The sequence below is a fragment of the Lissotriton helveticus genome, chromosome 2_2 (assembly GCF_964261635.1).
Source record: "Lissotriton helveticus chromosome 2_2, aLisHel1.1, whole genome shotgun sequence".
Classification (NCBI taxonomy): Eukaryota; Metazoa; Chordata; class Amphibia; order Caudata; family Salamandridae; genus Lissotriton; species Lissotriton helveticus.
Window position 1 is genome coordinate 61660397 of NC_136060.1, and position 72089 is coordinate 61732485.

Below are 72089 nucleotides of genomic sequence, written 5' to 3' on the forward strand. Positions count from 1 at the left end.
TTATCGTATTGATCTATAAAAGACCCCTAATCGGGGCAAGCAATTTTGTTAGTTAGGCCTGCCACGTTCCAAGACAGTATTTTAATTGTATCCATCTGCGAAATTTCCCCTGCCGGAGAATCCAAGGGGACAGGAGCTAAGGGGGCATAGATAGACATGTGCGAACCACCATATTCATGTGGTCTCTTGCAAAGGGAGGAATCCTGTTTTTGTAGCTCCATACCCTCCCCCATATAAGCTATAGTCTGTCTCTTGGCCTGGGTTGAGTCAAACGAAGACACAGATGCCCACATTCCAGATTTATAATTATTAAAGACTTCTGGGCCTCTCTGTCAGTCTACGTCCTGTAAAGGGGCAAACTTATTTGCCAGCGGAATATTGAATAGGGACGGGACATTTGTGGGCATCATATAAGGATCCACACACCAGCTACCACAGTCCCGGGGGGAATAGACTTCACCAACACTTCGGGGGAAGGGTAAAAAGAGTCCAGAGAGAGGGCTCTGATGGCAGTTTGTTGGCCCAAAGGGTAGGAGGGATGGGTCATCGATCTACGTACGGCTTCAGGGTACCTAAAATTGATAATCACACAATCCCCCGGAAACGTTTTTTTTGTGGGACCTACCCAAGCCACCCTACGCACCATCAAGATCTCACCAGCCCTATTATATGGGAATTGTTTGTGCCTGGCCAGCCAGAACAATATCTTATTTGTAAGGTCTAATTGAGACTCATTTTGGCCGTCTTTAAGTTCGGAAATGCCAGCCACAATAACTGCATAAGGTGCTGCAGCTGGAGGTAGATTAATAGTTTGGGAGGGACCATTTTAATGTTTCCCTGTGTGGGGGAGCTCCATCTCTATCACCCTCCATGGTTGTGTTCCCCAGTTCCCCATTGTGAGTTGAGTTTGCCCCTATTCGCTGGATTTGTGTTCGGTCCTCCCTACTTACTTTGAGATGGGTCTCTATCGAGGCCTGCCTAGCCAATTGGGGAATAGTCTTATCTACCTTTCCAGTGATAGAGGCTGCGTCTTTACGGTTAGCTGGAGCTAGGGCCGGGGTAATTTCTGGGCAGAATTGGATTTGTTGAGTCTCAGTAGGATTCTGGTGGATCTCAGCCCTTACTTGATGTCTGGATAGTGAGTTTGTAATAGCACTCTGTTGTTTGGTAGCCTGAATTTTACCCATGCTAGTCACTAGGATTTGGACATGAGCATAAAGTGGGGCAATCTCTTCCTTCACAATGGTCCTGCATTGAGTAAGAAGATCCAATAGTAATGCTTGGGCACATAGTGGATATAATTGGGACGCCAAAGACATGTCATTACTGCCCGAGGAATTCTCTGAACTAGGACCTTTTGAAGTACCTTCTACATTGCCCTCTCCTACCTTTTTCTCCTTAGGCCCCCTGGCTTTGCCCTGTTTTCTCTTCCTATCTCTCTTAGATGTTTTAAATGGTTTGGCAGTAACAAGTTCTGCCTTAGTTGGGGACGTTAGCACAGAGACATTCAAATACAGATGGCTCACAGGGGTTTACAGAATTAATTGAAGTTGACATTACCAAGGGGGGGAAGTCAGGGGTAATAGATAAACGTCTTCCCGTGAGTTCAATTTCCGTAGTAACTACCCCAATCGCCTTTTGTAACATTAGGTCAATTGCTGTAGGCAAGGTAACCGGGGAAGTATCTGGGTTCGCGCGATGCCCCTTAACAGTACATGCACGCTTTCTTTGGGTACGAGCAGGAGCATTAATTGTAGGCATCGTAAAAACAATTTGTTACCTTTGTCCCAATAGCAAGAGCCAAGAGGGGTGGTCCAGCCCAGCCACCTCCGGCCAGTGACGGGCAAGGACGGGACCGCCCTTGGCCCAGGCTTCGCCCGGGCGCTGCCCGCACGCCTCCCGCTCTGCGGGAGGCTTATAGCACTAATGAGGGCTGCAGGCGCCTGCTGGTGACAGTGTCAGAGCGCGCCTCCCAGGGGCTGCTGGTATCTGTAGTCCCCGACGTGGCTAAGTGATGGCTGTTTCCCTCACGGCGGTCTCGGTCCAGAGGGGCTTCACACACTGCCCCTGCCCCAAGCAGCAAGGAAAACAACCAACGAGTGGTGGAGGGTAAGTTGAAAAGCCGTTCCCCTCACGGCAGTAGGCACGAGTCAAGTGAGCGTCCGCCAAATACAAAAGTGGCAGTGGTAAACCCAATTTTGTCAGTCAGCAGTTCAGGCTGCAGGGGTCCACAAATCTCTGGCTTTCCATGGCTTTCTGTGCAGTCACGCGCGCCCTCAGCTCAGCGCTGCTTTCCTGCGTCTGCAGCTGTATGTTTCCATGATCCAGCGGCAGCCAGCGTCTGGGAGTGGCGTCTATTTGAAAAACGCAATGACTGTCAAACTTGCTCGCGGTACCGCAAATTGCCGCTTAAAATAACACCAGGATCAGCTAAACTCAGCTAAGCTCAGCTAAACTCAGACAGGAAAAGCGTGGCGTGGCAAGGCGTGTCCGTCAGCATATCTGTCGGCTATCAGCTCGGATCCACTGCAGCCATGCGAACCGTTTCCCTACGTGGACATCCAATATCACATGTACGCCAACGACACACAACTCTACATTAAGGTCCACTCTCTTGAAGACATCAAGTCCCTTAACTCAACACTCCAAAAAACACAGATCTGGTTGGAAAGCAACCATTTCAAACTTAACACACTAAAAACAGAATTCCTCCTTATTGCTCCCCCCCAAACAAACAGACACGATCTGGGAGTGGATGCAGCACCTAACTGCACTCGATGGTCAACCTCTCATCACTGATTCCGCGAAATTCCTAGGAATAACTCTGGATAATAAACTAAATATGCAGAAACACATCAGCACTGCAACTAAAGGAGCCAATTTTCAGATGAACACCCTGAGAAAACTGAAACCCTTCATACCCGGGAATGACTTTAAACAGGCAGATCAAACTCTAGTAATTCCCAAAGGGGACTATGGGAGTGTTGCTCTCTGCGGCCTTCCCAGATCAATAATGGCTCTGCTAAGAGCCTCAATCAATACAGCAGCTAGGATCATCACAGGCTCCAGAAGAAACTGCCACATTGCCCCTGACCTTTGTGCCCTCAACTGGTTACCTTTTGAGGCCAGAATTCATTCAAAAAATCGCCTGTATGACACACAAGGCATTGCACCAAAAAACCCAGAGATACCTTGTGGAGAAACTATTACTATCGGGTGGAAACAGAACTACTAGGAGTTCTGATAATCTTCTACTTAAATCACAATGTTTCTCTAAGAAAAAAAACGTACAATTGTACCTTCTCAGGAATGGCCCCCAGCATTTGGAACGCCTTGCCCCCAGAAACAAGATTTAATCCGTCCGCTGCTTTCTTCAAAATAAGTGAAATAGATTTTCTTGTCCAGATTCACCTGAACTTTCGTATAAACTCTTGTTGATATGTGCTAGTCGCTAACAGTTACCAGTAATGTATTCGCATAACTCATCGTATTTATATGTATCTGTCAATCACATGCATGTGCCCGATTCCCGCAAGGGTCTTGTTCACGTTATACAAAAATGTCTAAATAAATAAATAAAATAGAAATAAGCAGTACATTGGGGGTGTACATTTTAGTTAGCTCAGGTAACTAAAACTGCTGAGTTTCTATGGTTTTGTGTGTGTGAAATCTGAGCCTAATTATAATGTCCCTGTAAACTTCTGTTTTTTCAGTGAATTTCTACGCTACTTTTGATTCTATTTCCTACCTATTTCTTCCTTGTAACCTTTAATTTTTTCAATGAATTTCCAATGTTTTTGAAATTTCATTTATAAAGTTTTAGGTCTCTCCTCCTTTTAATTTTTTTAGCTAATTTGTAGGGTTTATTTTTAATACTAAGGTCCCCATCATGATGTCGGGCAGAAGGCCATTTGACAGCTCGTTGGTGGCATTCCGCCCGACATCTGAGGCATTGATCCAACCGCCATCTCATGATATGGGAGGTCTGACTGATGCCAGCGGGGGGAATCTGCTCTGTCTCGAGAGGCTAAAGTAGCCCGTCGGGGCAGAGGGTAGATCGTAATCCACAAATTGAGGTGGTGCCTGCTCAAACAATGCCGTGGTGATTAGGACATTTCCAACAGCCTTTCTATGGTGATCCGACCAACAAGCGCTGCAGGTTCAGGTACAAGCAGTGGAGCATGAAGGAAGTTGACAGATGACAGAATATGGAGAAAAAAAAAAAACCCTACCCCTCCATCCTTACCTGAACCGGCTGCGCCTGCCCACTACCATAAATAGGCTGTCAGAAAAAGACTGTGGGTAGTGTGGACCGTACCCCCATAGCCTCAACTATGAGGCATGGGGGCACCTGTGGTGGCCCCCAAACATCCATGCATTTTGTGGCAGGCACCTCACAGAGCATAGATGTTTAAAAAAGTGTATCTATCCTATTACTGCTTGTGCTGGAGCCCACAAGCTGCAATAGGAAAGATACACTTTCTGACAGCTGTGAAGGTTGACGCATCCTAATTTGGTAAGCAGGAACCCCCGACTTCTTGTCCGCGCTCCAGTTTCCAACACTACGCCGGTTGGACACTTGTCAAACCGACTTCGTAATGGGGCCGTAAGAGTATTACAATTTAGTTTGATTTTTAATTTAGTTTTATTTTTTTAACTATAGACATTCTTTTTTATAAAGAATCTTTATATACATTTAAAAACATAAAAATTACATATGTACTAAATGTGAAGTATTTGACTTTTTTAATGTTTACGTTGCTCCGGTTGCCACCATAGTGGAGAGTCATGGCCTTCGCATGGTGTCCTATGCCGACGACACGCAGCTGGTCATCTCCCTATCACGTGCGCCCAGTCTTGCGGCGGACATCTTCAGAGCATGCATGCAAGACCTTGCTGCCTGGATATCCGCCAACTGCCTCAGGCTCAACGGAGGCAAGACTGAGGTGCTGGTTGTGGGGGGATGCCAGGCGGCGTGGTGGCCGCCATGCTTGGGACCAACACCCATCCCCTGCCAGGAGGCGAGGAATCTGGGCATTTGGTTCGATCCCAACCTGACCTTTGGCCCCCAGATTAATCGGGTGGTCGGATCTTGCTTTGGGACTCTTAAGAGCCTTAGGAAGGTGCTGAAGTTCTTACCCATTAAAGCTCGCCAAACGCTGGTGCATGCACTTGTTACATCTAAGATGGACTACGGCAACCTTCTTTATCTAGGGACCTTAGAAAATAATCTGAGCCGCCTGCAGGTTTTGCAGAACGCTGCTGCCCGACTGGTGCTTAGACTACCCAGAAGAGCTGCCTCAAAAGCGGCGCTCCAGACCATGCACTGGCTCCCGGTAAGAAGCAGGGTGGAGTTTAAAGCACTCTGCACATGCCATCGGATCATTAATGGCAGGTCTCCCCTTCCTTTGCAAGGACTGCTGACACTATACGAGCCGCCCCGTTCCCTCAGATCTTCCGGTTCGGGGCGCCTGGCCATTCGCTGCGCTTAGAACCATCTGAATCAATCTTCAGAGCCAAGTTAAAAACAATATTATTCATTCGCTAATAGGTTCCGCTTTCTGTAGTCCTCCTGTAAGCACTCGCTCCTCAGCGCGGGGACACGCCGTTGAGCGTCACCAAGCGCTTTACAAAACCCCCTAATAATAATAATAATAATAATTAAATAAATAAACTGTTTGTTAAAAAAGCAACTTTGGGGTACTGTGGTACCTTCGAAAGTCTGTACACATAGATGAACTACTACTCTTTGGTTTTTAATTCTGCCCACTTGTTCGGAATAAATCTGTGAGTCCAAATCTGCAGATCCATTTTCATTAATGACATCAGTGTGAACATATTTGCTGGTATATTTAAACCCTCCCATATCTGTTTTTCAACAAAGTTATCCATTGTACGAGTTTTGTGATTTGCAAATATGTGCTCCAGATTCGCTCGAAACTACACCCAGTCCCTGTGATTTGATTGGATATATGAGGACCCCACCCATGCACATGGAAACCACCCCCAAACCAGTTACTTATCCAGTGATTTTTCTAGGTGGATTGTAAACCAGTGGTGCTCTGCTTTTACAGGATGCTTGAAGCTCTATCTTCCATCCTGAATGAACATCCACATCCTGATGACGAGGAAGTTACTACCTGAAAAAAAAAAGAAAGTGATGTCTTGAAGCACTTTAGTATACCTTCTGGAGAAAAGAAGGTAACAGCAAAATATGTGCAGTGCAATATTTGTGGCAAGCAGTTAGCCAGAGGCAATTAATTAATTAATTAATTGTGGGTTTCTAAAGCGCTAGAATCGACTCCCGAAGGAGTATCTCTGCGCTGTAGACCGCTGGGGAACCCGTCCTGGCTTTCCCTGTGAGATGGTCCCTACTGGGTATCTCCAAGGTGAAACCAGGCATCCCCGGCATATGTGGGGGGCCGTTGTGGAGATGAGGCAAGCTAATGCCCAGAGTTGCCGAGTGTGATCCCTGGTTAGAGTAGGCACCGAGGCGAGAATTATCGAGTCCACTGAGACTGGTCCAAGACCCTGCCGCGTTGGGAATTGAACCCTGGTCCCGGGCTGTCCTCTGCTTCCGGGTCTGCCGCCTCTAACCAGTGAGCCACACCACTCCACTGCAATGCAAAGACATATTCACATGGGACAAGTTCCATGTGGAAGCACTTAAAAAAGAATTCAGGAAAGGGCCTACAGCCGGATTATGCAGGAGAAAGCAGGCACAGCAGGACAGTTGACCTCTACAGCAACCTTGGGAGAACCATCATCAGCTGCAGTCATCTCAATGCCAGCTGCCTTTGAAAAATTGAATGACATGGTTATTCACTGTGTGAAATGACGCATGCTAAAAAATGTCTTCTGTGGGTGCATTCTTGAATACAGTGAAGAAGCAACGCTGTTAGTTTATTTTGCTTCCAGTGACCACATAATGTTTTTGAAGATTGAAGCTGGTTGCTTCTTTGCATTTCCCCACCATCACCCTTTTACTATCCTTTTAAATCTTTGTTCAAAAAGGAAGACAAATTAAAAAAGCAGTTAAATGGCCCTTTTAGAAAAAATGGTTCTTGTTAGAACCACCATCTGGTCAAACAAAGTACTAACTCTGTGATTTTAATGTGTCAGTGACTGTATTGTTGTGAGAGTGGGTGTGTTAGTGTATGCCTGGGTATGTTATTGGATGTACTAGTTTTTGGCTGACTGTGTCAGTTTGTGATTTGGTGTATGCCTGGGTGGGCCAGTGTCTGTACTGGTGTATGCCTGGGTGTGTCATTGTATGCATCGTTGTAAGCCCGGGTGTGTCAGTGCATGCATCAGTGTAAGCCTGGGTGCTTCATTGAATGATTTTGTGTTTGGTTGCATGTGTCAGTGTCTGTTTTGAAGCATGCCTTGGTGTGTCAGTGTCTTAATTGAGTATGCCTGGGTGTTTCAGTGTTCGTGTCAGTGTGTGCCTAAGTATGTTATTTGAATCATTAGTGTTTGTCTGTGTATATCAGTGTCTGCGTTGGTGTGTGCCTGGTTTATCAGTCTATGCATCGATGTATGCCTGGGTATGTCAATGTATGCGTTGTCACATTGTTAAATTAAGCCTGCATAGAAACTGCATTTTACATGCTCATGTTGTTACGTTGCCTTCTCTCCATAAAGTTAATGACATTTGACATACATTTGCTTGCATGTCTGTGCAGGATAATATTCTCTGAAACTACATTGCTTAAATTTCCACTTCGTATGCATACTATCACAACACCTTGAACATTCAGTCCAAGAGAAAAAGTTCAGTGTGCAAATGTTGTTCTTTGTTATTGTCCATTAGGCAAAAGAGCTATCACAATAGAATACACAATAGCAAAATGGCAAAAGGGGGATTTTTTGTATACAAACAGCATGTTGGAAATGGCCCTTTTTGAATGGTTAGCCCCAAACATTTTGCTTCTTACTTCTAATTTTTTCCTGACTGGTGGTTGTTGGCTTTAGGACTCTGGGCACTTTACCACCGCTGATCAGTGCTAAAGTGCATATGCTCTCTGTTTAAACTGTTATTGTGATTGGTTATCCATGTGTTGTATAACATTTTAGGACCCTATTGTAATTTTCCCGATTCAAGCCCTTATATAGGTATAAATCACCATATCCTTATATAAGCATAGCAATCATAACCATATTTAGACATAGCTCATGCAGTCCAAACACGGCAGGGCTACTTCCACTAGTTCTGAAAATCCACAACGATTTCTTGGAAAACTCGGCTTCAGCAGCTAGGGACTTCCCCTTTTCTCGAATACTGACTTGTCCAAGAACTCATGCAGTTTTCAAAGAACTGATACTCTTTGATGACGTTATTGTGTCCACCTTTACGTCAATCTCGGTACCTTCAAGGTATAAATATGCCCACACTTACTATAGCAAACACACAGTGGTTTGGAGCAGTTCGACTATCTACTTGGCCGACGCACCCTGCTACTACAAGTGCCAAAGGAAGCCGACCCTCCAGCAGACGCACTGAGAAAGACGCTGTCATTTCTCCTGCCGAGAAATTCAGCTCCAGTGTTTCCAAGCTACCCCTGTGGGTTGTTGGGAAATAGAGTCCTGAGCCTGACCTCCTTCATTCTAAAACCAAGGTACGGAGCTGATTAGACCCTTAGAGAAATCTTGGACAGATTCTTGGCCAAGAATACTACATTTATGCTACACCTCACTTACGTCTTCCCTTGTACTCGACCTAGGTTAGGTACATCGGGGTAGGCATATTTTAGAAGCACCAGTTGAGTACTTTTTAGCCTTTCTTATTTACGTATGTATTTATCTATGGTCTAGGAACCATACAATGCTCTTACAATACTATTTTATTCTACTCTTTTTACTGTATGCATTACATTTTGCAACCAGTATTACGATTGTAGCAGCTCATTTCTTTTGCTTGAGAAAGAAGACTGTTCAATAAATACTTTTATTGAAAACACCTGTCTCTCTATTTCTCTGTGACAGGGCTGGTAAGTCAAACTCTACTAGTGGTCCTGCAGCACTGATTGTGCCACCCACATGAGTAGCCCTTAAAAGAGGTCTCAGGCCTGCTACTGCAGTGCCTGCACGCAATTTGCTAACTGCCATGTTGTCCTGACAAGTGCACCCAGGCCATACCCTTCCCTTTCTATGCACATAGCACAACCCTATAGTAGCCCCAAAGTACCCCCCCTGGGCAGGGTGCAGTGTATGTGAAAGGTAGGACATGTTCTGATGTGTGTACCATGTTCTAATAGTGAAATATTGCCAATTTCATTTTTCACTATTGAAAGGCTAACTTGCCCATATGACAGAATGGGAAATGCTGTGTAACATGCTGACCTCCATATCTTCCCATAGGAGTGAGAAAGAAAATTGTAGTCTGGTATCCCTGAACTCATAATTTAATAACACATCTTTTAGTAAAGGTGTTTTTTAAATTCTGTGTTTGAAAATGGCACTATTAGAAAGTGGCTATTTTCTTGTTCAACCTTGTGCCTCTGCCTGGTTATGGATTGCCTGTTGGCACGGGCTGGTGTGGCTCCAGGATTCTGGATAGTCAGCCTGAGCTGAATAGGCCAATCTGCATTTGGAGTGGTGAGAGAAGTAGTATCTGTCCCTGACTAGGGCTGTGCCTGCCTTCCACATAAGACTGGCTCCACTTCCTGCGGTGCGTCTGAAGACCCTGGCCCACCTTCACCAAGGAAGAAGCTGTGCACTGGCAGAGTGCACCCAGAACTGGTTTGGACTGGGTCTAGGACCCCGTTACACATAAAGAACAATGACTTTGGGGGTGTAAATGTATGAGCTGAAACTCCTGTAAATCAGATTACTTTGTGATCAAGAGTAACCTCTGCCAAAGAAGATCAGCTGAAGAGACTAAGGAGAAGAATTGCCCTTGCTGTGTGTCTGGGGACGGCCTGCAGTTTACTGTTTCTACTAAGGAGAGGACAAGGGACTTTGCTGTGTGCTGTGTCCCCTCTGTTTGCAAGAAGGAATTTGCTGTGTGCTGTGTCCTGAAAGAAGAACAAGTCTCCAAAGGCCCGAGGAGAGCTGGTTTCCTGTTGCTGAAACCAAGGGATATAAAAAGTTTCAAAGGATCATGCCTGAAAGCCTGCCAACCACTATTGACCCCTGTGGAGCCGTCGTGTTAACCGGGGGCCGTGCTTGTCTCCAGCTCCAAAGTACTGAAGGTGTGTACCTGTGCTCAGCACTGACTAGACCGTAACCCTCGTAGGGTCAACAGCATGATCGCCGAGGTTCGAGGCACGTGTACCTTCAAGCAGCGCTGCTGTGTTTGCGACCCTCGTGTGGGCTAGCAGCGTGACTGCCAAAGCACTGCGTGGGTGTTTCACAGCTACGGCCCCAGTCTGGAGAAGAAGCCGCACTGAAAGCAAGAAGTTGCAAGGCATCGGCTCGCAACAAGGGGCTCCTCATCAGGAGAAGCTGGTGCTTGTTGCGCCCCGCCCAGCAGGTCACCAACAGCGAGAGAGAGGGAAGCATGTCCTCAGCCGGGGCCTGACTTCTGCACTACCAGGTAGCCATCCGAGGTCCTAGCAGCTGCTCACTGAAGGCCCGGGGTGGTGTGCCCTTATCCGGACTCGTAGCACTAGGGAGGGGGTTCACCTGTGACGCCGCACTTGGTCGCCGATCCACGGGCTGTCCAGTGACTGTCGGGGGTCCCTTGCGATATGCGGTCATTACTGACATATTAGAAAGTGCGCTACCAGGGCCAGCTCCACAGAACCTGTTTGTTTTTCCGCATCTTTTGGGAGCATAATATTTGTTTTACAATCCTCGCTACAGGAGTGAGCAGCCCCACTGGAGATAGTCTGTTGAGGACAAGGGAATCAATCAATCAATCACAGTACATATAAAGTGCGCTACTTACCCGTGAGGGTCTCAAGGCACTGGGGGGTGCTGCTACTGTTCAAAGAGCCAGATCTTGAGGAGTCTTCTGAAGGTGAGTAGGTCTTGGGTCTGCCATATGTGAGTAGGGAGGGTGTTCCAGGTCTTGGTGGCAAGGTAGGAGAAGGATCTTCCGCTGGAGGTCGTACGTTGGATGCGGGGGACAGCGTCGAGGGCGAGGCTGTTGGAGCGGAGCTGGCGGGTGGGTGTGTGGAAGCTGAGTCTGCTGTTCAGGTAGGCTGGTCCGGTGTTGTGCAGTGCTTTGTGTGCCTGGGTGAGGAGCTTGAAGGTGATCCTCTTGCCGACGAGGAGCCAGTGTAGGTCTCTCAGGTGGGGGGTGATGTGGCTGCGGCAGGTAACATTGACGATCAGTTGGGCGGAGGCGTTTTGGATGCGTTGTAGTCATCGTAGGTGTTTGGCTGGGATTCCTGCGTAGAGTGCGTTGCCGTAGTCCAGTCTGCTGCAGACAAGGGCCTGTGTCACCGTTCTTCTTGTTTCGGTTGGGATCCACTTGTAGATCCTGTGGAGCATGCGGAGGGTGTTGTAGCAGGAGGAGGAGATGGCGTTGACCTGTTTAGACATTGAGAGGGAGGAGTCGAGGATGAATCCTAGGTTGCGTGCATGGTCGGTGGGTGTTAGTGCTGTTCCCATTGTGGTCAGCCACCAGGAGTCGTCCCAGGCTGAGGGGGTGGGTCTGAGGATGAGGACCTTGGTCTTGTCTGAGTTGGCGCTGGTGGCGTTCACAGGGGAGGTGGAGTCTCCCGTAGTCCTGGTGGTCGTGGTGTTGAAGCAGTTGTGGATGTCAGTGATCTTGCGGTGGAAGAAGATGGCTAGTGAGTCGCACAATTCTTGTGAGGGCTGGATGTTGTTGGCGTTGGCGCTGGGGTTGGAGAGTTCCTTTACGATGCTGAAGAGTTCTTTGCTGTCGTGTGTGTTGTTGTCCAAGCGGTTTTTGAAGGAGGATCTCTTGGCTAATCTGATGAGGTGGTGGTGTCTGTGGGTGGCGTCCTTGTGGGCTGCGTGGTTGTCCAGTGTGCCTTCGTAGAGCCATATCTTCTCCAGTTTCCAGCATGCACGTTTGGAGGTCTGGAGCTCGTCTGTGAACCAGGTGGCTCTCTTGATGGCAAGGCTGTTGGAGGGATTCTTGAGCGGGGCGAGGGTGTTGGCGCAGTCGCCGATAAACTGTCTGAGGTTGCGGACTGCCGCCTCTGGGTTGGTGGGGTCGGTGGGTGGGTTCTGGGCAAGGGTGGTGATCAGCTGGTCGTTGGTGACTTTGCTCCAGTAGCGGCGAGGTAACTGTTGGGTGCGGTGGTGCGTGGTTGGTTTCTTGAAGGTGAAATGGATGCAGCGGTGGTCAGTCCAGTAGAGTACGGTGGTGTGGTTGAAGGTGATGTGGAAACCTGTGGAGAAGATGGGGTCCAGCGTGTGGCCGGCGGCCTGGCTGGGTGAGGTGACGAGTTGTCTGAGGCCTAGGTTGGCGAAGTTGTCAATCAGGGCGGCTGAGTTGTCGTTGATGTTGTTCTCGAGGTGGAAGTTCAGGTCCCTGAGGAGGATGTAGTCCATGGAGGGGAGTGCGTGGGTGCTGGCGTGGTCGGCGATGGAGTCGCTGAACTGAGCCCGGGGTCTGGGGGGTCTGTAGATGAGTGTTCCTCTGAGGGTGGTGTAGGGGTCGGTGTGAATCCGGAAGTGCAGGTGTTCGGCGGTGTTGAGGGTGTCGTCTGTGTGGGTGGCGACCTTGAGGGTGGACTTGTGGACGGTGGCTATTCCTCCTCAGATTCCATTGCCGCGATCCCTGCGGGTGATCTTGTAGCTGTCCGGGATGGCTATGGCGATGTCGGGCACAGGGGAGTCGTTCCACCTGGTCTCGGTCAGGAAGGCCATGTCTGGGGCGGAGGTGTCGATCAGATCCAAGAGCTTGACGGTGTGTTTGCGTGCGGGGCAGGTGTTGAGGAGAATGCAGCGGAGGTGGTTATGTCCAGTCCTTGGAGGTTTGGTGGTTCTGTCGCAGGTGAAGCTGCAGGTGTGGTAGGAGAAGGGTCCATTGGTCTGTTTCAAGTGTCCATGCGGAAAAACTTAGGTCGTAAAAACGTCAAGAAAAATAAAAACTCGTATCCACGAGCACAAATCCAACATAAGGACCAAGAAAAAAAAATCATCGATTGCTGTACATTTCAATGAACTGAAACACCAGATTTCACAATTGAAATTTTTGGTTCTGGAAAATGTGTCGAAACAAGAAGGCAGAGACAATGACAAACTTCTACTCCAAAGAGAGAAATATTGGATTTTCAAATTAAATTCCATGAAGCCGTTGGGATTGAACGACCGTTTAGAATTCAGCTGTTATCTGTGATTATGAACCCACTGTATAGCCCCTCGGGGATAATGATGCTAATAGGATCCTTTGTTGCTGTTTGCATGTTAATGATGTTACTGTAGTCACTCACCACTTAATCCATTTTGATATTTGATCACTTTTCGTTATCTTTTACCGCCACCGGTTTGAACAGGAAATTTTTTTATCCGTTTTATATCCGCTTTTTATTCGTTTTTGATTCAGTTTAAACCCGTTCACATATATCTACACGCCATTCCAATATGGCCGATACTCTTGTGAGTTCCGTTAAGTCCCATCTCAATGTCCATATCCTCATCACCATACGTACCTACGTCTTTTATCCTTCACTCAAACGTGTATCGGCAATCTGTTTGGAAGAGTGAGGAGCGCGTAATTCAAATGGCGTTGTTACTCTAAGTAAGTGGGGACGTAATTTATCAAATGCGAGACGTGGATGTCTTGCATACTATCATTTTTGTTAGTTCTCGTACATTTTTTGGCTGATTTTTTTCCAGTTCTGTGTATGCTTTATTTACAGCTTTCAAATGTTGTTCACTTTGAAGATACGTAAGTGAAAACTCCTCGTTTTTTTATTATTTCACTCGGCACAGTCGGGCATACAAACGCACTAAAGCACATGGTGACACAGTGATCATGAAACTGTATTGTGGTTATTTTGATTAATGAATGCATGTAACATTTGCTAAAAAACGCTATATCCTTTATTTTTAGACATAGCTCCCGGAAGAAGGGCAATTGGCCCGAAATGCATTGAAGCACTTGTGTTTAAACTACATATGTGGAATAACGATGCCTGAATTGAAAATGAATGAAAATAAAATTCACACATTAAATTAAATTAATTGAATAAACATGAATGGTGTAAATATTTTGGATACAACTCTTGGAGTCTCTTAATTTGAACCAAAGGTGTGCCTAATCAAGGGATTCTTCCAACACTTGGAAGCGCAGTTCTGATTCATTGAATTTGACGTGGAGGACGGACACGCCACCTTGTGAGCACCCAAACCTTAAAAACCTTTGAATAAATGGTTAATTAACCTCATACCTAACTACAGGCTGTGCACCGCCATACCTTATATTTCTGTTTCGGGGCTGCCTGGAAGCAGGTGTGGTTTCGGCCGGCATTGAGTGCGTGGAGGGTGCTGGCGTCATAGTGGATTCTGGTGTTGTGGCGTTCGTGGGGTCGAGGAGTTATGGTGCTGGGCGCAGTCCAGGCACAGACGGGCGCTGACGGGCTTGCCTCTGGCGCGCCGGCTGCACTTGGCCGCTGCGCGGCCATGCCGCAGCCTCCAAGATAAGGCGGGGAGGGAGGGAGAAGCATCTGGTAGGCAGAAACGGGGCTGTGAGTGGGCGACAAGGGGGTTGTTTCCACCGGGGAGCAGCGGCAGTACACAGGCGGGGGTTACAGAATCAAAGAAAAGGGGGGTGGGGGGAAAGGCAAAGGAAAATAACGAGAAAGAAACAGGGCAGTAAATTACACAAGCCACACAGTAAGTAATGTGAAAATGGGGCACAAAACAGTAAATTACACAACCACACAGTAAGTAAAGTAAAACAGGGCAAACACTGTGCAGCAAGGAGCAACAGAGATGCGGGTGGCAGTCAGGCACTGTGGAATAGAACTCGCACCTCACGGTGCCACGGAGCAGTAGCGGGAGCACTGGCGCAGCAGGAGGAGCTGTGCGACAGAGGGGGAGCGACCTGGCTTGCGAGCAGGGTCAGGGTCACTGTGTAGAGGTTAAGAAGGACGAAATCTGCAGTATTTTGAGTGCTTACCAAAGACATATAGCCTCTGCAAGTATCTTGTTTTGCTAGACTGAGACTGAATTTGATAATACAGAGCTTAATTAAGTTCAAAACATGCGTTTCACATATTTTGGTGCCCCGATTATTCCTCTTTGTAGCAGGCTCCTCTTAGTAAGGTCCCAACCTTATATTTAAATCACATCTAACATCTCTATCTCAACATCACTCTCCCCCCAGTTCCTCCTATTTGGTTATGTCTCGCTGTGTCAGCGGAGTTTGCCTCACTCTCTCACATCTCAGTTCTGATGATTATATTTAATATCTCATATTTCAGTTATTGGGCAGAATCTGGTTTATAAGTTTATATAAATGTGGGAATATGTCTAGTAGTTAGATGTGATTTAGATATAAGTTTGGGACCTTACTAAGAGGAGCCCGTTAAATATAGAGGAATAATCGGGGTGCCAAAATATGTGAAGCGCATGTATTATAGAAGAAATATCTCCGGAGGCAAATCAGGCACAGAAGAACTTCTGGGTGCAATATGGTAGCTTCAGCACAAGATGCATGTGAGGCAGGAAATCACGGCAGGAAAGCTATGGAGTAGGGTGGCATTTGTGTCCAATCAGAACACGCGCACATCCATTTACATTTGGTGTGCTCCTGTGACTCTCTGAGACCAATAAACAAAAGGGAGAACGTTCATTGCCCTGGCAATCTGCTGATCTGAAGGTGAGACACTTGAGAGTCATTTGAGAGGGTGAGGCGAGGAGGGCACTCGTGCATTGCTATTTAGAAATGCCCTAAGTGTAATAAGTTTTACTCTTGTTCACCATTTCTCCACTAGCTGATTTATGCTACAAGCTTGTGGAGGCTTTGAACCTACAGTCCCTCAGCTGTTTAATGGGAGTGCTTGGCAGCGCGTTTATATCAAGAATTTTGCCCGAACCTTAAACTAAGGTAGGATATGTACTAAAAGCACCCAGAGATAACTTGTATGTATGGATGAAAGAGTTTATCTACAAGTCTCTCTGTTCTTTCAGGCTAATGAAGGTGAAAGGGAACACAACATTTTTAAAGAGAAGTGGCACATTTTTTTTGCAAACCGTGAGAGACAGGAGTGAGCCTTAACCTGAAACAGAGGTAGGATATGTACTGAAATGAAAACAAGCAGTGACAATTAACAGTTATGGAGTGATAACTCTAGTGAATGGAATCTCTCTTCCTTTAGGTTTATTAAATCGAAAGACATTGCCATATATATGCAAATCATTCTTAATCCTGTGCCTCATGGAAACCGTCCAGCCCGAACTGCCAAGCCAGGTCCTCCTTGGACCGGAAACAAGCATCCTAGGACCGGTTTTAGGGTAAGCAAAAGAATGATGGATTTAACCTGGATCTCTTGACTGGGGGTGAATGTTTTGATTTGTTCTGCATTCCGTCCATCAATCGTGTGTCTTTTGCTTTATTGCCCTAAGTGCGCCAGGTATGCCCGGATGTGGGTCCTGGGCTCACTGTGCCACTGGAATCAAGCTATCCTGTGGGAAGAGAGGTAAAACCCTGAAACCGGTCCTAGGATGCTTGTTTCCGGTCCAGGGAGCACCTGCCTTGGCAGTTCAGGCTGGACTGTTCCCATGAGGCACAGGTCAAGACTGATTTGCATATGGCCATGTCTAAACTGGGGTGGCATGGTGAGCAAAAGAATGATGGATTTAACCCAGATCTCTTGACTTTGGGTGAATGTTTTGATTTGTTCTGCAATCCATTCATCAATTGTTTGTCTTTTGCTTTCTCGCCCGAAGTGTGCCATGTATGCCCAGACGTGGGTCCTGGGCTCACTGTGCCACTGGAACCAAGCTTTTCTGGCTGAAGAGGGGTGAAACCCCAAAACCGGTCCTAGGATGCTTGTTTCTGATCCAGGAAGGTCCTGGTTTGGCAGTTTGGGCTGGACTGTTCCCATGAGGCAAAGGGTCAAAACTGATTTGCATATGGCCAGGTCTAAACTGGGGAGGCATGGTAACGTTATAGGTGCATTGTTCCATGCACGTCTCCTTCCCTGTCCACCTTGATTTGAACACATATCAGCAGAAACAGAGTTAATGGTAATATAAAACTGGTATCTTGTATAAGGCATCCTGTTTATGTATGGATTTCTTCCATTTCAACTCATGGAATGCCATCCAGTTCATATATGTGTTTGTTGTAAAATATGTTCATGTATTATGTCATGTTCATAAACTGTGGCTCCATCATGCTGTAAGTAATAGAATAATGTGTAGTTATTCTGTGAAAAACCGTGGGCCTGAAAGACAGTTGGGCCACACCCAGGACCACACCCAGCAATCCCTGGGCCTGAAAGACAGTTGGAAGTCACACCCGGTTTGCCACAAACCCTGGGCCTGAAAGACAGTTGGGCCACACTCAGGACCACAACCAACACCTGCATAGGAGCTTATTTAAACCACTCCCCATCACTATTCAGGGCTTGGCCTCATTGCTTCAACACACTTACCTGGTTCCAGCTTTTCTGATTGGCATCTCCTGCTTGACAGCCTTGCATCAGCAATTTCCTGGCTTCCTGGTTCCGGGCTGGGTTCAACGTCTTCTTCTGTGTCGTGCTCCCTAAAAAAGAAGCGCACGGAGAAAACATGCTTTAAGGTATTTTTTGCAAGTGAACTATCCCATGGTGAGTCTGCTTACATTAAATCTTGGAACATTTGCTTTAGAACTTGGAACATTGCTCTTTGAACTGCACATATTATTAGAACTATATTTCTTGGACAGAAGCAGCACACTTCATCTCGAGTGTTACGGCGAGTTTTTCTGTAGTACCCAGAAACTATTGACATTTATAAAACAAAGACGATTGTGCCTTTTTAAAAGTGTGAAAATAGTTATCGCAAAGCAAAGTTACCCTTTAGAATCACTACAGTACAGATGTGGTTTTGACTACTATTATTGTGTATTCAGTATTTTGTTCCTTTATGGCAGACGGTTGTTTTTGCAGCATTTGAACTTCTATGGACTCAAGGCATCTGATCCTAAGCTGGGCATATAAGGATTCAGGTACCTATGCTGATGAAGATAGCTAAATGCTATCATGATTGTTAAACTTATTTGAATGTATGTTAATGATTGTATTGTTTATTGCAGATTACATACATCGACAAGTAGATTGTTAGATCAACTCAAAATTCTGTTGAAACCTACGTAGTCTGTAGGTAAGAATTATTGGAGACTTTTGGGTATAAGTTTTTGATAACTGTAAGAAGATACCGCCTCACAGATATACACATTGTTTATCTTCTGTGTGTTGTACTTAGGAGTCTAGTAGAAAACTCAAGCCACTATCCAAATACATTCCTGTTTATTGTATCCTGTGAATACACAAGCCCCCAGAAGCCCTGGTCCCCCTAAAAGAAGACAACTGGAATATTCTTGTTTCTCTTCTCTTGTCATCTCAACCCCTTTTCTCCCCTGAGACTACCGGATTGATCCTAAATTATCTTGGTATCACGCTGCTAGTTTCTAGAGGGATTGTGGACCTGACCTCTCATCGTTCACATCGTCATCAAGATGAAACAATCTGGAGCACAGGTGAGTGCCTTGTAGCAGGTAAGCAAAAGAATGATGGATTTAACCTAGATCTCTGGACTGGGGGGTGAATGTTTTGATTTGTTCTGCATTCCGTCCATCAATTGTTTGTCTTTTGCTTTCTCGCCCTAAGTGCGCCATGTATGTCCAGACGTGGGTCCTGGGCTCACTGTGCCACTGGAATAAAGCTTTCCTGGCTGAAGAGGGGTGAAACTCCAAAACCGGTCCAAGGATGCTTGTTTCTGATCCAGGGAGGTCCTGGCTTGACAGTTTGGGCTGGACTGTTCCCATGAGGCAGAGGGTCAAGACTGATTTGCATATGGCCAGGTCTGAACTGGGGTGGCATGGTAATGTTATAGGTACATTGTCCCATGCACGTCTCCTTCCCTGTCCAACTTGATTTGAACACATATCAGCAGAAACAGAGTTAATGGTAATATAACACTGGTATCTTGTATAAGGCATCCTGTTAATGTATGGATTTCTTCCATTTCAACTCATGAAATGCCATCCAGTTCATATATGTGTTTGCTGTAAAATATGTTCATGTATTATGTCATGTTCTTAAACTGTGGCTCCATCATGCTGTAAGTAATAGAATACTGTGTAGTTATTCTGTGTAAACCCTGGGCCTGAAAGACAGTTGGGCCACACCCAGGACCACACCCAGCAATCCCTTGGCCTGAAAGACAGTTGGAAGCCACACCCGGTTTGCCACAATTCCTGGGCCTGAAAGACAGTTGGGCCACACCCACAACCACACCCAGCACCTGCATAGGAGCTTATTTAAACCACTCCCCTTCACTATTCAGGGCTTGGCCTTATTGCTTCAACACACTTACCTGGATCCAGCTTTTCTGATTGGCATCTCCTGCTTGACAGCCTTGCATCAGCAATTTCCTGGCTTCCTGGTTCCGGCCTGAGTTCGACGTCTTCTTCCGTGTCGTGTTCCCTAAACAAGAAGCGCACAGAGAAAACATGCTTTAAGGTATTTTTTGTAAGACAACTATCCCATGGTGAGTCTGCTTACATTAGAACTTGGAACATTTGCTTTAAAACTTGGAACATTGCTCTTTGAACTGCACATATTATTAGAACTATATTTCTAGGGACAGAAGGAGCACACTTCATCTCAAGTGTTACGGCGAGATTTCCTGTAGTACCCAGAAACTATTGACATTTACAAAACAAAGACGATTGTGCCTTTTTAAAAGTGTGAAAATAGTTATCGCAAAGCAAAGTTACCCTTTAGAATCACTACAGTACAGATGTGGTTTTGACTACTATTATTGTGTATTCAGTATTTTGTTCCTTTATGGCAGAAGGTTGCTTTTGCAGCATTTGAACTTCTATGGACTCCAGGCATCTGATCCTAAGCTGGGCATATAAGGATTCAGGTACCTATGCTGATGAACATAACTAAATGCTATCATGATTGTTAAACTTATTTGAATGTATGTTAATGATTGTATTGTTTATTGCAAATTGCATACATCGACAAGTAGATTGTTAGATCAACTCAAAATTCTGTTAAAACCTACGTAGTCTGTAGGTAAGAATTATTGGAGACGTTTGGTTACAAGTTTTTGATAACTGTAAGAAGATACCGCCTCACAGAGATACACATTGTTTATCTTCTGTGTGTTGTACTTAGGAGTCTAGTAGAAAACTCAAGCCACTATCCAGTTACATTCCTGTTTATTGTATCCTGTGAATACACAAGCCCCCAGAAGCCCTGGTTCCCCTAAAAGAAGACAACTGGAATCTTCTTGTTTCTCTTTTCTTGTCATCTCAACCCCTTTTCTCCCCTCAGACTACCGGATGGATCCTAAATTATCTTGATATCACGCTGCTAGTTTCTAGAGGGATTGTGGACCTGCCCTCTCATCGTTCACATCGTCATCAAGATGAAACAATCTGGAGCACAGTGAGTGCCTTGTGGAAGGTAAGCAAAAGAATGATGGATTTAACCTAGATCTCTGGACTGGGGGTGAATGTTTTGATTTGTTTTTCATTCCGTCCATCAATTGTGTGTCTTTTGGTTTCTTGCCCTAAGTGTGCCAGGTATGTCCAGACATGGGTCCTGGGCTCACTGTGCCACTGGAATCAAGCTATCCTCACTGAAGAGGGGTGAAACCCCGAAACCGGTCCTTGGATGCTTGTTTCTGGTCCAGGAGGACCTGGCTTGGCAGTTCGGGACGGACTTTTCCCTTGAGGCACAAGATAAAGACTGATTTGCAGATGGCCAGGTCTAAACTGTGGTGGCATGGTCAGCAAAAGATTGATGGATTTAACACAGATCTCTTGGCTGGGGGTGAATGTTTTGATTTGTTCTGCCTTCTGTCCATGAATTGTGTGTCTTTTGCATCAACTTTATAATAAGGTCAAGCCCTGGGAGATGGCGGTCTGCGGGGATGAAATTGGCCTAGGGAGGAGGGCTGCATGCCCTCCTCCCCCGTAATATTGTGATGGACACCGGGGGTCCTTAAGGTAACTATAACTTGCAGCCTCACCATGCCCTGCTAATTTTCCCACATATTACATCACTCATGACGTCTTCTATGACAATATTGATAATATCACTGCAACATTTGCAATAAATTGTTGATGCAAAAACTGTGCATAGCGGGGGCGTGAGTCACAGACCTGTGGCCTATGGAGGAATTCAGGTCAAGGTCCTATCATACCCACTCACAGGCTGCATTGCCAACTAAGGGTGTGTTCCTACCTTCCTATCCATCACCCTTACAGGCTAAGAGGGATATGGGGGCATCTTGAAACTCTCTTGCGGCTGGCTCCTACCATGAATTACAGAAGAATGCCTAGAACCAATCTCCTGGGGGGCATTGGGAGCCTCCCTGGTGGAAGGACCTCTAGAAATAGACAACCTTTGAGTGGCAGTTGTTTGTTGAGGTGTTAGCTTCTGACATTTAATTGGGCCTATCACTGAACCCACACTCATAGTAGGCTGGGGCCTCATATTATCTTGCGTTCTAGAAATCTCTTTGCTCATACCACATTGACTAAACTTATCAAGTATAGCAGTAGGAGATCCCACTTTTACTTTAAGTAGGTTGACTTTGTTGATTAATTTTTTATTGGTTATTTGGAGTTGGCCCAGTTTGCTCTGACAATTGCAGCTATTACACAAGTTGCAGTCCCCGTCTTAATGTCCCCTCTTCCTTTGATAAACCTACTAGGAACATTATTCACATCGTCAGTACCTAGATATGTCAGGGTAAGAAAGTGGTTAGAACATGGAATATCAGATACCACATCTAAACTCAATATAGTCCTCCAAGTCACAGTAAGTGGTGTAGCACCTGGCAATAAATCAGTGAAATTAGGTTCAACTTTAACTCCATCAGAAATTGTGTGACCCTCAACATTACCATTCAAAGGAGCTGGTTAAATAAGGCTGAGTTCAAGGGTTTTCTTTTTCCTTTTTAAAATGTCATAAACTTTCTGAGGAGAGAGACTCAATTTAGAGGAGTTCCTTCAACAAAGTAGAGACTCCACCTCTTCATTTAAATTATCACTGTTGTTATCTACACAGTTTTTATATGCACTGGATCTGATAATTTGGCCATGTTAGAAATTCTGTGAGTACTCCCTTGTGCTTTACTGTCACCCATGAGAGAGGGAGATTCTTGGTCAAAAGCTTGTATGGCCAATGCCACACCTACACCTAAGAGAAGACACAACTGGGAAATGCAGGTAGCCAAAGGTTTTCCTTTGTTTCATTGCTCATTTCAATGTCCAGGCTGCCTTTCAAACAATCCAGAGAAAGGGAAGAAAAATGCAATTCCTATGGGAAGATGTCACAGAAGGATTTTTCTGGAATAAACAAAGCTTACCAGTTATGTAAACAACCTCCAATGGCAAAATCAAATGGGGGTGGCCCTGCCCTGCCTCTTCGTGGCAAGGATGGGCCTGCTCTTGATGCTGGCCTTGCCAGGGCACGTCCCAAGCAGTGGGACAAGAAAACGTGTTATATAGTGAAAATGTTGAAAAATATTTACAAAAAACATGCTTGATAGATGTCCCAGGCAATTGTGATTGTGCCTAGAAGGGTTTAAAAGCATGCTTGTCTGACGTGTAGCGTGAGTATTCATACACAGGTTCAAACAGTCATTCACAACTTTAGTCATGCCACATAGAAAACACACTTTCTAAATAAGTAAGGTCGTGCAAATTGTTACTTTTTGGGCTGAGAATTCTCGCGTCTTAAAACAGTTTTAAACATTTCCAGGCACAGTCACGATCACCTGGGAAGACTTCACGCGCTATTATGGAGCAACTCACCCTTAAGGAGCACTGCAACATTGGAAGTAGATAAATGTGTATCCCCACTAGACTGCGAGGGGGGCTTTGTTTTCTAACGCATTTTCTTCATTTTTTGCCATTTCAGATATACAACGTCACTTAGGGAACGTATATGTATCAATTGCGCATGCTTTATTAGTAAGCCGCGTTCACACTATTTTCTTTATTTTCTTTACTTCACTATTCTCTTATTTCCTATGTAGGTACATTAGGAGTGGCAAACACAGGGCTGGTCCCTGTGAGGTCCTGAAAAAGAGCTAGGGGAAGCTCGAAACATGTTGATCTTACACTGTGGTCCGACTCATTATAGTTAGGTTCCCCAGTGCACACCCCCTTTTTAGACATACCAACCTAGGAGCAAGAATAAAAGTTGTTAAGTCCACTAGCAAGGTATTTTTAATCACATTCCATCCACTCCCCCACAAACTGCACTACACATAGTCTTCCAAAAAGTGCTCCTACGTAACTCCGCAAGTCGTAGCACACCCCAGTTCGTAGAGGACTGGGATGGCCCCAATGATGAAGCATGTCACCGTGGGGAAACCCTGGAGAGTGAGGGGACTCAAGAAAGAAAAGCTTTTTTCTTTCTTTAAGGCTTTTCCTGACCACACTTGTTAGGAGCCATTATTCTGTGGACTAGGTCTCGAAACCAAATACTTTGGGTTTTTTTGGATTTTTTTAGTAGTACTTTTATTTTCACAGTAGCATTAATATTTTTACATACAACATTACATTTATGTACTGGGTTGTATGTTACAGCACCTTACTATGTAAGCTCATAAATTACGTGAAAAACCGGGGAGTGGGGGGGTTGTACAGTGTACTATGTAATATATCCTGTAAATACACATTCACTTTTTTTAGCAGTGTCATTTGCACTATGTTCGCTAGTTCATATGCTATTTATTCCATAAGAATTAGTAATATATGTAGTTGACAGAAACTATTAGTGGTACATTGAATGCAGAATGAATTCTATGTTGCATTAGTTGGTGGATTCCTCTGAATAGTTAAGGGGTATCTAAGATTTGGAAAAAGTTCCATAGGACTAATGTTTATATAATATATATTGACTCTGGCCCCGGTGGCACCTAGGGTTCCCCTTGGCTTTGGTCCCATGTGCAGCTTTCCAGGCATACTAGCATAAATAGAGAGAATGCAAACACCTGCATTCTACACAGTATAATACTTAATTATTATATTAATTTCAAAAGGCCCTAAATACCACAGATCCTTTGATGATTTTGTATACACAATTTTTCTGTGTGTTCAGCTATTTCTTTCATCCTAAACTTCTAGTATAAAAGTGTGACAGACATCATGTGTTAAACACTTTTCACAGCTCGTATACCAGGGGGTTATTCATGGTTGGAATAAGTATTCATTATTTCTTATTTAAAAAAAACATGTTTAGAATAAACTTTAGAAATGATGGTAAACGTGAATGCAACACAGGTGTATCACAGCATGCACGAAGAATTCAAGAATTAAAACATTTAATACATTTTTTTTTAAATGTGGAGCTTTATGTGAATCCATGAGACATAATTTGTGGTGACACTACAGTAAACTCAAGCCATTAGAGCTAATTTATTAGGGTTTATCTTCTTCAAGCTATGAAAATCATGTATATTTATATAGATGCAACCTGTCATAAACCACACAAGAAGAGCTAGGAGAATTGCAAGTTGATGTACAGAGATTGTAAGCAAAGCTAGTGTCTTGTGACGTTCACCTAGTTAGCTGTGTAGAAGGTAGGAGGTAAATAAATACATTAATAAGTCCAGGATTTGTAAAGCACGACAAAGCACCCATGAGGTTCTCAAGGTGCTGAATTGTAGGCACAGGGAGATTAAGTTATTTTCCCAGAATCAGATGATGTTGACGCCGAGAAACGGACCTGGCTACCACCGGTTCCAAAGTCGGCACCTCATGTCGTTAAGCCACATCCTCTCCACTGGTGTGAAAGAACATGATTCCATTGCATAAATAAGCAAACAAGGAGATACGGTAAGTATGGAAAGAAAGGAGGCCCAGTCACCAATGAGAGGGAAGGATGACCACAGAAGTGTGGGATTTATTATCTGAAAGAGCCAACAAATATATGGGGAGCTGAGCTGGAATGCCACAGTAGTGTACGTTAGAAGGAAGTGGTGTATTCTGTGGAAAAAGAGAGGTAAACGCCATCGGTTATAGAGGGGAGATCTAGGATGAATTTCGGATGAAGAGAAACAAAGTGAGTGGGACATAAAATGATTATTGCCAACTTGTTTGCAGCTAGACCAATGGAGGTGAGGGCTGGAATGTAAAAAATGGGGTAAGACACAAGGTGCTTATGAATGGAAAATCCACAAGGCTGTTGCATGAGATATGCTTCTAGTGGGAGGGCAGAGGAAAAGACCATTTCTTCTAGGTGTGTTGTGAGGGATTTAACTTGTAGGACTGAAAGAAATGGCAATGGAAGACGTTGGAAATTAGATTACTGGTTGACTGGGGTGTGAGACCTGGTCAAGCAGCAACCACAATCAAAGTCAGGGTAAGGCACAAGCAAATCAAACGTTATTCTGTGCTCATACCCTGGTAGCTTGCTATAGAGCAGTCAGGCTTAAGTTAAAAGCAATGTGTAACGTATTTGTGCAACACTTCAAACAGTAAAACAGTGAAAAACACCCCACAAAAAGATCCCACTCCAGGTTAGAAAAATAGAGCTTAATTTAATTTTTTAAAAAGACCAAAATGACAAAAATCCAATCAGTATAAACAAAGTCATGCATTTTTGAAAATAAACTGTAAAATAGCACTTAAAAGCAGAAAGCGTTAACCACAGCTATCTGGTCATAGTGGACCGAGTCAAAGCCAAATGTCCAGGCAGACCGTAATGGAGTCATAGTCAGATACAATGGCAGATTATTCCCACTGAAGTTTTACATTCTCAGGTTTTGGGCTCAGAGTCCCGTTCATATTGGAAAGGATCAGAGAGGGAAAGGAGAGTGTCACGGGCAGTGGTCAGCATGGCACAAAGTGCAGGTCAGTCGTTGAGGGCAGGAGCACTGGAGCTTCACGGTGTCAGTCCTCCGCCGGTGATTGGTGCTTGCTGTGCGATGAGACAGGCTGGCAGTGGCTCACACTGAAGTTCGGTGTGAGCGACGTCATTCCGGTGCAAACTGACCCATTCGAGGAGAACCCAAAAACTTGAGTTCAAGAGCTTGTGAGCAACACCAAAGTTCCAGGACCTGGGAAGCACCACTTGCTGCAGCTTGGTTCAGGAGCAGGTTGGGGAGACTTTTATGTCGCTAAGGCTCAGATCAGGAGTCTGTCAGATAAGCCCTTGGAATCACTGCATTCAAGATAAAGTTGCAGGTCCAGTTCTTCTTCTCCAGGCAAAAAGGCAGCAGGAAGCAGGTCAGCAAAGCAGGTCAGCAGTTCCTTCAGAGCAAGAGTTCAGCAGAGTGCTGCACCGCAGTCCTTCTTCCTGGCAAAGTATCCACCGGTCCAGAAGTGTACTGAAGAGATGTTTTCTGAGGTCCTTCTTTTGTATGTAGTTGTGCCTTTGAAGTGGAAAGAAGCTTTTGGAGACATGCCTTGGAAGAACACATATCCTACCTTCCCTGCCTTGGATCCTGACTAACTATAGGGGGTATGCAGCCCTTTGTGTGGAGGCAGGTCACGTCATTTCAAGTGCAAGTGGGACTGTGTCCGGCTCTTCCCTCCCATCCTGTCAGTGATGGCCGATCCAGCCACACCTTAGCTCCCTTTGTGTGTGGCTGTCTACAAGGAATACACAAAGACCACCTGTCAGCTTCAGCCAGTCATGTGACCAGAGACAGACTTCAGGCACCATATGGCTGAGGCAAGAAAATACCAACTTTCTAAAAGTCTAGTAACTATGGGGTTGGACCCTATTCATCAGTAAGCCACTAAAAAACTAAAATCACCACAGATGGCTAGTAGAGACATAGGATCACAAGCCATACAAATACTCACCAGACCACTCTATTTAATAATAGTTGTATTAAGGTACGATCTTTTTAATTGATGTGATGGAGGTGCACAATATACATCCACCACTGCAGCTTGTGATGCACAGGTAACCATTGTAATTTTTGTGTATTTTGCAGATCTTAGTCCTGAAGAGAACCGACAAAGAGATGTACAGGTTTGAAATGCTTCAACATTAGCGCAACTAACAAGCATTATTGGATTAAAATGCAACCACGGTCAAATAGGCAAAGTTTTGATGGACTCTCCAGGTGGCACTAGTAGAGCATTGTTAATTTGCAGTGCCCATTGGTTACAGGATTGAAGGAATCTGGATTGAGTTGCTGCAAATTATTGTTTATCCTCAGTTTGGGCTTGGCTACTTCAGAACTGTTTAATATTTATGTTGATTATTCTTTTATGTATATGTGAATTGTACAAATGTCTTTCATGTGATTAGTATAATTTGAATGTATGTATATGTTTTGTATATGCAGTGGGTGGTACAGTGTGTATTATTGAATTTTAATTTTTGTTGTTCCTCCTTTGAGTGTCAATGCTAAAAAATAAAGTTGGGTAAATTTCATTCGAAAGAAACAAATAGCAATAACTATTATTGAATAGAGTGGACTTGCGAATATTTGTATGGCTTGTGATCATAAGTCAGTAGTGACCATCAGGTGTGAATTTAATAACTGTATAAAAGTGGCATTTGCAGAATTTCAATTTAAAATCTGACTTCACAATAAGTTACAATTTTAAACCGTGATTCCAGAAACATCAAACATGAACCAGTTAATGCTTTCAATTCGTAAATTGCAATTATAAAACATAATTGAACTACTCCAATGTGACAGAGTTTTTCATTACCAGAAAATATAAATCTTGAAAGTATATGTCCTGTGTTTTAAATACATTGCACCATGCCCAACTGGGCTGTCCAGGGCCTGCCCTAAGAGTGACATATGTATTAAATGGAAGGTTTGGACATAGCAAAATTTGTTTTGCCAAATCGAAATGGCAGTTTAACTGCACACACAGGCTATGCGATGGCAGGCCTGAGAAATGCTTAGAGTGCTACTGAGGTGAGTGGCACAATCAGTGCTGCGGACTCGCTATTAGCATTTAACTTACATTCCCTGGGTACATATAGCCTCACTTCAATAAGAACTTATTAGTAAAATAAATGTGCTAATTGGGTATAAGCCAATGTTACCATGTTTTAGGGAAAATGCACAAGCACTTCAGCACTACTTAGCAGTGGTAAAGTGCACATAGAATTGAGGCCAGCATAAACTAAGAGGGTGATTACGATGACGGACGCTCTCAAGTCTGCCTGCGTCATCCCACGAATTGGGAGCGGCTGCCTATATGGCGGTGGTCCCCCACTTGTAATTCCAATAAGAATGCCACTGTGGCGGTCGCATTGTGCATGTTTACCTTTGCAGTGGGTGCTGCTGGCTGCAGCACTCGCCTGCAATGATAAAAATGCATGTTGTGAATTTCTCTGCACTAAGTGGCAGGCACCACACGTTGCCAGTTACCTGGTGTAGGGAACTGTGGCCCCCAAGTGCAAAAGTAACAAGTAACATGCCCCTGCAAAAGGGGGGCCCGCCACGGGCCCCCAAAGTACATCCCAGCCAGCCTTTGAATGACGGTTGAACCGCCTTACACAGGCTGGCGTGGAGGCAGCATCCACATCTGGCTGGCGGTGCCTGCTAGGCACCACCACCATTTTGTGGATGTGGGTTGGATGCGACAGGCAATCGTAACAATTGCCTGTGTCGGACCTGTGGCGGACAGGCTTTCTGTTTGCCAGCACACCGCCCGCCAACCTTATCTGGTGGGCAGAGAATGGCCACATTACAATGACCCCCGAAGTCAGCAAAAACAAGAGGTCTGAAGGGAGAAAGTTACGGGGAAACCACGCCAAGGGTGCCAGTTCTAATAGAAGACAATAATAAATGTGACGTGGGGATTAAACGTGGAGGGAAGTGAAACAATTATGAGAAAGACATATTGTTACAAGAACCCTTAACATGTAATAATGAGTGGTATCTGGTCACTGAGCGGTTATACATTGGAAAGAAGAATAGAGAAAAAAGAAATGACAGGTTCTACCTAGACTATGTCTTCACGAAATGGTTTTTATTTTTCTAAGGGCACATGGCTTACCGGAATAGCAGAATCAAGGATGAGGCATGCTGGTTTAGGAGGAGCGGTGGAAGGTTGACAACCGAGTGGCAGCCAAGGTCAAGGGACGTCAGTGAAAAGGGTAAATTCAAACGAATAATGTAATGCTGTAGACCAGGGTTCTCCAATGTCGGTCCTGGAGTGACTAGTCTCTGCTCCCCTACTGTAATGTAGGGGTGGCCGGAATTTGCGAAATTGACTTTCGCAAACTATCGCAAAATTGCGCAAAATCTCCGTGGGCATGCAGAACTTTCGCGAAGATGCGGAGATTGCGTTTCCCGCCCGTTCGCGATGTGTTTTTTGCTCGCGGGGAAATGTACCTCTAACTTGCCCATGCGGTCGCTAATGGGCGCTGCCATCTTGCTTGCGATGCTTATTTCCTGTCCCGGGTCGAATGACGTGTTCGCAAACTCGCGCGGGATAGCGCAACCGGTTACCAACAATCCAACTTCTTGTGGCGCACGCGAACGGATAGGAAAATTCGTCGGCGAATGCAGGGACCCGGTAAGTAGCTACTGCGCATTAGAACGCATTTTTAAAGGGCAAACAAGAAAAAACTTTAGTTTTGTGGCAGATTGCGAAAGTTTTGACATTTTCGCGCTCTCTGCTGAACGCGAAAATGTCAAAATATCGCAAATTCTGCAAGCGTAACTAAATTTACCGCCCAGGCCTACTGTAATTTCACCAACTCCGCAATTGCTCTCGCTAGTTGTAGTGAAATAGCGTTAATAAAAGTTCTCTGTGAATGAACATTTTTTTTTACATTTTCAATGTAGGCTTTGCATTCTCAAATACTTACTCGTAGATAATGCAATATTCTTTTTATGTATTTGCAGAAATCAAACATATGTAAATTGCAGTGCTTCAGTTTATAAATAATGTATTTTCATATGTTTTTGCAATGTTTAAAATACAATTCACCACTGGATTTATATCAGGAGCTCTGCAGATGGTAGTCGTAAAGCAAATTCAGGCTGCCCCATAGCGCATTTATTCTGAAATATTTTCCCAGATTCATTGTCACAATTTTTATATTCATGCTTCACAAATAAAATTAGCGAATTCAACATATTGTAATTAGAAGTGGCATTCCTTATGAATTGCTTGGCATGATGGCAGTTCTGCAAAAAATCCTTATAGGAGAACAACCTTCACAGCTGTCTTGCCAAACAGACAAATTAGTGACTTGTTTCGAATACGCTGCTATAATAAATGAGCTAGACATAAGCGGACAATGGAGGAATGTGAGGCAGCAACAGAGAATATATTGATATGTAGCCAAGGTAATAACGTTTGCATGGCTGTCATTTTAGGACAATCTTGCAATAAATGACTGCAAGAGATAGTTCCTTTAACTCATATTATATGTTTTGGGCAAATACAATTAAATGAATCCATACAAACTATAATATGACATTTGACATACATGTTTTAACAAGCCATTTAAACCAGCCATGCATTATTAAACTGTGTGGTACTTAAAGTGCAAATATAATACACATTCATGTTAAACGAAATTAGGTCTTTGTCCAATATTTTCACAGATCAAACTTATTGTCTTTAGTACTGTTGTGCTACTATCTAGTTATGTACATTTTGATCTTTCTTCACAGAAAAATGTAATTTAAAATATTTCGCAAATTAGGTACAGATGGCAAGGTCACTTAGTTATACATCCGTGCAAAGTGAATGAGTAATTATTATGCTACAATTCATTTGGGACCGAAAAGGCTCACACTAGTATGGGAATTGTGGCGCAGGGTAGCGCAGCAAGTTAAATTGTTGTGCTGCCCTGCATTACAGGGATAGGGCAGGAATGCACCGTATTTATGCAAAGCAGTGCATTCTTGTCTTTTTCCCACAGGTGTACGAAACTCGAGGGGGCCTCCCTGCAAGACACGTGGAAGGGCCCCCCTCCTCAATCACGGGCTCTGCAGCCAGAGTGCTGTGCTGTAGGGGCCCCCTGGAGCTTGGGGGCTTCGGGCCTGTGTTACGCCCCTGCTTTTTCCTCTGTGCTGGCACTGTTTCGGCAGTCTAGTGACAAAGCAGGCACCCTTGCACCATGTTGCAAGGGTGCCTGTGTAGTAGGCAGGACTATTTTCGTGCATAATAGGGCACATTCCTACACAAAAACAATCCATAGAGGCGTTTTCCTCTTTCTATGTTTGCTGCAAATAGAACTAGGAAAAAACTAGCAGAAAGAAAGATATTTCCCCTTGTTACGCCTCACTTGGGGAGGCGTAACTTTTTGGCGCATTCCTAGGTTTAGCAGGTTTGATAAATCAGGGTATCTGTCACAAACCTTGTGATTTGTGTGGGAACACCGACCTGCAATGCCCATGCAACTCCTCCCTGGCGCGGAGTTATGCCATGCCGCGATGTTTGTGCTGCGTTACTTTACTCTATTTTTGTGAAGTCATTCAAAACCACACACGTGGCTTCGCATGGCTTCGTAAATATGATTTGGAGCTGTGTGTCATCCATGTACCCCATTGCGTGGTACAAGCATGATGCAAGGCCCTCATAAATATGCCCCTAGATGTTTAGTAAACTTTGCTGACATTTTGATTCTAGCATGGTTTGAGTATATTCAACTAAAAATGATCATGAATTTTTCCAAGGCAAAAGAGATGTTCCTCTCATGTTTTTTTACAGAACATTTATGGTGAAGAGAGGGTGTTGTCATGAAAATTCAGGTGACTCATTTCTATGTAGTGGTGAAGGGGCCTGTTGAGGTTGGGTAATTATGATTTGGAGAAGTGAAATCGGTTACCTGCTCCAGTGTTAAGTCAAGATGAAAGTATAACAGCTAAAAGGATGAACACGCTTTTTAAAATATATGAGGCATATTAGGCTTGTGTCTTACCCATGCATAATGGTGTAAGAGTTCCACTCTGATCAGTAATGAAGATCCCAAACAAACGGAATGCAGTGAGAGTTAAACTATTTGTAAGAACGTGAATTGTTATTTGGGGTGGGTGAGAACCCACCTTCATGAATAATCACTCTCTGGATGAATCCTCAAATTAACTAAATTAACCTCAACTTAACCCACTAGTAGCTATAGCACAGAACAGCATTTTTATCCTAGGGCAATCTGTAACGTAGTTATGCAGTATTTAAACAGTAATAATGTCAAAACACCAAATAATAAATATAACACAAAAGAATACAATTCTAGAATTGAAAAATATAGTAAAATTTAGTTAACAAAGACACACAGACAGACATCAAAATTACAAAAAATAAACAAGGGGGGGACAACAACAATAGTCTATGGGAGCAGTAAACAGGGAACTAAGCACAATTTGAGGCTGACCACAGTAGGAACCCAGGTCAGATACAACAAGTGGAGTGACCTAGTGAAAAGATTGGAAGTCAAAAAGTCCCACTTCAGAAATGGACTTCCTAGCTTTCTGGAAGGAAAAATACTCTTTGAGTGGACTGTTACTGAAATAGCAATCACTTTTGTGGAACCAAAGGCCAGATACCTGAAGCAGGTTACTCCCAACACAGAACAGGACGTAAACATGTTATGGATTAAAGTTACAGCCTAATCAGGGACAATGCTGCTTTGGCCCTAGTCATTGGAGGAACATACTAGTTCCTATGTCACTCATGGTCCACTCTTAAATATAATTAACCCAATCTAGAGGGCAGTAAGGTCTGCTTAGGGGTGACATATTTAATATTTACTATCATATTTTTCCATTTGACCATTATGTGCATCAGGGCTCAAGCTGCTGCTGTCAGGCTACACAGAGGAGGCCTTAAGAAATGTTTTCCTTGCCATTGTAGTGGATGGCTTAGTAGGTGCTTCAGTCCCCATCTGACACACAATTTTCCATGTCAGTGTGTATTTCTGTGCCATTTACTATGGCCTTATAGGAGAGTTAATTGCGCTGATCAGGGTTTAGCCAATTTTGACATGTTTAAAGGGAGCAGAGACACTTAAAGGTAAAGTTCACATAATTCTATTGCCAGCAATATAGATAGGGTAAACTTTGGGGGGAACATCACTCACAAGATGGTTATTTCCTACACTACTCTCTCTGGGATTAAAGCTTGTATTACAAACCTCAGAATCTGGCATCGGAAGGCTGATTCTTCTCCTTCTGTGGAAAAAGAAGCAGATATGTTTTTAGATATATGTTTTAGTATTGCAGGTTTTGATAACAGAACAACTCATAATAATACAGTAGCGATCCCATAATTGAAAAAAGACTGTAGGCGCCTGCATAGGAACACGGAAGTAGGGTTAGGTCTGGAGTTAAAAAAAACATTTGCTTCTGTGATTAAAAGAGGAATAGCAACAGGATATAGGGCCACCCACAAGCTTCTAACAGTAGCAGGAAATGGGTTATCAGGGCAGGATGGGGAGGAAGGTATGGGAATGGGGTAATATTGTGCTATTGAAGACCACCCCTGGAGTCCCCATTGCAGGAAGGAATGGGGGGGTGAGGAAGGAATTTGGGAAGGGACATTACACGAGTCAGTGAAGGCGAATGTGTGAAATAAAATGAGGTAGAATAGTTTCCCATCAACAATGACAATTCCCAGGGAACCTTGCAGACCAATAGGATGCAGACAAGGAGTGACTGAGACAAGTCATGTTGCCTCCAGGAAGGGAACGATACAGAGGGATATGTCTCCAAAGAATCCTGGAGAGTACATAAAGGTTTTTCATAAGAGGCCATCTTGTACATTTCAGTAAGTCATTCATCATTTTGTGTTAGGTGTGGTGGCTGCCTGTGTCTCAAGATGTCAATCTTAGCTGTTGTTAAGGCAGTGGGAAGGAGACAGCCCATATGATAAGTCAGGGAAGGGAGATCTACCTCATTATGCAGTAAGACTGTCTCGCGAGACGGAGCCGCATCTGGAGCGTAACGCCCAGTGTGCTGCCGAGGAGCTGTGACCAGAGGATACTCAGTGCTGGTTAGTCAAAGAAAATATGGAGTGTGTGTCAGTGTCTTTAGACAGACATTCAGTAGCTTGGAGTCCTGCTCTTGAGAGCTTATATGGTGTCCAGTACAAATCCGGCAGAGTTTTAGAAAGAAGAACTTCATCCTGGATTCTCTCACACTCCTGTACAAACTTTCTACCAACTCTGTCCAGTCCTCCTCAGTATAATCTATGTGGAGCACATTCAGCCACTTGATATGCAGAGATTTCAGTAGGGGTTCGGACGTAAATTCTGCACCAGTAAATCATGTAGATTTACCCAATTTCATAATCATGCAGTGGTGTAATTGAATGTATTTCCACTGTTGAGAGGGGCAAACTATATTCCATCAGGCTTGCAACAAATGACTTCATACTACCCTGATGTAACATGTGGTCCATTGTAAGAATACCAGCTTTTCACCACAACACCCACACAATCTGTTAACTTCCCATGCAAATGCTGCAGTACTCCCATAAGGATATGTGAGTTATTGTGTGGTTGGTTGACTGGAGTGTTAGCCCTGGTCAAGGAACAGCCACAATTCACATCAGTGTTAAACACAAATGTCATTAAATTAACCTGTTATTAACCCTGGGTAGCTATGCACAAAAAGCAGTCAGGCTTAATTTAGAGGAACTATGTAAAGTATTAATGCAACACACAAACAGTAATAAAGTGAAAACACTACACGAAAAAATCCCACACCAATTTGGAAAATCCAATCAGTAGAACTGGAATTATGATTTTTTAATTTGTTTTGTAAAAACTAGTGGCTAAAAGATCAAAGTGTCAACATTGACCTCTAGTCATGTAAGACCCAGTCAAAGTTGAAAAATAAGGCCGATCAGCGCTTACCTTCAGGCGTAGAAGAATTTTCAAGAAAATAATTTAAAAATGCCTGAGAAGGTGAGGTTCAGCAGGGCAAGGCTTAGTCACTTTCATGGAAGTACCAGAAGACAGATCCAGGAGGTGAGGGACTGCTGAATAGAATGTTCTGCTGTGAAGAAGAATGTAGTAGGAGCAACCACAAAGTCAGGCCTACCAGCGATTCACCTTGAGTGGCTAGACAAGCAGGTTGGTCCGAGTCTTCCCTAGTTCTCAGAGCAGTTTGTAGTGAAGAAGGTCCACTAATGAAGGTTGTATTTCAAGATGATTTATTACATGAAGATAACAGGTTGCAAGGTACAGGACATCTTGTAGATATGTGGTAGATCAGAGCCCCACCAGGAGCTGCCTGTCAGCTGCTCAGCCCATGACCAACTGTCACTCTGCCTCCCTCAGTCCCAACATTCCGAGGCATCATCAGACTCCAACATTCTAATGAGTCAGAGCACAGGCGGAGCAGGGCTGGTAAACCACCTTACAGTATATTATGCAGGATACTACATATCCCCTTTCGTTCTAACAGAAGCATTAAACCACTACGTGAATAACAACTAGCGAGAGAGAACCAAGGAAGAGATAACAAGGAAGAAAAGCAGAGGAACAGAAACGACAAGGAGAGGTGTAAGCAAAGCAACGTGAAGAGACAGGTGGAAGAATATGAGGAGGAGGAAGAGAAGAGTAATGCGGAAACCAAAAGAGATAACCCAGACTCACGGACATAGAAAACATGAGGAAAAAACGAGTAATAAGAAAATGGAAACATCATGGGGCAGAAGAACTCACACGCACTAAGGACTGACCCCCGAACGCACCCATTGGCCAGGCAGGCAAGAAGGGAAGAAAGAACACGGCACAACGGAGTATGGACACCAGCCTCCACACAGACACAGGAAAGCGAGGTAACAGATTTCCTCTAGAACAGGGAAGAAAAGAATCAAAGAAGGAACAAAAGAAGGCTGGAGAGACAACAAGAAATGTAGATCCAGAAACCAGGGATGACAAAAAGAATGACACCACGAGGAAAGCTGGATGAATAGGAAAACAGAGAAGAGGCAAAGTAGATACATACAGGATGACTACAACTTCTCTCTGTTTCCAATAACAGAATAAATACAATGTAAATGTAGCATTGCGTTATTCAAAACCGCAAAATTACAAAATGTAAATAGACAATATCAGTCATAAGGACTAAAACCCCTGACCGTCCTCTACTCCTATGTAAGAGTGTGAGGAGCACTGTAAATGGGACTGAAACCCATGTGACGCCCTATGTAGGGTGACCATGTAAATGTAAATTGGAATGTAATCCATAAGATACCCTGTGTGAGGGTGAAAAATGTAAATGGGACTGTGACCCATAATACGCCCTGTGTGAGGGTAAAAATGTATATGTAAATGGGACTGTAACCCATGAGACACCCAGTGAGAGGGTAAAAATGTAAATGGGACTGTAACCCATAAGACACCCTGTGTGAGGGTGAAAAATGTAAATGGGACTGTGACCCATACTACGCCCTGTGTGAGGGTAAAAATTTATATTGTAAATGGGACTGTAACCCATAACACGGTTCCCTATGTGAGGACACTCGTGAAAAAGTAGATGGGACTGTGACCCTATCTACGGTGCCCTTGTAAGGCTAAAAGTCGTGTGTTACCTATGTAGGCAAATGTATATGGGCAAATGGGGCTAGAACCCATTCCCATCCCTTTGTAGGGTAAAAATAATGTGAAGAGGCACATATGTGTGGGCAAACGGGGGAACACCCATTCCCACCCCTGTGTAGGGAAATGTCTTTTGACATAAATAAAGATGCAAATACTGCATAGTTTTTTCCTCTTATTTTTTTTTGAGGATGCATATGGGGCTAGAACCCATAGCTATCATCTTTCAATGTAAGATAATGTGCCATCTTATTTCACTAAACAATTTTAAACCTTTTTTTTTTTTTTGTAAATAGGTGTGTGTGTGGCACCATCGTTTAAGTAACAGCGTAATCATAGCAAAGTACATATTAGGTTTACAAAACAGTATCGGATTGAAAAAACATTTGCTGGAAGTTATAGTATAGGGTGAACGTGTCAAAGGAAGATAAAATCAATGCATAGAAAGTTTTCGAATATTTGTGGAAGCTAATGGAGAATGAACCCATCACAATTACAATGTTTTGAAGCGTAATGTGTGAAGAGAACACTTGTGAAAAGACATTTAATAACCTTTGAAAATAAAGGTGCAAGCATCTTCATTGACCTGTGTCACAAATAAAGTTCAAGATGTGCATGACACTGTAGTCCTGATTAACACACTGACTGTCTTGCATGGAAAATGAAGCTATGTATCCATGAGCGCTGTCAGTTGTAAGATCACAAGCCATAGAAAGTGAATAGTCTATAATTCTACCGGTCTCAAGAAAGGGATTAAATATTGCAGCACAAATTGGCAGCATAAATTCTCCTCAGAGTGTGCATAATTCCTTTTAACATAAAATAATGTGCCATCGTTTTTCACTAACCAATTTTAAACTTCTTTTTTTTAATATGTGTGTGTATCACTGTAATACTGTGACACAATCCAACATTTGTAAGAACAAACTAGAAGAGATAGCATACAGCAAATCTTGAAAAATAACAAGCATGTGGACTGCCAGTTCAAATAAATGTCAAATTCCATCTTTGTAAAAAAAAAAAACTTGCCTCTATCCAGATAGGTTGTAAGAGTCTCTGAAAACTGTCAGTCATGGGATTCATAGACGTGAGACGCTTATAAGGGCCATATGGACAAGAGTTAAGGGACCCATAGCTGCAGGAATACACTTTCCTCTGAATATTTAAGTTTCCAGCATGCGGCAGAGGAATGATTGAAAGCATCTGGAGCTTCAATAGGAAAGAGCTCCGTAGCGTAACAGAGCATTTCACCTGATCACAAAAAACAGGGAGGCACGTAAAAGGCGCATGCCGGGAGGCTCACGGCACGCACTGGCGCCAAATTTTGTGATTAGAGCAGACATTGCATGATGTCACAGAAGGCTAACAGCGAGGCAAGTTACTGCGCAGTTCTACAGATTGAGGTAAAAACTGCGCGCTGTAGTTCAACCGAAATAACGGTTGTAATGGTAACAGTACTAGGATTATGTTGAAAAACTCACCCTGGTGGCGTTATGACGGGAAAAAACTGTCATAATGGCCCAACTGATGTGTAGAAAATAAAATGAAATGCCACTGAAATTTGATACAGGTTAAGGGTTACACATTCGACACGCTCCAGCTGGCAGCAAGAAGACCGCAGAACACAATTTGGCTAAGCGCACCTGGCTTCTCCAGAAACTGAGGCACTGAAATTACAGGAATAAAGCCAGCGCACCTGGCTTCTCCAGAAACTGAGGCACTGAAATTACAGGAATAAAGCCAGCGCCAAACACACTCATGTAGGCTGGATTCGTCACCGCTCTGATACTTGGGGTGAAAGGTTGTGAGGAAAAGTCAATCTGCCGCATGTTAAACAGAGTTTGCACAGTACAGAAACAGATTACTGACTCCACTATGCACCACATGGACAGATTTAAATGTAGTTTCAAAGCATTTTCAATGCGCTCACTTGTAAAGAAAATACAATCACTTGTGGAAGGTGGGTTTCAGCCTGATCCTTGTGGAAACATATCCTACAGTCGTTTCTAAAATATTGTAAAAACAGCTTGCATCAGCGCTGTGTCATTTTGAATGGATAGTAATGCCAGGTTCCATGTTCTTTATGGTTTTCTTCTGAGACAATAATTTTCAAGCTGTAGGTTGAAGGCTTGATGTCTGGACTTTCTCTCTACAGCCAATGATTCCTAAGTAAGTAATGTTCATGAGCACTGCACGCCTGGGCTAGGGCTGGCCGATGGTAAGGCCACTGGTGGGGCTTAAAGGCATACTGCTTCATTGTTACTTGTTTCTTGTATTCTTCTTTTCTTTTAAGTGTAGACACTTGTTTCTTCTCTGCATTTTTCTTCATTGTACAATGTAGAACCGCATTTTTCTTCTTAGTTTTGTCCTTCTTGTGGATACCTCCTCTTCTTAAAATGAAGGATGTTGCCACTGTGGTTTCTGTAAGTTGCGCCATAACCAGGTCCACTTTTAAAACAGGTTCACTTGTAAGTCAGGTACCTGAGATTTGCTTGTAGCTGTAGGTTCGTCACCGCGTCGCCAAAATATGTAGTGAAGAAGGTCCACTAATGAAGGTTGTATTTCAAGATGATTTATTACATGAAGATAACAGGTTGCAAGGTACAGGACATCTTGTAGATATGTGGTAGATCAGAGCCCCACCAGGAGCTGCCTGTCAGCTGCTCAGCCCATGACCAACTGTCACTCTGCCTCCCTCAGTCCCAACATTCCGAGGCATCATCAGACTCCAACATTCTAATGAGTCAGAGCACAGGCGGAGCAGGGCTGGTAAACCACCTTACAGTATATTATGCAGGATACTACACAGTTTTTATACAAAACTGTTTTAAGTCCCTAGTTTTGGAATTGAGCTATCTGGGCACTTTAGCACCACCACCAAGGGTCCAGGAATAAGGGGCAACACTTGCAGGGTTAGGACTCACTCAAATTGGGTCCAAGTGCGGTTTCAAGATGGTTGGACCCTGCTATGTCCATCACTCTGAACAGGAGGCCAGGAAACTAGTCCTCTGAATCAATCTCATAGTTCTTTATTCAGATGAAGAAGCAGGCTCAAACTGTAAGGCTGGCCTTTGAGAGTTCAATTCAGGCTCTGGGTAGCAAAAACGTTTTTCCAGAAGCAGTATAGTAGTATTGATGAGGTGGAGTACACATCAGGTCACAGCAGCAGACAGCCATCTGAGAGTCCTTCTGCAGATCCAGAATGTGAACTGAAGAGTGGGTCTGGGAGCCCTATTTTTATACCCGGTGGCATCTTTGAAGCTGGGAGAAGTTTCTAAGGTTTTCTCTTTGAAGTGCTTCAAATTTTCCTACTTCCCCTGCCTTTGCCTTACGTTGGCTGCAGAGAAAATAGGGAGGTGGCAATCCCTTTGTGTGAAGACAGAGTACAGCCTAATGAGTTGCAAGTGGGGCTACACAGAGCTCTGCTTCCACATCTGGCCAGAAGATGGTCCATTCAGGCACACCTAATCCTGCTATTGTGTGACTGTCTTAGAAGAATTCATAAAGTCTAACTGCTGATTACACACATTCATGTGACCCATGGTAGGCTGAAGGCACTAAATGCCAGAAGGCAGGAAAATGCTAACTTTCTAAACGTGATTCAGAAAAGGGGGTGGTGATGAACAGAGTGCCTGAATTAAGCAGACCACTCTTACCCAGTCCAAAGATCAGGGCTTGATCCATCACCGTTTTTTAGCTCACTGCACCATCCCAGCTCAGAACTTGGCTATATGCAAATTAGTCTGTTCCTGTCCCAGTGCATGATGGGAACAGGGCAAACCAAACTACCAAGCCAATTCTTGTACTGGGAAGGAAACAAGCTTCCGGGGACCGGTTATTGCCATTTCAGGCGTCGTCGGCCCGGCTTGCTTGAATCCTGATGGTGCAATGAGCAAGGGACTCACATCTGAGTATACCCTTCCCCGCTTATGGTGGACAAAATGATTCAGAAAAGGGGGTGGTGATGAACAGAGTGCCTGAATTAAGCAGACCACTCTTACCCAGTCCAAAGATCAGGGCTTGATCCATCACCGTTTTTTAGCTCACTGCACCATCCCAGCTCAGAACTTGGCTATATGCAAATTAGTCTGTTCCTGTCCCAGTGCATGATGGGAACAGGGCAAACCAAACTACCAAGCCAATTCTTGTACTGGGAAGGAAACAAGCTTCCGGGGACCGGTTTCTGCCATTTCAGGCGTCGTCGGCCCGGCTTGCTTGAATCCTGATGGTGCAATGAGCAAGGGACTCACATCTGAGTATACCCTTCCACGCTTATGGTGGACAAAATGATTCAGAAAAGGGGGTGGTGATGAACAGAGTGCCCGAATTAAGCAGACCACTCTTACCCAGTACAAAGATCAGGGCTTGATCCATCACCGTTTTTTAGCTCACTGCACCATCCCAGCTCAGAACTTGGCTATATGCAAATTAGTCTGTTCCTGTCCCAGTGCATGATGGGAACAGGGCAAACCAAACTACCAAGCCAATTCTTGTACTGGGAAGGAAACAAGCTTCCGGGGACCGGTTTCTGCCATTTCAGGCGTCGTCGGCCCGGATTGCTTGAATCCTGATGGTGCAATGAGCAAGGGACTCACATCTGAGTATACCCTTCCACGCTTATGGTGGACAAAATGATTCAGAAAAGGGGGTGGTGATGAACAGAGTGCCTGAATTAAGCAGTGGGGCAGTGAGCTAAATAACGGTGATGGATCAAGCCCTGATCTTTGGACTGGGTAAGAGTGGTCTGCTTAATTCAGACACTCTGTTCATCACCACCCCCTTTTCTGAATCGTTTTTGGCCACTATAGGTGTGGCAGGGTATACTCAGACATGAGTCCCTTGCTCACTGCTCCATCAGGATTCAAGCAAGCCGGGCCGACGAGGCTGAAATGCCAGAAACCGGTCCCCGGTAGCTTGTCTCCTTTCTGGTGAAGAATTGGCTTGGTAGTTTGGTCTGCCCTTGTTCCCATGATGCACTGGGCCAGGGACAGACTAATTTGCATATAGCCAGGTTCTGAGCTGGGATGGGGCAGTGAGCTAAATAACGGTGATGGATCAAGCCCTGATATTTGGACTGGGTAAGAGTGGTCTGCTTAATTCAGACACTCTGTTCAACACCGCCCCCTTTTCTGAATCGTTTTTGGCCACTATAGGTGTGGCAGGGTATACTCAGACATGAGTCCCTTGCTCACTGCTCCATCAGGATTCAAGCAAGCCGGGCCGACGAGGCTGAAATGCCAGAAACCGGTCCCCGGTAGCTTGTCTCCTTTCTGGTGAAGAATTGGCTTGGTAGTTTGGTCTGCCCTGTTCCCATGATGCACTGGGCCAGGGACAGACTAATTTGCATATAGCCAGGTTCTGAGCTGGGATGGGGCAGTGAGTTAAATAACGGTGATGGATCAAGCCCTGATCTTTGGACTGGGTAAGAGTGGTCTGCTTAATTCAGACACTCTGTTCATCACCACCCCCTTTTCTGAATCGTTTTTGGCCACTATAGGTGTGGCAGGGTATACTCAGACATGAGTCCCTTGCTCACTGCTCCATCAGGATTCAAGCAAGCCGGGCCGACGAGGCTGAAATGCCAGAAACCGGTCCCCGGTAGCTTGTCTCCTTTCTGGTGAAGAATTGGCTTGGTAGTTTGGTCTGCCCTGTTCCCATGATGCACTGGGCCAGGGACAGACTAATTTGCATATAGCCAGGTTCTGAGCTGGGATGGGGCAGTGAGCTAAATAACGGTGATGGATCAAGCCCTGATCTTTGGACTGGGTAAGAGTGGTCTGCTTAATTCAGACACACTGTTCATCACCACCCCCTTTTCTGAATCGTTTTTGGCCACTATAGGTGTGGCAGGGTATACTCAGACATGAGTCCCTTGCTCACTGCTCCATGAGGATTCAAGCAAGCCGGGCCGACGAGGCTGAAATGCCAGAAACCGGTCCCCGGTAGCTTGTCTCCTTTCTGGTGAAGAATTGGCTTGGTAGTTTGGTCTGCCCTGTTCCCATGATGCACTGGGCCAGGGACAGACTAATTTGCATATAGCCAGGTTCTGAGCTGGGATGGGGCAGTGAGCTAAATAACGGTGATGGATCAAGCCCTGATCTTTGGACTGGATAAGAGTGGTCTGCTTAATTCAGACACTCTGTTCATCACCACCCCCTTTTCTGAATCGTTTTTGGCCACTATAGGTGTGGCAGGGTATACTCAGACATGAGTCCATTGCTCACTGCTCCATCAGGATTCAAGCAAGCCGGGCCGGCGAGGCTGAAATGCCAGAAACCGGTCCCCGGTAGCTTGTCTCCTTTCTGGTGAAGAATTGGCTTGGTAGTTTGGTCTGCCTTGTTCCCATGATGCACTGGGCCAGGGACAGACTAATTTGCATATAGCCAGGTTCTGAGCTGGGATGGGGCAGTGAGCTAAATAACGGTGATGGATCAAGCCCTGATCTTTGGACTGGGTAAGAGTGGTCTGCTTAATTCAGACACTCTGTTCATCACCACCCCCTTTTCTGAATCAACTTTCTAAACGTAGCATTTTTCAAAATTGCAATTTAAAATCTAGCTTTACCATTAAAGAAGACTTTTAATGACGATTCCATAGATACAAAATATGAAATGCTTATCTGTCATGTCCAATCTTTTAATGTTAATGCACCCAGCCCCATGGGCCTGCTTCAGCAGTGATATATGGAATCAAAGGGGAGTTTAAAGATGGCAAGGGGGTTATATTGCCAAGTCAAATTGGCAGTTTTAAACTGCATTTAGGCTGCAATAGCAGATCTGGTGCATGTTTTAAAGAGCTACTTAAATGGGTGGCACAATAACTGCTGCAGGGCAACTAGTAGGACTTATTGTTCAGGCACTAAGTACATTGTATGCCGCACCACCAGGGACTTATAAGTAAATCAAATATGCCAATCAGGTGTAAGCCAATTTTACTATGTTTAGGGAAGTGAGCATATGCACTTTAGCACTGGTTAGCAGTGGTAATGTGCACAGAGTCCTTTGGCTAACAAAAATTAACTCAGTAAAGGTAGAGGCAAATGGTCTGAGGATGCCCCTTCACAGAGGGTGTGCATGGTAGTGTGTGACTGTAAAAAGTTATGTGAGCTGTGCGAGACATGTTTCATTGTCTGGAACATGGGATTGCAGGTTAATGCCGAGGGCATCTTGTGTTTATAAAGCACCTGAATGTCAGACTCATTCTGTATAAGTCACCTCTCTGGTAAGCCCATAAGAGTGGGTCCAGGTTTTTGGGCAAGAGCAGGTCCTTCTGCCAGCTCCCCCATGCTGCTCAGCTGTGTGCCTCTCCTCTCGTCCAACTGTCCCCTGTACCCACATTCCCAGTTGCTTAGCAACAGTAGTCTCTCTAGCTCTATTTAGCTTTATTTTCCTAATTTAATTGTATTTTGCTTATTTTTGAGCCTGGTAATGCTGCGTGGCTGGTCTGCTCAGCAAATCTTGCCGCTTGCTCACAGTCTTCTGCCGCCTGCTTCCCGCCTCCCCAGTGCCCCTTCCAGGACCTACTTAATGGATGCCGCAGTGCTGCAGCACAGGAGATGGCCCGCAGTGGGTGTGCCACTGCCATGCCAAAGCCAAGCCCCTTTGCTTCCATCCGCACCTGGACCATGCCCAGTAGCAGGATTTTTGGCCCTCGGGCCCCCAAAGGTACTTCATCACAGATCTCTGAGTACTGAGCCCTGGATGCCAAAATAACTGCTGCCTCGCATCACTTCATACTATGGTAGGGCCGATCACCTGCCTCCACTGTCTATTCACCGGCAACCCAGGACCTCCCACTCTCACAGAAACCAGAGCCACTCCGCCGACCAAGACTACACCTCCACCACACAGATGCCTCTTGATCAATGCCAGATCTCTCTGCAAACATGCCACTGAATGAATGAATGAAAAAATATTTATATAGCGCCTAAACTACCCGGAGGCCTCGTAGCGCTTCAGGGAACCAAGAGCGGCACAGATAGAGGTCTCTACTAAGACTGCCAGTCAAACAGGTGTGTTTTTAGGAGTTTGCGGAAGGTCGTCAGATTGCGAGTCTCTCTTAACGACTGAGGAAGAGAGTTCCACAATATGGCCGCCGTGTAAGAGAAGGAGCGACCTCCCCATCTTGCCTTCTTAACCTTCCTGGTATTAGCCAGGAAATGGTTGCTGGAGCGAAGAGGTCTAGATGGTAAATAAGGCGATAGCAAAGAGTGAAGAATGGCAGGGCTTGATTTCCACATGGCTTTGTGAGCTATGCACATCGCCTTGAACTGTATCCTAGCGGCCATAGGTAGCCAGTGAAGCTGAAGTCTGGGACACCATCTCTACCCTCACCCCTGACATGACCTTTATCAGACTGAACCCTGTTCCCGCCCAACATCACCACCGCAATGCCCAACGGCTATAGGATGACACACCTGGACTGCAACAACAAACAGTGGGGCCATCATCATCATTCATAAAGAATCAATCCACCGCACCACCACCGAAGATAACAACACACCTACCGTGGAACACCCACATTTCCAACTCAACACCAACAACAAAACAACCATCAATGACAATCTTACTGCTAGACCCCCATGACTATGCACCGGCCTCCGCAATGCCAATACACATTTCATTGACCGGCATGCCATCAAGTCCAAGCACTATATTTTCCTCAGAGACCTTAACTTCTTCCTGCATGACCCCAAAGACACTAACTTTGTCAATTTCCTGGTATGAATGGAGAACATCAGCCTCACCCAACTATTTACAGACCTCACAAACAGAGCATGACACATACTGGACCTGATCTTCTCATTTAGGAACAGAGTCAAGTACCGCGATGCACAGAACTCACCTGAATCGACCACACCATCGTCCACTTCACCATTGCTTGATCACCTCGCACCATTTCCAACCCCCCCAACTCCTCCTTCTGCAGCTGGACCAAAGTGACACAGAATCAGTGGATGGACACCCTCAACACCATCCAGCCCGAAGCTGCAACCAACCTGAAAGAAGCATTCAAGAACTTCAACAGAAGGACCACCAACACTGCCAACCTAGTCACCCCCATCAAACCAGCCAAAACCCCCAGATCGACCAAACAAACCAGCAGGTACACACTGGAACTCAGCATATGAAACACAGCTACAACCAACTGGAGAGAAGATGGCACACCAGTAGAGATGCCTCAGACAGAGCCACATTCAAGTGAGCCCTCAACAAATGATACCACTGACTCAAAGACATGAAAAAGGAAGCCCTTGCAGATGGCATTGACGAAAGCACCAACCACACCAAGAAACCTTTCACCATCATCAGAGAATTCTCCTGCCCAACAGCCAGAGAACACAATTTATCTTTCAAATTAACTCTGCAACACTCTAGCGAATCACTTCCACAACAAGCTATCCACTATCTACATGAACTTTGACCCCTAACTCACTAACCTTTCCACCCTCCTTGCTCTAAAAGACGCCTCCCTTGACCAGCATCTCACTGCATGGGAATAGCTCACCAAATCAAACACCATAGTCATCATGAACTATCCATCCACTCAGCAGCACCCACGGACCGGTGCCCCCACCACCTCTTCAACATAGGAAGCAACGAGATTAGCCAACAACTTACCTCCATCCTCAATATATCCATTGCCACAACCACCTTTCCCGATGCATAGAAATATGCAGATGTCAGACCTCTCCTAAAGAAACCCTTCGCAAACTAGAGCAGACTCCAGAACTACCTCTCCATCTCACCACTCCCATTCCCCACCTAAGTCTTAGAGAAGGCAATCAACTGCCAGCTCACTGACCACCAGGAAAGAAAGAACCTGCTAGACGCATACCAAGCAGGTGTCTGCCTCAACCACAGCACCAAGACCACCCTGTTCACCACCATAGACAAAATCTACTAGGCAGGGGATAATAAGTGGCCCTGATCCCCCCGACCTCTACAGAGCTTTTGACACCTTATCCCACTACACACTCATTAGGAGACTGCACCAGATCAGGATCAAGGGAGATGCACTTAGATGGATTACATCATTTCTCATTAAATGAATGGAGAGCATCCACCTATCTACCGTCACCTCTGAACCCATGAGCACCATATGTGAACTCCCTCAACGTTGATCCCTCAGCTCCACCCTATTCAACTCCTACATGAAGCCTCTACCCGTCATCGTCAGAACACACTATCTCAACATCATATCTTATGCTGACGATACCAAATTCAAATCTTATTCTCAGCAGACCCCACCACTACTAAGACCCACTTCCAAAACTGTATGAAGAATGTTGCAGACTGAATGAAGGACAACTGTCTGAAGCTCAACAATGACAAGACCGAAGTGCTGATCTTTGGTTACCACGCATCCCTCTAGAATGACACTTGGTGGCCTACCAAACTCTGACCCACAACCATACCAAAAGACCGGGCCCACAACGTTGGCATCATCCCGGACAGCAAACGCACCTTGAAATGACAGATAAACACAGTCTCCTCCACCTGCTTCCACACTCTCTGCATGCACTGAAGGATCCTTAAATGGCTCCCCATCAGCACATAAAAAGCTGTCAAGCAAGCCCTAATCACCAGCTGGCTAGACTACAGCAATTCACTGTACGCAGGAACCACCACCAAATATTGAGAAGGCTCCAGATGGTACAGAACTCAGCAGCCAGACTAATCTTCAACCTGCCCAAATAGACCCACATCACCAAACACCTGAAGAGCCTCCACTGGCTCCCTTTCCAGAAAAGATGCTGATTCAAGTTACTGACATGCGCCTACAAAGTCTTCCATGGACGAACACCATGAACCACCGCCTGAACTTCCACCAACAATCCAGGAACCTCCACCACCCTTTGCCTTGCACAGACACAACGCATCCACCATATCAACAGCGGAGGTTGCTCCTTCTCCCACCTTGCCGCCAAGTCTTGGAATCATAATAATAATAACCTGGTATTTTTAGAGCACAAACTAATCACCCCTAAGGGTCTCAAGGAGCTGGTGGTCATCAGGGAAATTTAGCGAGCTATTGCCCAGAGTCACAGGGTGCTGGGCTGAGCTGCAGCAGGAATCGAACTGTGCGCCCTTTGCTTCAGAGTCAGCTTCCCTGTCTGCTGTGCCACACCTCTGCCCTCCCTCTCCAACTCTGAACATCACCCTCGCTGGCGGAATTTAGGAAGAGACTTTTAAAATCAGCAGAGGGGAAAGTAGACCGTCCTGTCTCGTACCCATGTGGATGAGGAAAAGGGTCCAACAAGTAACGCCCATTATTGTCCTGCACAATGGGGTGATGTTACAACCAACACACCTTTTTGCTGAAATTCTAACCAAGAGCAATTCTATGGAAGACGGTGAACATATAGCCCCACTCAATTTAGTTAAACGCCTGTTTGGCATCTAAGGACAGAGCAAAAACATCTTCCGAGGAGTCTTTAGAAGATAGAAGCCGCAGGGCAAGTGTCCACATTTAGTTGACGAAATATCTCACATGCACGGAGCCCACTTGTGTGTGATGAATCAGCGTTGGTATAAGCTGTGTAAGACATGATGCCAGGCTGATCACTAGGGGCCTCATTTACGAGAAGTGGAACATCCCTGCATGAAAGCAGCGATGCGCCACTTCTCAGTGCACCCTCCTTGCGACACCGATTATGCATCATATTTACATAATGACGCATCATGTCGCAAAGAAGGACAGATACCTCAATAAAACTGACGTATCTGTCAGTGCAAAAAGTGGTGCATTGCTGGAGTTGTGTCGGAAGCCTGACACAACTCCAGCAATGTTCCTTTCACATGGGGCAAGCCCCATGTGACAGGGCCTGCATCACCCTTACGCAAAGGTATTGATGCATTGGCGTCCTAGAAGTGGCGCAGGGAAATCTCATAGATTTTGCTGCGCCACTCCTACGACCCTTTCTTGCAGGGGTACGCCCACCCTGCATACCTTATACCTGGCGCTGGTATAATGTAGCGCAGGGGTTTATGAAGTGACGCATCTACTTAGATGTGTCACTTCATAAATATGGCGTAACATGGCACATTTTCTTGGCAACTGGTGCGTCACACAAAGTGATGCACCGGTGACGAAAAAGTGGCGCAGGGGCTCATAAATAAGTCCTTAGGTTTTTGACATTCTTGTTAAAAGGGAAATCAGGCTATAATTACTACAGCTAAAAGGGTCCTTTCTCAACTTTGGGAAGACAACTATCAGAGGATAGAGTGCCAGAATCCTGTTTTGCACTGTGCTTCATTGAAGAATTTGTAGAGCAAGACCACACTTTCCAGCTTCATCCATTTATAAAATTCCAATTCGACTCCAACCTCCCACAGAGTAGTCTAACTCAGAGATAACCTGCACAATCTAATCTCTGATAATGTTGTGAACGAGAAGAGCTCTGCCATCGTCATTCAAGCAAGTGAGGCCAAGGGGTGCATAGATATTGGGAAGCAGCCTTTACAACAAGGTTTTTACCACATTGTGCCTTTACCACACATTTTTAAAATGCATGTTTTCACCTGAGACCGCCAGAGTCTGCCCTTTCTATATGCAGCTCCGCTGCTGCACTGCTGCTGCTCCTTGGGTAGTGCCGGTGCAGGTAGGGGTTCGAGCCTCCGCGTTAAGCCTGCTGTGTTTGGCCAGTTTTATTTGCTTGTGCTTTTCCATTTTTCCTTTATTCCTTATTTATTTTAGTGCCTGTATTATCTTGTCTGGTGCCTGTTTTTTGTCTCCTCTGTCCTCTATTGCCCTCATTGTTGTGTCTTGTACTGCTGTCTTCAGCCCCCTCTCACCCGTTCCCTTCCCGCTGCTCCTGCAGCCCCTGAGACCCTCCCCTGCTCTTTTACACCTCCCAGCTACTCTTCCCTTCCCGTTCCCTATTAATGGCAGCCGCTGCATGCAAAAGGCAAGCCCGTCTGTGCCCGTTCGTGACCTAACCACGCCCAGAGCCAGAACCCCTGGATCTTCCATCAAACACCGCTATGATCCAGCTGTCCTACTCGCACTCAACCCAGGGAGGAACGACTACTGCCAGCTGGCCACTCCGTACACCACCCACGGGCAGTTCTCCTGCCGCCACTGCCACCAAACTTTTATCACTGACCACACCCACATGGACACAGCCTCCACAACTAGCACCAACTACCCTGGAGCCCTAAAGTGCATCCTCCTCAATGTGCGCTCCCTGCATAAACACGCCGTATAGATCTGGGACCTCTTTGACACCCTCTCACTAGACGTTGCCTTCCTTACAACACCTGGACTAATGCCTCCTCTTCCCCAGACATCGCCACCACCATCCCCGACAGCTACAAAAATCCAGAAGAAAGACTGCCCTCACCGCCCAGTATGTGGACTCACAATCGCACACAAGAGCTCCCTCAGACTCCCCACCTCCAGCACGAATGACTCCCTCCCCAACGCCGAACACCTCCACTTCCAGATTCAGGCCAGTCCCAGAACAGTGCTCCATGGCACCCTTTGAAGAAATCAAAACTCCTGCTCAGGGGTCTCACTGATACTTAGTCCCTTTGAACCAACAAAGAAGAAATTGGCACAGAAGCTGAAATATAAAAGATCATTTATATTAACCTCAAATGAGGTGAGACTACGTCACACAGAAGCCATAGCAACTGAATGAGGCAGTCTAAAGAGTACAGAACACTGGGGCATTATATATGTGAGGGTTACATACTCAGCATAAAATCAAGGGGCAGTCCTGGCTCATGTAAGCATGCAAAATGACTAAGTTGGGCATTCAAGATCTACTTGCTCAACAAAGTGGGAGGAGAGTTACTTCTCCATACAGCAGCAAAAGTAGCCTGACAGTTATACTAGAGAAGCAGGTGCATTCTACTAGCTAGGCCCTTCTGGGCATGTGCCAAGTGTAGAATGCTGAATATAGTTTGTCTCTAGGCAGACTACAAGAGCAGTTAACAGAAAGGTAGGACAGAGCACATGACAAACAAAATGGCTGCCAGAAATACAAAATGGCTTTCAGCTCATGCTAACAAATCTGTCCAATATTTAACACCTTGCCTACAGACCCCCCAGGCCCTATGCTCCTTTCACAATCGTCATTGCTGACCTCATCGCTCCCCACACCATCGCCTCTACGGACTTCTTACTCATCGGAAACCTGAATCTACACCTCGACAACCCAGGCAACCTGGACCCCACCGCCCTCCTGGACAACCTCACCAACCTTGGACTGAAGCAGCTTGTCACCACTCCCACCCACAAGGCTGGACACATCCTTGACACCATCTTTGCAGGAGGAACCAACATCCAATTCCGCCACACCTCACAATACCTCTTCACTGAGGCCCGCCCCTCACCTGCCACGAAGGAACTGGAGCAAAGTCACAGACAAGGACCTCAATGCCACCCTCACCCACAACCCTCCCTCGGCCACAACCGACCCCAACTCTCCAGCCACAGAACTGAACCACTGAATCTCCAGCTGCGCTGACAAGCTTGCTCCCCTCTGCTGCCCTGACCGACAATGCCCTTGGAAGGTCACCTGGGTCACCACCAACCTTCAAGAAGCTAGACACGCATGCAGACGGCTTGAGAAATGATGGAGAAACAGCAAAACAACCGAAGACCAGTCCACCTACAAACACGCCATGCCAGAATACCACCAACTCATAAAAACCACTAAGAGGACCTTCATCAGGAACAAAATCCGGACCAACGCCAGCAAATCTAAGGAACTCTTCAACATCATCCAGCAGTTCACCACATCCCCCAGGAAAGCCACGGACATCACACCATCCCAGGACCTCTTCAACAAACTCGGCACCCTTTTCCACCACAATCAAGGCCTTCTATGACAACTTCAGTCCACAGACTCCAGAAACCACCATCCGCCCAGCAACAACAGCCAGCCCACCATCACCAGCTGGACACCGGTCAACACCGAAGGCACTACCATGACCACGATAAACACCCACTCAGGAGCCCCAATATGAACCTGCCCGCATCACATCTTCCACTGAGCTGCCACCGCCATCGCACCTGAACTACACTGCACCATCAACACCACTCTCGAATTCGGCATCTTCCCCGATGACTAGAAGTGGACTAAGGTCAAGTCCCTCCTCATGAAACCCTCAGCTGACCCTACAGACCTGAAAAACTACTGGCTCATCTCTCTCCTTCCCTTCACAGAAAAAAATCGTCAACAAACAAATGACCACCTTCACCATACTCGTCTCCACCCAGGCCTGATTCTGCAGCAACTACAGCACCGACGACATCCACATGCTTCCAGACTAAGGAAACACTGCGGCCCTCATCCTGCTAGATCTCTCCACTGCCTTCAACACCATCTCCCACCGCACTCTCACCATCAGACTCCACAACGCCGCATACAAGGTCTCACCCTCGACTGGATCTGCTCCTTCCTCACCAGCAGAACCCAAGGGATCAGACTCCCACCTTTCCCCTCTGAAGCCACAGAGATAAACAACAGAGTACCCCAAGGATCTTCGCTCAGCCCACGCTCTTCAACATCTACATGGCCCCTCTTGCCACCATCAACAGACAGCATGGGCTGAACATAGTATCCCATGCCAACAACACCCAGCTCATCCGCTCCCTCACAAAGACCCCTGAAGACAACAGACTCAGCTTCCAAGAAGGGATGAAGGACATCACAGCCTGGATGAGTGACAGCTGCCTAAAACTGAACTCGGCGAAGACAGAGGTCCTCATCCTCGCACCCTCCCCCACCGCATGGGACAGCACCTGGTGGCCTACCACCCTCGGAAGCCTGCCCAACCCAACAGACCGCACCCGGAACATTTGCATTATTCTGGACTCTACCCTCAACATGTCTCTCAGGTCAACCCCATTGCCTCCACCTGTTTCAACTCTCTCCGCATCCTGCACACGACCTTCAAGTGGATCCCACGGAAGCCAGAAAAACCCTCACCCACACATTCACCACCAACAGACTGGACTACGGAAATGCCATCTATGTGGGAATCAACAAATCCCTGCTACAGAAACTCCAGACCATCCAGAACACCACAGCCAGACTCATCCTCGGCACCCCACGACAGGAACACTTGGCCCAACACCTGCGAGACGTACATTGGCTCCCCATCAAAAAGAGAGTAATTTTCAAGTTACTCACCCACACCTACAAATCCCTCTATGACATCAGACCCAAATACCTCAACGAAAAAATCTCTTTCCAGGCACATAAAAAGACACCTCCGCTCCATCGACCTCACCCTAGCAACCACCCTGAGCATCCGCGGATCCATAGCCGGGGGAAGAGCCTTCCCCTACATCGCGGCCAAAACCTGGAAGGAACTCTAAGTCAACATCAGAAGTTCCCCCCCTGCACACCTTACGAAAGAGCCTCAAGACCCCCCCCCCCAGCGCCTTGAAACCCTCACAGGTGAGTAGCATGGTATGAGCCCCTGATTGATTGATTGATTTATTGATTGATTGACCATGTTTATGTTTTTACAAAGCATGCCTTTCTATGCATTTACAGCAAGTTTGGGGGTTGTGAAGGTCTCCTTTCACAAATACATTGTTTTTATTCATAAAAACAGTGATTAGTAATGTCATACGTTGAAAAGCATAGGCGTTGTAAACAAATGGGGGGTAACAAATACGTGCTTAAGGCAAGCAATGTATTACCCTGGGTTGTTCCGTCATATAACCAAAAATATCTATCCTTGCGGACTGGGTCTGGTGCCGTTCTGAGCTATAGAGTTTCCAGTAGTAGGTGGTGAACTGCTCTGCAAAGCATTGTGGATCTTGTAATGAATGACCCAACACTTTTTTAATAGTGAGGATAGCCATCGTTGATACTCTCTGTCTCAGCCGGGCGGCTAGGAGGCATCCACCTTTCTCGTCCTAATCATAATGGTGGGGTTTCAGTCATTAAAGCATATATTCAGCCTTGGTTGTATACAGGGTGCTGAGTTCTATCCCAGCCAATTCTAACACTTGCCGGGTCACCACCATCAAGAGTGTAGTGCATTGCTGCATCAGAGACTTGATGTCCCATTTGAGGGTGGTTAGAAGCTCAATCCACAGTCTGTTGGCTTAGACAGACTATCTCATGATCTGAGCCCCTTACTGTAGCCTTAGGAGCCGCTCACAGAATCTTGGCAGAGGACACCAACCATTTATTGTCCTCTAGATAGGTGAGGATATGAGATTTGAGCACTGCCTTTTCTCTGGGCAGTTTGTTGAGTGTAATATTAAAGCACCACTTGTTCATTGAGAGCCTAGTACGGGCCCAGTATATGACCAATCTGACAAGCACCTGATCAAAAATGAAACCCTCCACTAAATCACAGTCCAATCACTGTACAAAGAATGTGATGCAGTATTAATGTGTTGATCTTTCTGGCTATCAAGAAATCCAGCAATGATCTCTGGGTCCATGGAGGGTGTGCATATCCCATCTATTGTTAGCCATACAGATGTCAGTATGCGTGAGCCATACTCAAGCAATCAATCAGGGGGTTGTTAAGTGCAGCAACTCACCTGTGAGGGTCTCAAGGTACTCAGGGAAGGGGGGCTGTTAATCCGTCTGGGTGTGGAGGTTCAGTCAAAGAGCCAAGTCTTGAGGTCCTTCCTGAACTGGGTCTACAACGCGGATTGCTTGAGGAGGAGGGGTAGGGCATTCCAGGTCTTGGCGGCAAGGTAGGGAAATGACCTTCCTCCATTTCTGGTCTTGCAGATCTGTGGCATAGATGCCAGGGCAAGTTGGGTGGAGTGGAGTTGTCTGACAGGTGTGTGAAAAGTGAGGCAGTGGGAAAGGTATTTTGGTCCTGCATGAAGGGCCTTGTAGAAATCTGTAAGAAGCTTAAAGATGATTCTCTTGTAGAAAGGGAGCCAGTGGAGTTGTTGGAGGTATTGTTTTTAAGTGCAGTGACCCTTAGATATAGTAAACCTATATCTTTAGTAAGTGATGCATGCACCAATGTATGCAGGCTGTAATGGAAGGCCTGTAGTTCCGTTTATGTCTGCATGTCCATGTTTGCTTGTATGTATGTGTTTGGAATAAGTGGGTGTGCACACCTATATATGTGTTTGTATTTGTGGCAGTATGAGTGTGTGTTTTAGCAACATTCTATTGATTTCCAAACACCAAAAAATAATGTGTTGGTGAATGGTATGTACACTTGTTTCCTTTCCATTATTTACAATATATTATCTTTTGTATGTCCTCATATCACCTTAGGAGTACCACAGACACCTGCAGTGTGTATAACATCCTACTCCATTACTGCCCAGGAGCTCCATCCCCTGGAATATTTCCTTAATACAATATAGCTGTTCCAGTCTTCACCTGTATTAATTTCATGAGGGGTTAGGTGTAATCATTGTACCATGATATCTGGTACCCTGTATGATATCCATCTCTCAACAGGAACCCATAGTAAGCCAGAACTGCCAAACCATCATATCTACTCTGGGTCATACACTGGCTTTACCGCTCAAAGCCACTCTTCCATAGTTGGAGGGTAGGCTTGCAGCCATTTCTGCAGATTTCCTTCATTGCTTGCCAAATCATGAAGAAACACAACCTCCTGAGGTCCTCAACCACCCTGATCTACTCTATTTTATTAATTTCAATACCAAAAAAGACCAGAGTGGGGTTTACCTTTATATCAAAGTTTAATATGGTTAACAACACCTTACCCACATCTCGCCAAAAGAACCCAGAGGCATGACAATCCAGATACATGCAAATGCATTAGCTCGTGAAGACCACATCTCTTACAACTGCAAGCATCACTCCTCAAATTCCTAACCATCTTGAAGGGGCTCCAATAGCACCTGTGAATAGTAAGTATCCTTTTAGGTGCAGCAGATTTCACTGTGCTGTACAACAATTTCAGGGCTACTTGCCATAGTTCCCCAATCTCTGCACTTGGCAAGTCTGTCATCCAGGTTGAGTGCTGGGGCTTCAGCTTCTCATCCATTGCTGATACCAGATGCCAATAGCAGGCTGAGACTTCCTTCTACCTAGGTGTAAGATTTTGCTGGTCCCTATTATATCTGGCAAGTTACAGAGCTACTGCAGTGGGTGGCACAATGAGTGCTGTATCCCACTAGCCACATTTTAATTTACCAGCCCTGGATATGGGTAGTAACATTTGGTACGGGAGTATAAGTACATGAAATGTGCCAGATAGGTGTGTGTCAATTTTACCATTTTTAAAATAGAGACCACAAGCACTTTACCATTGGTTGGAATTTGTAAAGTCCACAGGGTCTATGGCAAAACAAAAATGGGTTCAGCAACAGAAGGTACAAATCTGGAGCAACACCACACACAGGATGGTCATTTTCAACAGCCACTGAGATTTCTTGTCTGTTTTTTTCTACACACACATTGAAATCGCTAATGATTATGTCCTAAATAATAGCAATGGAAGCATTAAGTTAGGATAGGATCTCCTCCACATATTGTTATTATTTAGTGGCCTGTAGGAGATTGCAAAAAAGATGAAAGAGTGATTTTGCGTGGAAGAGCAACAAATGTATTTGCCAACACCTGCCCTTTATGGTTACTCACCATGTCCCCACCTCTAATTAAATCTCCGTCTTTGTAGATGATCATTTGCCATGTGGCGTGAGCTTATCAAATGTGTCATTTAGTTATCAGGCACATTTGTTTCCTGTTTTTTCCTCTATTTTGTTGTGGGTATGTAAGTAATGAGTATAGGCTTTTCCTCAGCCTATATCATGGCAGTACCACTGTGGTTCAAACTGGGGGAATGCCCACACAGCATTGTTATCACTTGTAAAGCAAAAGTGTGAATTGCATAATTGATTAAACTGCTGCCTTGAGTCACACTGAATCTGAACTGTCCAAGGACATTGATATACATAGTTTTAAAAATGTGGTCACTTCCACAGCAAAACTGAAATGGTCCAAACACAAAGAGAAGGACGCATTAAGGCTGAAGCAAACAACTGCTGCTATCCTGATATATAAAGCAGAAGATTTGGGTTACTCACGATCTGTTCTGCTGCATGTACACCATCTCAAGGCTATAGCTGCAGCCTCGTATAGGGATTCCTGGATATTTTGACTCCATAAAAAGCAGAAAAACGATTTTTGTGATCTCTTTTGAATCTAGGCCCTGGTATCGCCTGGCTATTAGTCTGGTACTAGAGATTCCATCAATTTCTAATATTATTTTTCTAATACCAGAATAATTTTGGGTTCAGCTGCACAGAAACAAACAGCCAGGTATTTATCAGAAATTAGTGATGGAAAATTCAGTGCTCTGGTAGAGGAACTTTGGCACAGTTATTCAAGCATAGAGCAAGGACATTGAAGCTACTTGAACCTGATTAGATATGGGGAAAGCCCGTGAACAGCATCAATTCTGATACATCCAAGAGAACTGCAGAGGTGTTTGAGCTGCACAGAGTAAAAGAAACATTATAATGCAAATAGGGGAAGGTGTTCTCTGGTTCACAATTTATTTTTGCACAAGACCACCCTGGCGTTGTGCTGTACCTGGACGAGATATACCACAACATGTGTCAGGCGCTATATGTCAAGTTCAAACTCAGTGTTTTGCCTATTAAATCCTATACCTTGAAATGTGGGGAAAAGGGAGATAATAGTGAGCCTGGTAACTGCAACACAGTGAATATTGATCCTAGTCTAGTCCATTTTATGTTTTTCTATCCTTTAGCATCAATTCCCCATAAGAATTGGCTCTAAGCTTTAATGAATGTATATAATTTCAATAACTGCCACAATGGCTCTACTACAGACAGACAAAAAGGCATTTACCCTGCAGTCTGTGCTTATGTATGGGTTGCATGCGTTAGAACTGGCAGACTCAAGAGAGCACACCATATTTGTTTTTGACTATTCTGAATCTTAGAATGACTAAATTTCCTGTAATCCTGAGGGTTTAAAGACCTTTTTTGTCATAAGAACTTTTATCTCTAATATTTTGTTTTATGTTGTAATTTCAATGTGATACTTGTATATTTTATTTATATTGTTAGGGTTTAAGTGGGAAACAATAAATCAATACATTTAGAATTCTGTTGACATTTGAGACGACTGCACAGCATACTATTCATATTTATAGTGTTTTGTTATACTTCTCCAAGTGTTAACTTAAAATAGAAAAAAAGACAATTAGGGGGTGTGGTAGCACCCGAGGAAGATGGCGGTGATCCCTTAGCTCTCCAGGGACGGCGGCGGCCCACGCAACCTTCCAACAATGTTTTAGGTGTTTAATTTTGAGAGCACTGCTTCCGTTTGTGTTGGTGCTCACCCTGATGTAAGTGTTTCCTCGTTTGACAGCTCGCAACACCCCATTTGTACCATACTCGCTGTTAAGCGGCTCCGCCAATGTGACGTTCGCCATCTTGGAAGCTTACAGATTTAACCTCATGCACGCCCGCTACGAGTGACGCAGATTGCTGACAAGGTGAAAGTAAGTTTTCACGACAACCAGCGCTCTAATTCTGACTTATTTAACCCTGTTCTTCTCCTTCATGTTTCCTGTTATCTTCCCCTGATAACAGTTTCTTTTACTATTCAACACACTGAGTGACACACGCTGCCTCCAGTCATTCCTACTTTCAGAGCATGTCTCCCACAGGCGAAGTGGATATTTATATGCCATATATTATTCACTAAAAGATTTTCAATGACTGACTTTTGCCGTTACAATTTTTTATGAGGTAATACTTTTTCATAAACCCTCTGTAGGCTGTGTTCAGTTTACAAATACTTTTTCATGTCCCCATGTAGTTGCTTCTTTATAACACTATGGGTTTGACAACAACACTTTGATACATCACTCACGCTTCTTTAGGCTTATTTTGAATATCAAGAGGTTTAAAACTGGTATATTTGCTTTAACTCTTTCTGCCTGAATATATACTCAACAGAATTAAACTCAAATATCATATGTTGTCCTCCACGAATAAGCTTTCCTCTTGCTCAAGTTTTCATCTGCAGTGGTTACGACTGGAAAATTAAAAAACTTTATCGCCTAAAGGTGCTTCCTCATCAGTCATAGACATGCCTTCTGGTGCTACCGAGGCACCCAGCAAGAGACTGAAGAAGGATCCTCCTCCTCCTCCCAAACAATCTTCATCGGTTTCCATGGACCTTCTACTAGAAGAAATTAGAGCGCTTCGCCCTTTTTTTGAGGAAACAAACTCTAAAATACAAACTTTGTCAGACAGTTGGTCACGAATGGAGGAAAGAATTACCATCATTGAACCCGACATTCAATCTCTGGAATCTTCTGAATCTAAAGTAGAAGCTATTCATTCTCAAGTAACATCACTTCAGAAGCAAGTCAAAATTCTTGAAAATAGAAACAGACGTAATAACCTTCGCATTTACCGTTTACCAGAAGGCTCTGGAGGATCAGACCCCATCACCTTCTACAAATCTTTCTTTCCAAAACTTCTCAACATTTCAGAAGGTAGCCCTCTCAATATTCAACACGCTCATGACTGCGTCCTCCATCAGCTACTTTTTCTTCCAATATGAGAAGACCAAGAGGAGTCATCTTGTACTTTTTAGAATATACAGATTTGCTCAGGGTCCTGACAGCTGCCAGATCCATCAAACGCATTTCATGGTCACGCAACTCATTAATTTTTTCACAGGACTATGCAAAATCCACTGCAGACAGACATAAAGAATCTCTTGCTCTAAGACCTTGTCTTCATTCTCTTGGTGCCTGCTTTGGCCTTTTTCACCCATTTCTTTTTAAAGTGACTTATAATAATAAAACTACGACTTATGAAGACCCTACAAGGCTGAAGAGCTTTCTTAACTCCTGTATTGCTGAGACTATGTACACTTCTATCAGTCCCCAATATCATAATAACCGGAGTTATAATAATTGTTTTGCCAATTAACTCACGTAAGAATTTTTCAATATCAGCACAAAAATGCTTCAGCTTCCCACATTTGAAAAAGATATGTAGCAAATCCGCATTATTATCATTACAATGGAAGCATTTCCCATCATGTCCATTTTTCCACTTAGCCATAAAAGCGGGAGTATGATATAAATTAAAAAATAGTTTTGTAACATTGTACACGCAAATTAGCTGATATTAAGGATTCTTTAGATAAGGCAATAACATACTCTAGAGGAGGGGCCTCCTTTGATAAAACTTCAGACCATTTATCCCTTTTATTCTGCAAATCATCCTTCCTATAAACTAATAGTTGCTGGTATACCTCCCCAATTTTTGCCTGGCGTTGTATAGCATTTATAACTAAGTTGGGAGTACATACAATCCTACGTCGTATTATAAAATCACTGGATTGTAAATATTTGAAGAATTGTTGTTTCGGTAAATTAAACAAACGAGATAAGTCAGTAAAAGAAATTACATCGCCATCTGCTCCTATGAAGTCCCCCAAATGAGCAATCCCTTGTGCCCGCCACCTCATTGCTAAAACATCACACAAGTTTGGAGGTAACAATTTAGTAGCATTGGTAGGTGTATACGAGGACAGCTTACCCACTTGTAATAATTTTCCAACCTTCTTCCATACATTTAACACTGACGATAAGACCTTGAACCTGGTACGTTTAAAGTAACTCCCATCTATCTCTTTGAATAAGAGTTGTTTAGTTTCAGATCCTAACTGCATTTGATATATTGAGGGCGTTTCTACCACATTAGATTTTTCTTCTCCAGTCAGCATTATTCTCAACCTTAAAAGAAAACATGTATAAAAATAGAACATAGAACATAAAATCTGGCAAAGCTAATCCCCCACGATCAACCGGAAGTGTTAGAAATCGCATAGCTCTTCTTGGTCTCCCCGGGGCCCAGATAAATCTTGAACAGATCGTTTGTAATTGTTGTATTCGGGGTAGAGTAAACTCTAAAGGTATTGCTCTAAATAAATACAGCACCTTTGCTAATATATTAATTTTAACCACATTTACCCTGCCAATGAGTGTCAGATGTAGTCGTGACCATTTGTCAAAGGAGTTCTTTATATTAGTCAGTAAATCCCCCCAATTAACATCCAAAATTTCAGGCATGGACGAGCGTACTTTTATACCCAAATATAACACTTCATGTTCCACACGTGGGTCATTCATTATAATAGAATCTGACATCAATATTTGTGTTTTTGTTGCATTTAATTTATAACCAGAAGCTTGACCGAATAACACTGCTAATCGTTCAATCTCTTGTAATGCTATAACAGGGTCTGAGGAGGCTATCGCCACATCATCTGCGTAGGCGAATATAGTATATGGAACATTATGTTCTACAAATGGTGTAATCCGGACATTATCTGCCAACAACTCAATGAAAGGATTAATATAAAGGGCAAATAATAATGGTGAGCCGGGGCACCCTTGCCTGGTGCCCCTAGTGATGTTAACTATACTTGACATTCGCCCCATCATAGAGATCTTAGCTATGGGTGAAGTATAAAGCACCTGGATAGCAGTCAGAAAGCGTTGACCGAACCCAGAGCGTCGCATTAATTCCCACAAATATGGCCATTCTACACGGTCAAACGCTTTCTCTGCGTCAAGTAAAATCAAACCAAGATCTCTTCTCTCCACCTGTGCAATATCGAATAATGTCACCACCTTCTTAATATGAGAAGTGGTACTGCGGCCTGATATGTGTTGCATTTGTGATACCAATGACGGAATGACCCTGGAGAGACGAGTGGCCAGTATCTCAGAATAAATCTTACTATCACAATTTAGAAGTGATATTGGCCTATAAGAGCCTACCAATTCAGGATCTTTACCTTTTTTATTAAACACTACTATTGTCGCTTCTGCCCATGACTGCGGTGCCTGTCCATTTTGTGCAGCCCTGAAAGTTGCAAGCATATCCGATTTAATAACACCAAAGTAAAGCTTATAAATTTCCCCAGGTAATCTGTCTGGCCCTGCTGCTTTTCCCAGGGCTAACCCCTTAACTGCCATTTCCAGCTCTTCCATAGAGATAGGTTCTTCTAAAGTTACTGCATCAATGGGATCCAAGAATTTTAAAATTCCCTCCGTTAATTTGAAGAACTCACTATGGTCTAACGGTTGTGCAGTATATAGCTCGGAGTAGAATCTATGAAATAATGCTAGAATCCCTTCAGGATCTCGACAAGTTGTCCCATCCCCAACTTTCAAGGCTTTAATCCCACCCATAGCTTCTTTCCTGCATAGCTTCCAAGCCAGACATCGTCCCACCTATTCACCATATTCATGCAACTGTTTTTTATTAACATCGTCATCTTATATTTTTCGCTATGACTGTAGCAAGACTGTACATTGCTGCCGCTTGGCTCCAAGTGGATCCTCCTTCTTTTTTTCAATGGAAATGTAGAATGCGTAATCTTTTCAACTTGGAATTTAGCTTGTATGCTGTTAAAGGGGTGAACAAACGGAAAATTGGTAGGGACTTGTGGGGGCCCTTTTCGGATTACATGAATGTATCGATATGAAGAACTAATTTAATTGATTTATGTATTGTAATTGCTTCTTTTTCTTTTGTCTGTTACTTTTGAATTGCTGCGGTAACAATAAATAAATATTAAAAAAAAAGAGACTGTACACTTCTTCTTCACTTAGTAAGTAGTTTGCTCTGTTGCTTTTCAGGTTCGAAATGTGTGCACTAATTTTCCCATTTAGCTATTGCAGTTACTGTTGTTTCATATTAAGATTTGTTGTTTGATGACAATATTTTTTCTCTCCTTACAGGTTTTGCCTTTTTGTCATGTGATCCATTTGTTGTACCTGTAGTTTGTGGTGCTGACCTACCCATCCTACCCCGTGGATTCCGGACGTGCCATCCTTCCATGTGGCCTCATCCTCCCCTACCTTTGATTTGTCTAGGAGTTTTTGTAGGTATGTTGTCCCTTCCCTTTGTAATGTTTCACATCACATATGCATGTAGCTTTTTCTCATCTTCCTGGACTTCATCTATTCCCTCTACTTGCAATACTCTCTTATACCTACGTGTTCTCTTTCTTTTCTCTTTCTCTTTACTTCTTTTTCTTTTGAGTTTTATTGCATTTTTTGATTCATTGATATCATAAACTTCTCTCAATTTGGCTTGCATTATGGCTGTTTCATTGTTTTATACTCTTCTTATTGCTATTTTATGTTCTAAAAATTGTTAGGTGGAATGTTAAAGGCTTGAATTCCCCTATCAAGAGACTGCGAGTATTATCATACTTATCCAAAATGTATGCTCATATTGTTTTATTGCAAGAAACACACTGTGATGGAGTGGGTGTAGCGGGCCGGAAAAGCAGGCGAGGAGGCCGTATGTAGTGGGCAATAGTTGGCTTTTATTACGGTATGCACAGTACAGATAGTTCCAAGAGGCGGAAGGTGTGGCTCCAGGCGATGGACTCTGGGTCGGTGCTTCTTTGCTTCTCGGCGTCCACCGATGGTCCGGGGAAGGTTCCGGTGACGGGGAGGCTCCCAGGAGGACCGGAAGAGAGGAAAAACAAGGGACCGTTAGTCCTATCCAGCAAGTACCGAGACTTAACTGTTTACCGACACCCGGGTAGTGCAGGAAGGGGCGGAAAGCGACAGTGCGGGAAGGAAGGTACCGGGAGGACGGAATACAGGTCGGGAAAATAGAGAGGGTGCTGGGGTGGGGCGTGAGAGGAACGGAAGGGGTCTTCAAGTGAAGTGCTGTACACTTATAATACAGTGCAGGGGCGGTGAGACTATGGAGAGAGGGAATATGTACAGGGACTTTAACACGGACTCCTAATGAGTAGGGATAAAGGAGGAAAAAGGCACTCACGCGGTCCGCCGTAACTCTCCTCCGAGTTACGGCCGCTCTCCAGCCACCTCCAAGGGACTCCACCACTCCTCGGTCCACACTTCGTCCTCGCACGTCTGCTCTCCTTCTCCGTCTCCAGCCAGAGGGTCCTGTCACGAAACTCCGACGCCGTGTTGTGTTGCATCCCTGTTTTTATCCTGTGCTGGCTCTGCCTTTGGGGCGGGACTTCCGGGGTCATCGTGATAAGGTTCCTCTGGCCCTGTCGTTCTGGTTGGCTCCTGTGGGAGAGAGAAGGGCGGGGTTTCGTTGGTGATGGCTGGTGTTCGGCTTCCTGCCTTGGTTGCGGCGTTTTCGTGACATGAAGACAGTCCCGGGGGTGGCGGACAAGGTACACGAGGGGGAGGGCGCCCTCCTGGTAGGGGTCTGTGGATCGTCGCCTCACATCCCCTTCCCCTAGCTGTCCTTCTGGTAGAGGAGGGAGATTGTGGGTACCGGGACAGAAAATCCGCATTACCTTGGTCGGAGCCCTTTCTATGTTTGGTTTGGAAATGAAAGGGCTGGAGGGACAAAAACCAACGTAGTACCCGGTCATTTTGCCCTTTGTTCCGAGCCATCCACTCCAGAGGGGCGTGGTCTGTGTAGAGGACAAAGTCTCTACCCTCTAAGTAGTGCCTCAGGCTTTCCACAGCCCATTTGATGGCTAAGGCTTCTTTTTCTACGACTGAATATTGTTTTTCTCGGGGGAATAGTTTGCGACTCACATAGAGAATGGGACGTTCGTTCCCCAGGGCGTCTTTCTGGGATAACACGGCCCCTAACCCATAGTCTGACGCATCCGTTTGTAGGATGAAAGGGACCGAATAATTTGGGGGTACCAACACAGGACCTGAAGTCAAGGCGCATTTAAGGTCGGTAAATGCCCGCCAGGCTTCAGAGGAGGGATTCCGGAGCATTTCATCTGATCGGTTTGTTTTTTTAAGCAGGTCTGTAAGGGCTGCCGCTCTTTGGGAAAAATTGGGCACAAAGCGCCTATAATACCCAAGGAGACCCAGGAAGGCTCGGAGATCCTTCTTTGTTTGGGGAAACGGAAGAGACCGGATGGCTGCAGTTTTGCTGTCTTGGGGTCTTATCAGGCCGTCCCCCAGAAGAAACCCCAGGTATTTTACCGTTTTCGCCGCCAATGTGGTTTTGGCTGGATTGATGGCGAATCCGTATGAACCTAAGGAGGTGATGACACTGGACAGGTATCTTAAGTGTTGGGGCCAGCTGTCGCTAAAGATGACGATGTCATCTAGATAGGCGCCTGCGTAAGGGGTATGGGGCCTCAGTACGCGGTTCATAGCCCGTTGGAAAGTGGCGGGGGCGCCATGAAGTCCGAAGGGCATGACTAAGAATTGGTATAACCCATCAGGGGTAGAAAAGGCCGTCTTCTTTCTGTCTTGTTCCCGGAGGGGTATCTGCCAGTACCCTTTGCAGAGATCGAGTGTTGAAATGAATTTTGCCTGTCCTATTCTTTCGATCATTTCATCGACCTGGGGCAAGGGATAGGTGTCGAAGTTAGAGACTTTATTAACCTCCCGGAAGTCGATGCAAAAACGGACCGAGCCGTCGGGTTTCAGTACCAAAACAATAGGGGAGTTCCACTCGCTGACTGAGGGCTCGATTATTCCCATTTGTTGCATGGCTTCTATTTCCTGACGGATGACATTCCTACGGGCTTCTGGTACTCTATAAGGCCTCAGGCGGACCACTTTCCCCGGTTCGGTTTCTATCTTGTGTTCAGTGACCGTGGTTCGACCGGGGGAGGAGGAGAAGACGTCTTTCAGGGGTTCCAAGACATGTCGTATTTCCTGGATTTGTACGGAGTTCAGTTCTGGGTCAAGACAAGGGTCGAAAGAGAACAGGAGGTTTCTATTGGTTCCTGACAGCACCGGACGGGGTCCTTCCCATTTTTTTAGCAGGTTGACATGAAAGATTTGGGAGGTGCCCCGTGTGGGATCCAATTCCACCTCGTATGTGACTGGGGTCACTTGCCGAAGGATGGGGTAGGGTCCTTGCCATTGTCCCAGTAATTTCTGGTCAGACGAGGGCATCATCAGGAGAACTAGGTCGTTAACAGAAAAGACCCGACTACGAGTGCCCTTATCATATTGTCTCTTTTGGTTAACCTGGGCGGTTTCTAGATTTTGTCTGACGATGTCACGGATCATAGACAGGTGAGTCTTTAGGTTTTCCACATATTCTGGGAGCGGACGGGTTCGGTCTGGTTCGGCTTCCCACGCTTCCTGGGCCATGTCCAGCAGGGTACGAGGGGGTCGTCCGTACAGTAATTCATATGGGGAGTATCCGGTGCTGCTCTGGGTTTTGCAACGAATCGCAAATAAGGCCAAAGGAAGCATATCTTCCCATCTCTTCGCTTCTAGGCCTATGAGTTTTTTCAGCGTCTGCTTTAACGTGGCGTTGTATCGTTCCACCAGCCCGTCCGTTTGCGGGTGATAAGCAGACGTCCGGATTTGTTTGATCCCCAACTCCGCACACACCCGTTTCATAAGGGCTGAAACAAACGGTGTGCCCTGGTCAGTGAGTATTTCCCGGGGGAAGCCAACCCTAGAAATCAAGGAGATCAGGGCTTTTGCTATAGCCTGGGTAGTAGGTTGACGGAGAGGTATGGCCTCCGGAAAGCGGGTGGCATAATCGACTATGACCAACGCATAGCGACACCCGCTACGGGAGGGCAAGAGGGGACCAATTATGTCCATCCCGATGCGGCTGAAGGGCACGTCTATGATAGGGAGGGGTTGTAAAGGGACCCGGGGTGGCCTGTGTCGACTGTTCTTTTGGCATACTATACATTCCCGACAGTAAGTCTTGATCCTTTGATACACCCCGGGCCAATAGAACTTCTCCAGGATGGCTTGGCTGGTTTTCTCGTCCCCGAAATGTCCTCCCAGAAGATGACTGTGTGCCAGGAATAGGACTTTGTCTTGGAAGGGGCCGGGGATAAGCAACTGTGCATTCTGTTGGGGCCCCCCTTTTCGGTATAACAACCCGTTTCTCTTAACGAAGTAAGGACCTACTTGTAAGGGCTCTTCGTGATCAAGTGCTTTTCCCCAGGCCTCCTGTAGGAGAGGATCTTCCTGCTGAGCGGCCCTGAATTCACGGTCGGTCTGCCAGGGGTGCTCTTCAATGATGGCGGGATAAGCGCTGACGTGCTCTTTCTTTTCTCTTCTTTTCTGACTCCTAGGTTTGTGGGGCTTAGGTTCGGGTACTTGATCGGGATCTTCAGGATAGGGAGCATCTTTCCACCACTGGGTCAGAGAGTCGGAAGTCTTTTGTAAGAGCATTGGTAGTCCCGGATAATCGCTCCCTAGAATGGCTTGTTCTGGCAGGGCGGGGACAAGGCCCACGGTGAGAGAGGTGCCGGGGTCTTGGGAGTGCTGGACTCGTACCTGAGTCGTGGGGTATTGTTTGGTGTCCCCATGTACACACTGGATGGCTACCACCCCCGTGGGATTGCTGAGGGGTTGTGCGAGGTCTTGTGGTCGAAGAACACTCTGCCGACATCCGGTATCGGCGAGGGCCCTCAGTGGCTGTCCGTTGATGGATACTGGACAGTAGAACGGCGGCGGTGTATAACCAGGAGGGGTACACAGATAGTTTCTGACAAAGCCGACCTCCATCGGCTCCTCTTTCTGCGGGCACATCCGGGCGATGTGTCCGAACCCTCCACAGGAATAGCACTGGGGTCCATGAGTGGGGGTTCGGAACACTACCGGAGAAGGAAAGAGGGGCGTGGGTTCAGGTCGGCGTCCCTGGGGAGGTTGAATCGGGCGGGCAGTTGCAGCTGGCAAGGGCCTGTGTGGGTGGTCGTCCTTACCCCATTGGAGTTCCTGGGCCCGGCTGTAGGCAGACGCTATCTCTATGGCTGTCTCTAGCGTGAGTCTGGAGTGCTGCCTCACCCAGCGCTGGGTGGCCGGATGCAAGGAGTTAAGGAATTGTTCCAGATAGGTTTTCTCTAGAATATTGTCCTTGGTGGAGGTTTCGGGGCGCAACCACCGGTTTGCGAGATCCCGGATCCGGAAGGATAGTGCTCTGGGGTTCTCTTGGGGTTTTTCCCTGGCCTGGCGTAATTTCACCCTGTAGGTATCGTCATCAATGCCAAGGCGTTCTAATATACACCTTTTGATGTCTGCATAGGGTGTATTACCCTGGATGTTGGCCTGTTGGTAGGCGGCTTGGAGGTCACCGGTGAGGAGCGGACCCAGATACTGTCCCCAACGATCAGCAGGCCAATTAGCGGCTTGGGCGATCCTCTCGAAGTTTGTGAAAAAGTAGTCCGGATCCTCTCCGGGGACGTACTTTTGAAGAACCACAGAGGGGAGAGAGGTCATCGGTCTTTGTTGGCCCAGAGCGTCTGTTAACTTTGTCATGGTCTGTTCATGGGTCGCCCCCTGACCCTTCAGGACATCATGGAGCTGTCCTCTGTCGTCTTCGGCAGTCTTCAGGAACTGCTCCATGAGCTTCCCGAATTGTTCTTGGGATTCCACCATTTTCTTCACTACGGCCTCCATACCTCCAGCAGATCCCACTTCTGACACCAGGTGTGATGGAGTGGGTGTAGCGGGCCGGAAAAGCAGGCGAGGAGGCCGTATGTAGTGGGCAATAGATGGCTTTTATTACGGTATGCACAGTACAGATAGTTCCAAGAGGCGGAAGGTGTGGCTCCAGGCGATGTACTCTGGGTCGGTGCTTCTCTGCTTCTCGGCGTCCACCGATGGTCCGGGGAAGGTTCCGGTGACGGGGAGGATCCCAGGAGGACCGGAAGAGAGGAAAAACAAGGGACCGTTAGTCCTATCCAGCAAGTACCGAGACTTAACTGTTTACCGACACCCGGGTAGTGCAGGAAGGGGCGGAAAGCGACAGTGCGGGAAGGAAGGTACCGGGAGGACGGAATACAGGTCGGGAAAATAGAGAGGGTGCTGGGGTGGGGCGTGAGAGGAACGGAAGGGGTCTTCAAGTGAAGTGCTGTACACTTATAATACAGTGCAGGGGCGGTGAGACTATGGAGAGAGGGAATATGTACAGGGACTTTAACACGGACTCCTAATGAGTAGGGATAAAGGAGGAAAAAGGCACTCACGCGGTCCGCCGTAACTCTCCTCCGAGTTACGGCCGCTCTCCAGCCACCTCCAAGGGACTCCACCACTCCTCGGTCCACACTTCGTCCTCGCACGTCTGCTCTCCTTCTCCGTCTCCAGCCAGAGGGTCCTGCCACGAAACTCCGACGCCGTGTTGTGTTGCATCCCTGTTTTTATCCTGTGCTGGCTCTGCCTTTGGGGCGGGACTTCCGGGTTCATCGTGATAAGGTTCCTCTGGCCCTGTCGTTCTGGTTGGCTCCTGTGGGAGAGAGAAGGGCGGGGTTTCGTTGGTGATGGCTGGTGTTCGGCTTCCTGCCTTGGTTGCGGCGTTTTCGTGACATGAAGACAGTCCCGGGGGTGGCGGACAAGGTACACGAGGGGGAGGGCGCCCTCCTGGTAGGGGTCTGTGGATCGTCGCCTCACACACACCTCATAGATGCTTTCTTCTCACCAGGTGACGGCAAACGAAATAGCGTCATAACTTTGTGTCATAAATCATTACATGTTCAATTTCTCTCACAAGAAACAGACGATGAGGGTAGATAGTTATTTACTAATTTGTTGATTGGGGAAGTTCTGATTTCCTTATTTAAGGTGTATGCTCCAACTTTTGCAGATTCTCCCTTTTGGACCCAAATTTACAGCTTTATTGCCCAATCTCCTGCCACTAATTTAATTCTAGCTGGTGATTGCAATCTAGTAATGGATCCCTTCATCGACGGGAAATCTAAAGCATCCTTCATACTATCCAAACTACACAAAGCTTTCACACAATCAATAAAACATTTACATCTAACTGATGCTTGGAGATTAAGTAATCCGTCTTTGCAGGAATATACTTTCTACTCTGCACCTCACCATACCCAATCAGGAATTGATTACATTTTCACTTCACATAATTTTTCCCAATCCCTAATTTCTTCGGACATAGGCCCCATTCTTATTTCTGATCATGCCTCTGGTTTCTATTTAACATGATATTATACCCCATTTTGATCCGCCCAGGAGATGGTGCTTTAATAACCCTTACTTCCAATTTAATAACACAGACGCTTTACCTTTTCACATGATCTGAGACACTTTCACGGTCTCAGCACGTGATTTAATTATACATTACGTATCTAACAAACGGAGGACTTCTAGACAAGTGAATGCTGATCTTCCCTCCAAGATTAAAAGATTAGAACATACTTACTACACTTCAAAATCAAAAGAATGCCTCACAGATCTTATTAATGCTAAGCTTAAATACTACAAAGACATAACAGATAACGGCTCCCTATTTTTAATAAAAACTAGTGCGAAATTGTATGGAGGGCGAAACAAATCAGGTAAATTATTAGCCAATTACCTTAAATCCAAAGAGAATAAACTTCATATTGAATCCATAATAGATTATAGTAATAATTCTAAACAAAAAGACTCAGATATTCTACAAGAATTTGTTCAATTCTATGAACGTCTGTATACACCAGAGATTGCACCCACAGATGACGATATATCTCTCTATCTTTGATTGATTCACAAACAAACAAGCCCCTCACTGAACTTTGATCTCCTGGAAGTTGACATCTCACAGACAGAACTGCTCACAGCACTTAAGACCTTTAAGAAAGATAAAACCACGGGCCCTGACGATTTTACTGTTGAATTTCATGTACATTTTGCTCCCAAAATTGCTCACTCTCATTTCTTCTTTTGCTGATTCAGGAAGCTCCTCAGGAACCTTTTTAGAAGCCATGATTTGTCTTATACCAAAAGATGGAAAAGATTTTATGTTACTGTAAGAATTACAGACCCATTTCCCTAGCAAATATAGACTATACAATTTCCTCTAAAGCCTTGGCCCCTAGAATTGACTCACTCCTTCCTACATTATTGGGCAAGGAACAATCAGGCCTTCTCAAAGGGTGATTTATAACAGATTACACACTTTTGATATAATTTCTAAATCATCAAATGCAGGGAATTTTTTCGATAGAGTATACTGGCCTTTCATCTTTCATACACTATTGTGGTTTGGCTTTGGCATAAAAATTATATCTTTGATTTCCTTACTTTACTCAAACCCTAAAGCGGCTATTTTTGTTAATGGTCTTACTTCATCGTATTTTCCTTTGCACAGAGGAGTGAGACAGGGATGCCCTCTATCTCCCTTTCTTTTTAACCCAGCTTTGGAACCTTTCCTTTCCAGAATAAGACAAAATCAACTCATTAAAAGCTTTGTTTCAAATTCCCTTCAAATTAACTTGGCAGCCTATGCAGATGATGTCCTTTTGGTTTTCTCTCAACCCCTTCTCACCCTTTTTTAGAGAAAATTCGATCCTTCTTAGGTGTGTCAGGGTATATAAACTAATTAATGATAAGTGTGAAATTTTACCCCTAAACAAATATACTTTTAAGGAAGACTTTTCGATTTCTAACTTCACCTGGCATTCAAAACAGATCAAATATCTTGGTTTGTGGTGCCCCCATCTAACAAAGCATTAATTTCTTTAAACTTTGACAAATGTATGGAACAATTGACTACCCTCACAACTAAATGGCACCCTTACATCTTTCTTGGTGGGGTCACCTTGATGCAATTAAAATAATGTAGACTCCTATTGTGAGGATTGGGCAAGCCTACTCTTGAAATATCTCTCAGTTGGTGTTAAAAAGAAGAAAACAGTTAAATTACCCATGGAACGGATTCTCCGATTCTCTTCTTAATGGACAGTTCAGTATTTCAATTCCGTTTTGTTATTTCTCGCCCAAGATGGCGGTCGCCATCTGTTTCCCTTGTTACTGGGTGTTCTAGGGTTTAGGAATGAATTAGAGTTTCTATTGTGCACACGCGCCTCACATGCTGCATACTTCATGTCGTTTTCCTTGAGGAGACAGGGATTTGTACTGCACTCCTCCGTGACAGGATTTGTCATCCAGAACTTAATTTCCCAAGAGTTTCCTGTCAGCATTTCCAAGACCGAGGTATGGTGGAATTGCTGCTTTCAGTTTCCAGTCGGTGAGCTTGAATTCAGCTTTGAAGTACGTCATGTTCAGCGCTTAGTATGGTGCTGCCTTCTTTGCTTTCAGACGGCTTCTGTAAGTATTCCAGCTCCAGCTCCAGTTATTTGCTGCGCTCAGACATAGTAGTGGAGAATTTTGTCTAGCTCATACCCATTGCCCTTTACATTTACTTTCTGAAACGAGAATAGCTATCCAGCATTACAGAAACTACTTATTTGTATAAAGTTCTTGTCAAGGCCTGATACAAGAATAGACTGTCCAGACTTTAGAAGCAGCTAAGTACTTGTATTTGAACATTGCTACTTCCAGTCAGAACTTATTGGACTGTGAATTCTACTAAAGCAGCAGCGCATAGTATTTCTGCAAGAAGCATATCAGCAAGCAGAGTCTATAGCTTTCTGCTCAACATAGCATGTATGTAGGAATATATATATTATTTGAATATGCAGGGACCTGGGTAGAATTATATCAATATGTCCGCAAATTGAAGCTCCGGAAATATCACACAACTAACAGACCGGAAGTGGTAGGGACAAGTAAACCACCAAGCTCCAGTCCTCCGCCTTTGCTA

At 45.2% G+C, this 72089-nt stretch overlaps 1 protein-coding gene across 1 annotated transcript; it reads right to left on the minus strand.

Annotated features, from left to right (window-relative positions):
* Window positions 1-5740: 5740 nt before the first annotated feature.
* LOC144821630 (uncharacterized) lies at window positions 5741-39036 on the minus strand. Its single transcript, XM_078678868.1, has 7 exons — window positions 38849-39036; window positions 35106-35179; window positions 33186-33222; window positions 19453-19562; window positions 17529-17638; window positions 14343-14591; window positions 5741-6140 (listed from the first exon to the last, which is right to left on the minus strand). The coding sequence occupies exons 1-7, from the start codon at window positions 39034-39036 to the stop codon at window positions 6069-6071; spliced, it is 840 nt and encodes a 279-aa protein (XP_078534994.1). The 3' UTR covers window positions 5741-6068.
* Window positions 39037-72089: the final 33053 nt, after the last annotated feature.

What these genes read in the sequence shown, in the direction of transcription:
- LOC144821630 (XM_078678868.1), bottom strand. Translation starts at nt 39,036, where the DNA reads ATGGCGCAACTTACAGAAACCACAGTGGCAACATCCTTCATTTTAAGA. An exon ending in ATCAGAAAAGCTGGATCCAG is followed by an intron (nt 17,639 to 19,452) that starts GTAAGTGTGTTG and finishes CTTCTTTTTTAG; the next exon opens with GGAGCACGACACAGAAGAAG. An exon ending in CCCCGAAACAGAAATATAAG is followed by an intron (nt 6,141 to 14,342) that starts GTATGGCGGTGC and finishes TTTTTTTTTCAG; the next exon opens with GTAGTAACTTCCTCGTCATC.